This window comes from Sorex fumeus, unplaced genomic scaffold (genome assembly GCF_029834395.1).
Source record: "Sorex fumeus unplaced genomic scaffold, SorFum_2.1 ptg000029l, whole genome shotgun sequence".
Lineage (NCBI taxonomy): Eukaryota > Metazoa > Chordata > Mammalia > Eulipotyphla > Soricidae > Sorex > Sorex fumeus.
In genome coordinates this window covers 3,233,057-3,294,004 of record NW_026606086.1, presented here as the reverse complement: position 1 = coordinate 3,294,004, position 60,948 = coordinate 3,233,057, and the positions used below count along the sequence as shown (strand labels likewise).

At 54.3% G+C, this 60,948-nt stretch overlaps 1 protein-coding gene across 1 annotated transcript; it reads right to left on the bottom strand.

The window, feature by feature from the left end:
* Positions 1 to 5,025: 5,025 nt before the first annotated feature.
* Positions 5,026 to 19,541, bottom strand: LOC130024591 (vacuolar protein sorting-associated protein 33A-like). The gene is made up of 6 exons (XM_056115302.1): positions 19,515 to 19,541; positions 18,162 to 18,289; positions 16,823 to 17,009; positions 9,804 to 9,869; positions 5,988 to 6,140; positions 5,026 to 5,055 (listed from the first exon to the last, which is right to left on the bottom strand). The coding sequence occupies exons 2-6, from the start codon at positions 18,188 to 18,190 to the stop codon at positions 5,026 to 5,028; spliced, it is 465 nt and encodes a 154-aa protein (XP_055971277.1). The 5' UTR covers positions 18,191 to 18,289; positions 19,515 to 19,541.
* Between the last annotated feature and the right edge of the window lie 41,407 nt (positions 19,542 to 60,948).

Below are 60,948 nucleotides of genomic sequence, written 5' to 3'. Positions count from 1 at the left end.
GGCGTGGCACACGGGTTCTGGCCTGCTAGCGGCCGGCAGTGATTCGGCAGGAAGCAGAAGTGTGAGCCTGAACATGGGTCAAGTCCGTTCCTTCAGCTTGGAGGGGAGGAATGTACAAGAGGGGGTTTTGAGCACTGCCTCACAAGCATGAGGTCCTGAATCCAAGCCCCCGGGGTCAACCATGCACCTGGCACAAAGCCGGCACAAACCCGGCAACTCTGCTGTCCCAGTACCACGCAGGAAGGGGGGTGACCCCAGTGGGAGGGCCACCGAGAGAGGAGGGGGACACCACAGAAAGGAGGAGTGAACACAGGGCAGGAGTTGAGGACTGCAGGGCCGGGAGCACCGGGCAGAGAGCAGCCCTGGGGAGCAGGAGGACACGCAGGCGCCCTTGTCACTGGCCACTCGAGGCAGTCGCACAAGCCGTGTGCAGACCCAGGAGGCTGACAGGACGCCAGGGACGGGGAAACCCCAGCAAGGATTTTTCTTTAAGTTTTGGGCCTTGGGGCCAGAAGTCTAGTACAGCGGGGAGGGCATTTGCCTTGCACACAACTGACCCGGGTTCAATCCCGGCATCCCATAGGGACCCCCGAGCACCTCCAGGAGTAAGTCCTGAGTGCAGAGCCAAGAGTGACCCCGGAGCACGTCCAGGTGTGACCCAAAAACAAAACTACAGCAGAGCAAGCCGAAGGGCACGGAAGCTCCGAGCCACGGAAACGCCGAGGTTGGTGCCAACTCGCCCCCGCCCCCCGCCAGGTCAGGCCTGCCTGCGATCAAGGTGCCCGAGTGTCTCCAGACAGGATCTGCCTCAGTGGCTCTGTGCATTATCTCAGCCTATCACCCAGCTCGACTGGGATTGACTCTGGTTATCTCCTTGACTGCTTATCTTGGGCATCTCAGGGGCCAGCTGCCAATCTCCGTCCTCCCACCTGGCCAGGGCGGGATCAGGTGTCAGCAGCTGGGCCCTGAACACCCCCACCTGCCCGTCCAAACACAACGCGAGCCCAAAGGCCAGGCTCACCCCCAACTCGTAGGACACGACCAAGCTAGGGGCCCCGGAGAGCACTGGGCCCGAGGATGGGTCCCAGAGATCCCCAAATCTCCCTTGATCGACGGCCTGGCCCAGCAATCTGCATCAACCACTGGGCCCAAGCTCTTTGCTTTCCTTCTGCTTGCTCAACGAAACACAGGGCATCACACCTGTGTTTGGAGGGGAGGAATTCCAAACTTTTTTTTTTTTTTTTTGCTTTTTGGGTCACACCTGGCGATGCACAAGGGTTATTCCTGGCTCTGCACTCACAGGGTTTACTCCTGGCTCTGCACTCAGGAGTTACTCCTGGCTCTGCACTCAGGAGTTACTCCTGGCATTGCTCAGGGGAACATATGGATGCTGGGACTCGAACCCGGGTTGGCCACGTGAAAGGCAAACGTCCTACCCCTGTGTTATCTCTCCAGCCCCGGAACTCCGAACTTTATATAGAAAACAATGTATTTCACAATGCCTTTTCAGCCATTCTGATTGTTGGGGGGTAAATTCTAAGCAATCATGGTGCATCTTTTGTCAAAATAATGAATGTAATCAATGTAGAGAAGAGTTAATTAGAAATCATTTGCCTCATAGGCATTGGGTGGGTGGGAGGTGGGGTATATTGGGGTTCTTGGTGGTGAAAAATGAGTACTGGTGAAGGTTGAAGAAAACGGTGTTTGATCATTGTATGACTGAGACTTAAATCTGAAAGCTTTGCAACTTTTCCCACAGTGATTCAATAAATAAATATAAGAAGAAAGAAAGAAAGAAAGGAAGCAAGCAAGCAAGCAAGAAAGAAAGAAAGAAAGAAAGAAAGAAAATTATGGAAAAAAAAGTAAGGTGGAGTGTAGGATAACACTGTTCTGTCCTTCCTGCACAACCTCAGGAATAGTTGATAGTTTATTGGACTGAGGAAAAGAGAAAAACACCTTAAGAGGTATCTTGCCCTTGAGCAGTCAGGAAGGGCTTTCTTATGTTGACTTGGCTACCTGACTGGGTGGAGTGTCAGCCCAGACTAGAAGGGAGCTGGAGAATGAAAGAGCAGGGCTGAAAGATGGACTACTAAGAGACTAGCAAGGAGAACTTGTGCTTGAGAGAATCTAGGCCCTCCATAACATAAATTTCTTCTATGGGATAAACTTCCTTGTAATAAACTGCTACAAAAATCAACCAGTCTTGCCCTCATCTCTTCCTTCATCTGCCCTTGGCCAACAACCATCCCGATGCAGGCCACACACAGTGGCTCTAGGGCACTGAACACAGGCGGTGAGATAGAGCCGTCCAGAGAGCCCACGAACACACAACCTTCTGCGTGCGTAGTTTTTGACAGTGGAGTTCATGCCCAATTCAATCAGCTAATCAGTGGCTGAATAAATAGCAGTACTTCTACATAAAAACACAAACAAACAAACAAAAAACACTGTACCTGTGAGGCGAGTTCATCAGCAGCCTGATGGCGCCTCCACACTTCCAGATACCCCCAAATTGCTGTTGTGCCTTTGGCCAGACCCCAAAAACTTGGGGCAAAGTTTACCAAGAAAGTAAACGGTCAAAAGTTAGGTACGTGGGAAACACACCCACAAATCACCTCCGGCTCAGCTGTATCATTGGAGGCATGGCCTCCCTGGGTCCTGAATGAACTGCTTAATGGCCATGATCCCAGAGACTCAGAAACAAATCTCGAAACCCAGTGGCTTTTGGCAGAAATGCGTCTGGTCCCTGCTGTGCTGGGCCCACGGTTTCATGCCTTGGCCTGTTTCCTCTGGTGGCCCGGTGGCCGCCATCCTCCAGAGGCCACTGGACAGTCAAGCTTGGGACCTCAGTGACAAAACTTGTTGGGCCTCACAGGATGGTGGTGGAGCAAGTCCTGTCCTCCCCGTCCCCAAGAGACCCCAAGTCATTGTCCACAGACGGCCTTTCTGGTTCCTGATCAAGCTGCTTAACGACCATGATCCCAGAGACTCAGGAGCAATTCTCAGGAACCCAGCAGGTTTTGGCAGAAATCCCTCCAGATTTAAGTGTTCAAATTTCGGAATTTCAAAATTGTGCGGCCAGTACTACAGCCATGAAACATCATGTGTTATTCATAACCAGAAATAGGAAACAAATTGTCTCCTGTTGCCTTTTCAGCAGATCTGAGTGTTGGGGCAAAATCTCAAATAATAATGGTGGGTCTGGTGTTAAAATATTGAATGTCATCAAAGTAGAGAGAGAGTAATGTGGAAATCATCTGCCCCACTGGTAGGGGGAGGGTGTGGGATGGGGATATACTGAGGTTGTTGGGGGTAGAGTATGGGCACTGGTGATGGTACGGCTGTTTCATTGTATGACCGAAACTTAGACCTGAAAGCTTTGTAACTGCTCTCATGGTGATTCAATAAATAAAATCATAAAAAGTGAAAAAAAAAAAGTAAGATGGAGTTCATGCACAATTCAATCAGCTAATCAGTGGCTGGATAAATAGCAGAACTCCTACATAAAAAAAGAGAGAGAGAGAGAGAGAGAGAAATCCAGAAAAACGCGGCAAATCTGTACCCCAAGCACACTTCTCCCCAAACGACCCGTTTTCCCCCACCCGAGATAAATCTGACATGCTATGGGTCATATCCTCCTGCCACTGACCCCCAAAACCCGACCTTCTCCCACCATGGGAACTGATGGCACAAACTCCACCTTTGTGTCATGCCGTACATGACACATTTGTCACTAGCACCTGATGACTCATTTCAGAATCTCAACAGAAGTCACAAAGATGGGGAGCACTGCTCGGGGAGCACCATGCAGGGGCTTCTCAGACCTTCCTTCTACCTCTGTCCCCCGCCTGTTCTGGGGAAGATGCATAGACAAATGGCCGGGGGTTGAGAACAGAGGAACCAAGCTGGGAGGAAGTGGGTGCTTGTGTTTTGTTTTCTCTGGTGGCCTCTAACTACGGTTCCTCTTAAGAGACAAAGAAGGCCACAAATAAGCAAACACTCTGACCTCGGTTAGCACCCAACTCGGATTGAACGCCAAGATCTGCTCTAAATGAACTTTGAAAGGGCAAGCTAAATATCTTTCAGGGAAGCAAATAACCTTGGGGGTTATCTGCTCTGGTACTAAAAATGGGGGGAAAAAGTCTGTTTTGTATTTCTTGAAAATGTCAGCTTGACTCAAAGGCAGTTCTATTTCATCCCGCGGTACAAATGCTTCCTCCCAGCTAGAGCTTTGGCTCACGTCTGTCCAGCATCTTCTGGACAGGGAAACACCAGCCCTGGGAGCTGTGGCGTGATGGGACACTGGCACACAGGAAGCACCTCAATTTGGGTCATTTTCCCCCTTTAGGACACTGAGGACCCCTTGTTCCCCTCGGGCAGCACCGCACACCGTTCTATGAGGAAGTTACATAAAAATCAGCCTCTGTGTGTGTGTGGGGGGGGGGGGGTCGGACACAAGCAGCAGACTCCGTCCTGTGACTGCTGGAAGATCCCTCATATTCACACGAGGAAGCCTCAGAGATGGACCTTGGTGAGGGCGCCGGGGCCCTTGGCAATCTCCACCCGGGCGGGGCGAGCCCCCCAGCGCCTTGAGCCCAATCTGACTGCTCACATGAGGCACGCCAGGGTGCCCAAGTTCTGGGGTCCCTCGAGCAGACTACCCGGAGTGCGGGCCCCTGAGAGCAGCTCAGATGAGCTGAGCCGTGGCTTCCCCGCACACCCCCAGGATGCAGGCTCGGGGGCCATCGTGGCTCAGGGCAGGAGAGAAGACGAGAATGCAGCATCCACAGGGGGATGTGGGGCCCTTGGTTCCGAACTGTCTCGGGTCTGTCTGTTGGGATGACCCCACCCCACCCGCGCAGGACCAGGAGCGACCGTGGGTGTGATCGAGACAGCCCCTACCCTCAGCTGTGGTGACCAAGCCGCTTCCTCAACGCTTCTGCACTGCTGACTGGGAAAAGAAGGAGCAGAGAGGCCTCTCCAAGACCTGCTATGACTCGCATGGAAGGTGAACCCCGAGTCCTGTCACCACACAGGGTCGGGCAGGTCCCTGTCCTGTCACCACACAGAGGCAGGCAGGCCCATGTCCTGTCACCACACAAGGGCATGCAAGCACCTCCCTGCTCAATGACTGGGGTGAGGAGAGACCATCGGGGGAGCCCAGGAAAGTTTTGAATTCCACAGGCTGAAGCTCAGAGACATGGGCAAATCCACAGGGAGCTGGGTGACAGCAGCCCAAAACCCAAGCGAGGCCCGGGTTCTTTCTCTTAAGGTGCTGCTGAGACCAACATGCTGAGGGGGAAAGGTGCCCGGAAATCTGGCGATGCACCTGCGTTCTAGAAAGGTCGTGTCTTGAGACCAGCAGCAGCAGTATCACAAATCAACTCACATGCCCAAGGAATGCAGGGAAACGCGGTCGCGTCTCAAACACACCTGCACAAGCTTCCAATGGCAGAGGGCGCAGAGGGCGCAGACAGACACCGGAAGCGTTGGGGAAGTGCACGGGTTCAGGCTGACTCCCTGGCTTGGCACTGGGGGTGACACTTGGCAGGGATTGGGGGCCCGTATAGGGTGCTTGGGAATGAACCCGGGTCTACCAGGGGCAAGGCAAGTGCCCTACTCACCTTACTATCTCTCTGGCCCTGGTACGCTGTTTTTAGAAGACATTATCAAGCTGATGTGTTTCCCCCTTGCATCTTACCCTTCATTCGGGTATTTATTTTCCCTTTCCCTCCCTTTCTCGCTGAGGCTGAGGGTCGCACCCTGTAGGTGGTGCTTACTCACGTCGGGGGGGGGGGGTCTCACTCGGCCTGCCAGAACTCCAGCCATACCCAATTTTCCCTATATCCAGCGGCTGGGAGGAAGGAGGGAGGGACCGGGAGTGCAGACAATGACTGGCAAAGGACCTGACACCAGGAGAGGGCCTGGCACCACCTTTCCCCGGGCGCGCACAGCCCGCCTGCCGCCTGGCCCCAGGCCCCAGTCACCTCAAAGGTGGCCAAGATGACCTTGGCCTTCTTGCTGAGCACAGCGCCCACGGCGTTGAAGTTGCGGTCTCGGATCTCGGCGTAGAGCTCCTCTGCTGAGTCCAGCGGCAGCTTCTTGGCCTCTGTGGGCAGGTCCTGCATATCACCCTGCCTCTACAGGACGAATTTCTCGGGTGGCAGCTTTACATGACCTGCACGGGAGGGGACACCCCAAGTGAGACTCCAGAGACTTCCTGTCAGGGGAGAGCACTGGGCTTTGAGTCACTAGATGCACACCTGCGTAGGACACTCACGCTTTTCACGCACGGCTTCCCTGGCCTGGTCCGCGGGACGCCTCCTGCCACTGCCAGCCTTAACCGAACTCAGGATGGGGCCACCCGAGGAAACATGCCCCAGGGCGGCCCACTGTCTGTCCTGCTGGTGCGTGCAAGTGCATGCCGTCTATACCACCATTTCAACAAGCCAAGTGGAGCCCAGGATGGGGCAGGAGTGATAGCTCAGCAGGGAGGGTGTTTGCCTTGCATGGGGCAGACCCAGGTTCGATTCCCAGCATCCCATATGCCCTCCTGAGCACCGCCAGGAGTAACTCCTGAGTGCAGCACCAGGAGTTACCCCTGTGCATTGCCAAGTGTGACCCCTGTCACTGTCCTCCCATTGTTCATCGATTTTGTTCAAGCGGGTCCAGTAACGTCTCCATTTTGAGACTTGTTACTTTGTTTGCCATATAGAACACGTCATGGGTAGCTTGCCAGGCTTTGCCATGCAGGGAAGACACTCTCCGAAAAAGAAAAAGAAAAAGAAAAAAAAAAAAAAAAAACAAGATCCCAGGAATCATCTCAGCATGGAAGTGTGCTTGAGGGCAGGAGACAGCTCCGACGGCTTCTTTCCTTTCTGTTTCCTTTCTCTGATTTTTGGGCCAAACCTGTCAGTGCTCAAGGCTTATTCCTGGCTCTGTGCTCTGGGCTAATTCTTGGCAGTGACTGGGGGAACCATATGCGGTCCTGGGGACCAAACTCACCCTAACTGCTGCACTGCCTCTAGCTCCAAGTTGGTTCCTTTCAAAAAATCATCTCCTCCACTTTCAACACAAATCCCGACGTGTCTACACACAATCAGCTCCAACTGCTGTGGGTCCAGAGAGACGGGTCATCGGGGGCAGCGCACGCTCAAGTCCAGCTGTATGTTCCTCTGAGCACTGCCCCATGTGGGCCCTGAGCACTGTGGGGTGGGTGCTGAGAATCATAAAGCAACAACAAGAACTCCTGCATTGGAGAATGTGGGGAGAGAAAGTGACTGACGGAAGAAAAATACTTCTCGGATGCTTTCCAAATCCTAAGCCCCTCGGAACAGCCCGGGCACCAGCGTCTGGAGACAGCACGCCACGGTGGCCGCGGGACCCGGGGCCTGAGCACATGCTGAGATACACGAGGTCGGCAAGACCTCGCATTCCAGCTCAAAGCAGAGGGGCAGCCGCTGGCCCAGGCAGCCTGCACGCAGCTCCTGCACGGGCCTGCCATCGCCCTCGGTCCAGCCACGGGCGCAGAGCTGGGGGGTTATGGGGAAGCCCAATTTCTCCTTGTTTTTAAGATTTCTCTTAATGGTTTCTTTTTGGGGGGGTCACACCCAGCAATGCACAGGAGTCACTCCTGGCTCTGCACTCAGGAATTACTCCTGGCGGTGCTCAGGGCACCATATGGGATGCTGGGAATTGAACCCGGGCTGAGCCGTGTGCAAGGCAAACGCCCTACCCACTGTACTATCACTCCAGCCCTCTCCCTTAATTAAATGTTTGACCAGAAGTAAGTGTGTGATGTGAAGAGACTGTGAGCTCCCGAAACTCCTTCCCCACGGAGGCACCCCACGAGCCCCATCTCTGACACCTCTGCACCCAAAACCCTAGCACCTCTGCTAGATCCCTCGAAGGACTTGCAGAAGCACCAGGAGGCAGGGACCCCTCTCACGGGGTGCTCCCGTGCCAGTGAAACCTTGGAGCAGGAGTCTGGGGAGGGGCTGTGTGTGTGGCATCACCCCCAGCTGCTGCCAGGCACAACCCGGTGGCTCCAGGGCCACAGACTGGCCCCACAGAGCAGAAAATCACCGAGATCAGCCCCACAGTCCCTTGGGCACTGCTTACGACTGTCCCCACAAAAGGAAGCAACTTAAGAAGTTATCCTTCGGAACAACTGGTAAAAAACAACCGGAAACACCCCCATAATCCTGAAAGAGCAGAAAAACGCTTTGTTGTGTGGAAATGCCTCCATGTGTGGTCCTGTTCTGCTTCCGTGGCCGCTGTCACTGAGCCACGCATTCACCACTGCAGTGACATACACACTAATACACACGAACACACACACACACACACGCCATCGCAATCCACTCTGCGATAACTAGCTTGGCACACTGGACAGACAGCACTGTCTGCACTCGGCCAGCACTCAGCAGCTGCAGGGCTCTGTGTCCGCAGAGAGACCCCATGCAGTTAGCTGCATCCCTGTCCTTCCAGACCTGGGCTCTATCCCCAGGGCTGTTTCCCCAGCCCCCGGCCAGGGCCACTCCTGAAGGCGCCGGAGTTACCCCTCTTGCGGCCTGGGGCTCCCTGTTCTGAACAAAAGACACGAATCAGACTGTGGGAAACTTCTCAGACTGTATTCCAGCAGGAGCTACTCCCGGCTCAGTGCTCACTGGACGAGGCAGGAGCGCGGATGGCACCGAGCGCTGGCTGTGCGCCTGGCACTAGCCCCATGAGCCTTCCTAGCCCCCACTCAGATCTGAAATGCTACAGAATCTAACATCCGGGGCCAAACCCCCCTGACCTCGGACCCAGGCACCCCTCAGAAACGCTCTATTCCTCATGCCTCCTTGGGCGGCCCGAGCAGCGGGGCTATACACCGCATGGCCCTCTGCACAAGGCCTTAGCCTCGGTTTCCCCGATGGTGTCCTGGCTCGAGCTCGCTTTAACCTTGGGCTGAAAGTCAGTGCCTGACATTTTCAAGTATTCTGACTTACCCACAAAGGCCACACCTTTAAAAACAGACACTTTTGAGATTGATTTTACTCAGCTAACCTATTAGTAAATGATGTCACTTCACTTACTGTTCTGGATGCCATAAATTTCATCGATGTGTCCTTCGTATGTCGGCTGAGTTGCAAGTGGTGTTAATAAATCCACATTCCAATCAAGCAACAAGAGGTTATCAAAATCAGGAAATATTGAATTCTGACTTTCTGTAAACTCTCTCTTCATCCTCATCATCATATTGGCCACTTGCTGGGAACAAAGTACAGAATCAGGGAGAGACTTTTTAGCAATGGGCGGATTTTAAAATGAAGCTAAAAGGTGCCCGGCAATCCAAAATTTAAAAATAAGGCGGAAAAAAAGGGAACAATAAAATAAAACAAGATAGTTCCGAGACAGTATGGTCGGTAGGATGCTTGCCTTGCAGGTGGCTGACACAGGTTCAATTCCTGGCACCACGTACGATCCCTCAAACCCTGCCAGGAGTGAGCCCCGAGCACTGCAGGGTATGGAGAGGGCGGGAGGAGGGAGAGGGCGAGAGAGGGAGGGAGAGTAGGGATGGAAAAGAAAAGATAAAGAACAGAAAAGAGAAAAGGAAAGAGGGCTGGGAGACAGCAGAGGGGCCAGGGGTCACGCCTTGCACGCAGACAGACTCATTTTGGTGGCCCGAGCACAGAGCCAAGAGCACTGCGAGGTGGAGCCCCAAACCCCACCCGCAGGAGAGAGGACTCCCTCCCCGCCCCAGCTCACCCTGGCGCACTCGCCCTTGCCGAAGATCTAGGGGATGGTCCCGTACAGGCCAGCAGGGTCATCAAGCCCCTGGTCGCGTGGTACAGGCCCGTCTGGTCGCTGTCCAGGTAGCACTCCTGTGGGAGAGGGCCAGGCGTGTGGGCACAGGCTCTGTGAGTCAGCACCGAGGCCTCAAGGCAGCATCTCTACTGGGGGCAAGCATTGCTGGGCGGGCGAGGAAAGGCTGGCCTCCGCCTGCCCGCGTGACCACACAGCAGAACACTCTGGGCTTGTAGAAGGACAGGCAGCCTCTCCCACATACAGCAGCGAGTGTCACAGGGGACAGCAGGAGGGCAGCCACGGTCTCGGAGAAGGGCCACAAGGTCCATGTAACACACAGACAAAAAGAAACATCTTTGGCCCAGAAAGAGCAAAGAGCACGCACGCGCCGCCCAGCCGGGTGGTTCAGCAGGGCTGACAGAGCACACATGGTCGCCAGCGGGGCCTCAAGATCTCTCCTGTGCCTCAATCCCTTCATCCAGCAAGTGCAGAGAGCAGAGGAGGGAACTCACGCAACGCGCTTCACCTGCACTCCACCTGATGGGGCGGCACTGCTGGTGCCCATCGCGGGACTCTCTTTTTATCTTTTTTCTTTTTGGGTCACACCCGGCAATGCACTGGGGTTACTCCTGGCTCATGCACTCAGGAACTACTCCTAGTGGTGCTCGGGGGACCATATGGAATACTGGGAATCGAACCAGCATCGGCCGCATGCAAGGCAAACACCCTACCTGCTGTGCTATTGCTCCGGCCCCTCATTGTGGAATCTTTGACCCTGTCTAAGGCAGCAGCCAACAGGCATGCACCGCAGAGGCATGAGGACGAGGGGTGCAGACTGAGGGCGGGGTAGAGAGGGAGACCTCCGAGAGAGCCTGGCCCAGATTGAGCATAACATCCCCAAAGATCACGTAGGATGTCTCTGCCAAGTCTGGGGTGCAGCCTCACACTTCAGTCCAAAATATCATGGTCGGGATGTCCAAAGAGTCCTCAGAAAAGGACCAGAAACTCCGCATTGGAGCAGAGCAGAGAGGAAGATTCAGTGGAAGGAAAGCATTAGGGGGCCTCTTTCAAACTGCTCAGGGGCACAGGTGACTGTTCAGAGAGGGAACTGTGTCTGCCTGCGGACAGCTAAGCCGGCTCCTGCCTGGCCCTGCCCAGCCCCGAGCACCCAAACAAAACATTCATTTTGAAAAACGGCGTATTACTACAGAGACACCTCTAACAACTCCCACCCGGTGAGGCTCAGGGGATACCCCTGGCTCTGCACTCAGGAATTATTCTGGTGATGCTTCGGGGACCATATGGGATGCCGGGGATTGAACCTGGGTCAGATGCGTGCAAGGAAAATGCCCTCCGAATGTATTTAGCTCCAGCCCTTGGAATTCCTCCTTAACAGCCACTAGGGTCATAACTGGTGGTGTGTGGGTCCCTCCTGTCCTGAACTCGGGGCTCCCCAGGTGATGCGGGCTCGGGGGCCGTCGTGGCTCAGGGCGGGAGAGAGGGCGTGAATGCAGCATCCACGGGCGGATGTGGGGCCCGTGGCAACGAACTGTCTGGGGTCTGTCATTTGGGATGGCCTTGCCCCCCCCACGCAGGGCCAGGAGCAACCCTGGGTGTGACTGAGAAAGCTCCTATCCTCAGCTGGGGTGACCAAGCCGCTTCCTCAACGCGTACACACTGCTGACTGGGAAAGGGAGCAGAGAGGCCGCTCCCAGACCTGCAATGGCTCGGATGGAAGGCGAACCCCTAGTCCTGTCACCACACAGGGCCGGGCAGGCCCCTGTCCTGTCACCACACAGGGGCATGCAGGCCTGTGTCCTGTCACCAAACAAGGCCATGCAAGCCCCTCCCTGCTTCATGACTGGGGTGGGGAGAGACCATTGGGGAGCCCAGGAAAGTCCTGGATTCCACAGGATGAAGCCCAGAGACGTGAGCAAACCCACAGGGAGCTGGGTGACAGCAGCCCAAAACCCAAGCGAGCCCCAGGTTCTTTCTCTTAAGGTGCAGCTGAGACCAACATGCCGAGGGGAAATGGTGCCCGGAAATCTGGTGATGCACCTGCGTTCTCGAAAGGTCGTGTCTTGAGACCAGCAGCAGCAGCAGCACCGCAAATCAACTCACACGCCCAAGGAATGCAGGGAAACTTGGTCGCGTCTCAAACACACCTGCACAAGCTTCCAATGATAGAGGGCGCAGAGGGCGCAGACAGGCACTGGGAGCATTGGGGCCGTGCACGGGTTCCGGCTGACTCCCTGGATTGGCACTGGGGGTCATACCTGGCGGGTCTTGGGGGACCGTATGGGGTGCCAGGGAACAAACCCGGGTCTGCAAGGGACAAGGCAAGTGCCCTACCCACATTACTATCTCTCTGGTCCGGTACGCCGTTTTTAGAAGACATTATCAAGCTGATGTGTTTCCCCCTTGCATCTTCCCCTTCATTCCGGTATTTATTTTCCCTTTCCCTCCCTTTCTTGCTGAGGCTGAGGGTCGCACACTCTAGGTGGTGGTTACACACTTGGGGGGGGGGGGTCCCCACTCGGACTGCCAGAACTCTAGCCATGCCCAATTTTCCCTATTTCCAGTGAAGAATGTGCCATAGGAAAAACATCTGGGTGAAAACTCAAATAAATCAATGCTTTTGGGTCTACAGATTATCTTAAGGGACTCAGCATGGAGAAACCTCACCCCACAGAAGAAAGAGCCAGAGTTCTGGCCTGGGCACCCCTAAGAGCCAACCTGACACATTGAAAGAGAAATTTTTCAGAAGTGCTCCCTGTCATAAAGATAGTAAACAAAACATATAAAATCATATTTGCAAACAAAACACAACCTTTCAGAAAAAGACAATATTTAAAAAAGAAAAACTCCGGGAGCCAGATAGATAGTATAGTGGGAAGGTGCTTCCCTGGCATCAAAGAGTCAAATATGGACCCCTGAGGACCCCCAAGAGTAACCCCTGAGCATCATCAGGTGAGGCCCCAAGCAAAAACCAAAGCAAAGCAAACAAATAAATCACTTATCACTTAATCACTTAATCCCCGTTATTCATCGATTTATTCGAGCGGGTGCCAGTAATGTCTCCATTCATCCCGGTTGCGTGCTAGCGTAGCCAAATGGTATCTGTTCGTTCTAGGAACATGCAGAGCCTCAAACCGATCATTTAGGGTCTTGACGAAGGAATCTGACCATCTTATAGGTGGGCGTCCACGTGATCTTTTGATGTCTCGTGGAATCCAATCAGTAATGGCTCTAGTCCAGCGGTTGTCTGTAAACCTCATTACGTGTCCAGCCCATCTGATTTTTGATGTCTTGGCAAATGAGACAGCGTCCCTGATTCTTGAGTGTTGACGAAGATCAGAACTCCGGATTCTATCTCTCATTTGAGTGAATCGTGATATTCCAAGCATAGTGCTTTCGATTCCTCTTTGAGAGACACGAATAGCGTTCTCATCCAGTTTTCGTAGGGTCCAGGTCTCTGAGGCATATGTTAATGCAGGAAGAATAGTGGAATCAAAGAGATGTGTTCGTAGCTGGAGGTTCTTTGTCCTTTTAGTTATTTCTTCCATGCTCTTGAAGGCATTCCAAGCCGCTCTCTTCCTCCTGCGCAACTCAGGTGCCAGGTCATTCATCATGTTGATTTCTCGACCTAGGTATATATAACCATTGCATTCGGAGATGGTGGTTCCGTTGAGAGCGAATGGAGCGCCAGGAACAAGGCTGTTTCTCATAAACATTGTCTTCGTAAGATTCAGCTGTAGTCCGACCTTTCCACATTCACGGTCAAATTCGTTCAGCATTTGTGCCGCTTGGCTGATGTTTGGTGTTATTAGAACGATGTCATCAGCAAAGCGGAGGTGGTGTAGTTGCCGACCATCTATCTTCACTCCCATGTTTTCCCATTCCATCGTCGCATGATGTTCTCGAGGGTGGCACTGAAGAGTTTTGGTGAAATGGTATCACCCTGCCGAACCCCTCTCTTGATATGGATGATTACTTCTTTGTAGAATGGTGAGATTTTGGTAGTGAACCCACAATAGAGCTCACGAAGGATCCTGATGTATTGAGTTTGTATGCCCTGATTGGCTAGGGCTTCCATGACCGCTTCCGTCTCAACAGAATCAAAGGCCTTCTTTAAATCAATGAACGTTAGACAGAGCGGCATCTTGAACTCCCGAGATACCTCAATGAGCTTGGTTATTGTGTGGATATGGTCGATGGTACTGAATCCTTTTCGGAATCCAGCTTGTTCACATGGTTGTCCTTCATTTAGCGTTCTGCTAATCCTATTCAGGATGACTCGAGTGAATAGTTTGTAGATGACAGACATTAGGCAGATTGGGCGATAGTTGCCAATGTCGTGGGTGTCTCATTTCTTGTATAGTAGTACAGTCCTGCTGGTTTTCCATTGGGATGGAACCTTGCATTCAGACAGGTAGCGTGTGAAGAGTTGAACCAATGTATTGATGAGTACTGATGGTAAGTTCTTCAGTTGTTCAGGTCTGATCTTGCCTGGGCCAGGTGCTCTTTGTTTCTTTACCGACGAGATGTCATGTTGGATTTCGGAAGGGAGAACATTGGGAACGACATATCCATCATGTGGTATGTGGTATGTGGGCAAGTCGATGTGGCTATTAAAGAGATCTGAGTAGAAGTCATGAATAATCTTCTCCATTGCCCTTCTGGAAGACGAGATAGATCCATCATGATGTCGGAGGGCAGTTATCTTGGTTTTGTAGTTGGTGAAGGACAGGCGGGCATTACGAATGTTTTTCCCAGCTTCTGCTGCATCTACCAGTACTGCTGCTCTCCTGTTTTTGAGGTCATCCTTGATGGCTTCTCTGCACTGTTTTGCCAGTTTGGATGTTCGCTTGTGGTTGCCTGAGGCATGTGCCAACCCACGTTGGCGAATAAGTTCAAGAGTGTTCGAAGAAAGATGGTTTTTTGTGGTTATCTATCTCTTGGCATTCCTTGCACAATCATGGAGGTGCTGAATCATTCGACCGTATTCCTCATCAATGTTGTCAATGACGGCATCTTCCCATGTTGCCGCAATAGTGCCAAAGAGCTCCCAGTTGGTGGTTGTTCTGGGAGTCCTCTTCTTAAACCTTGCATTCTTTTCTCCTCATTCTGTGAGGTAGAATTTTGCACTAAGAAGATGGTGGTCTGATCCTGTTTGGAATTTTGGGACAAAAGCAACGTCGGTTAGGCAAAACCGCCGATTGAATATGATGTGGTCTATTTCATTGTGGAACCGTCCATCGGGAGACTCCCATGTCCAACGTTTAGATTCAGCCTTTTGGAATTGTGAGTTACCATGGAAGGTTTTGGTTGACATGATGAACTCAAACAGTCTGTCACCCTGTTCGTTCCATTCCAGGCCATGGGTTCCGATGTGGAGTTCATCGACTGATCTTCTTGGTCCTATCTTGGCATTAAAATCACCGACAATGATCTTGTAGAAGGTGTGATCTTCTTTATAGAACTTCTCCAGCTCCATGTAGAATTTCTCAGTTTCTCTTTCACCATAACTGGATGTTGGTGCATAGACAACAAAGATAGAAACTTCCGGTAGTGAGCCACATTTATTCAAGTGTAATCGTCCGATTCGGGTTGTTAGGCATTCGAATGAATCAATGCTCATGACTAAGTTTGTATTGACAAGGATACCAACACCACCGACACCTCTTTTATCACATGTTCCAAGGAACAGTTCTTCTCCAGTGTCAAAAACAGCATGATGGGATTGATGTCTTCTCGTTTCGGTCAGACCAATGATGTCGTACTTGATCTTTCGCGCTTGTACCATAAGGTCTTCAATGGATGCAGTAGATGCCAGCGTACGAGCATTAAAAGTACAGACAATCATTTTTGTTTTTCTGCGTTTTGGCAGCCTATGTCTGCCTTGGTGTTTTATCAGCCTCTCCTTCCATATCCTTCTCGACTCTGCATATTCAGGGTTAGGGAAATGAGATCAATTTATTACTGGATATGGCATATCAATTTGGTCTATTTGGCATAGACCACGGATAGCTTGCCAGGCTCTGCCGTGTGGGTTGGATATTTAAGGTACCCTGAAAACTTAGAGAAAAGTAAATTATGTTCGTGGCCACGCACTCCCGGGAGCTTGTTGTGATAATCTCTGGATCCTGGCCGTTGTTGGGGTTACACGGCAGTTGGAGGGTGTAACTGTCTAGCTACTGACAGGTCTAGTCCCAAACCGTGCAGGCTTGGAGATCTCAAATAAATCACAAATAAATATGTGCTGAAAATAACCAGTAGGAAACGGGCTGGGCCGGGCGTGTGGGAGAAACAGAATTTCCCGCACACCCTGCACCCAGCCCTGAGGTCACACTGCAGAACCTCAAGAGTTTGAATGAAAAATGTAAGCAATTTTATTTCTAGAAAATGAAAATGTAAGATAAAAGTCTTCAGGTCTTGCCAAGACTCAATCAAGGGGAAAGGCGAGTCATGGAAACAAAATCACTCACAAAGGGCTAACTGGAAAAACGCAATGACAGACTTGACTCTTTCTGGCTGGAGCGGCCCTGCCTTCCACTCTCAAAGATTCCTCCACAGCCACAGTCAAGTCAGGGTGGGACGGGCACAAGGACAAACATCGAACAGCAGCAGAGAAACACCAGAAATCAACACATTTAAGGACAATTGATTTTTGAGAATTCAGTAAGGGCAACAACAATTTTAAGCCAATTTGTTGGAACGGGAGGTTCTCCATAAGCAAGAGGAGCAGAGGCCGGAGAGACACCACAGGGGAAGGCGCTGGTCTTGCACGCAGCCAATCTGGGTTCTAGCCCCAGCACCACATATGGTCCCCGAGCATGCGCAGGAGTGATCCTTGAGCACAGAAAAAGGAGTAAACCTTGAGCACTGCTGGGTGTGGACCAACTCCCATCTCTCCCCAAAAGGAAGAAACTGGACACTTCCAGGAATCACTAAAATGCCAGTGTGAGTGTCACCATCACAAATGAGGCAGAAATGAGTGTCAAGTTCAAAGGGCAAACACTGAACTTACTCTGAAGGCGCCCTCCGACTCCATGGAGAGAAGGTCCCCGTCGAAGGGAATGAGGTCCAGGCTGTACTCCTCCCTATGGATGAAGGAGCCCAGGACACCCAGGTCCTTCAGCCGCTGCTCACACAGCAGGTTACGCCGGGGCACAAACAAAATGTGGAAATCTCTTGTGGAGCCATGTCTGTCTTCACTGCAAGAGAAGGACTGTGCGTTGTCCCAAGGCCCCGACGCGAGGACTGCTCCCCAGGGCCCCACCTGTGCCTGACACACAGTGGGCTCTAAAGAGACGCTTATGAGCTAACCCCCCACTACTGACTCGGCCCAAGATTCGAGTTTTCCTGCTCTCTTGATGTGATGCTTTTTCTGGAAACCGCTGACCTGTGCTCTGCCAAGGGGCAGTGCTGCTTTCTCTTGGGCCATTGATGGGACATGAAAACTCTCAGGGTTGGGGCTGGAGCAACAGCGCAGCGGGTATGGCGTTTGCCTTGCACGCGGCCGACTCGGATTCGATTCCCAGTTCCCAGCATCCTATATGGTCCCCTGAGCACCACCGGGGGTAATTCCTGAGTACAGAACCAGGAGTAATCCCTGTGCATTGCCGGGTGTCACGCAAAAAGAGGGAAAAAACACCCAAAACCTCTCAGGGTTATTGCAATGGACATCTGTTTCTTGCAGGAAAAAAATGTTTCTATTTAATCAAGTGATGTCTCTAGGAAAATAAAAGGTTGCTCCACACCGTGCCCGATCTTGCGCAAATACTCCACATGCTTTTAAGTCCTTAGGGGCCATGTCGATCAAACGTAATGCAGACTGGGCTGGTGCACTTCCTCCATAGATGCTGCAGCATTAAATATTAATCAGCTTCTCCTGACGTTGCTTATGAAATTTGAGCATATGGTATTCAGTACTTGAAGAAGAACCACTAGCTGTTTTTCTTTTTATAAAAAAATCTGGGTCCTTCTACTGAGACAGGCCGGAGCTTTCTACTGTCCTAAGAGAGTGGGTTTCTGTGGTTTGCCCTGCCTCCCCAAGCCCCAATGCACAAAGTTTCCCATTCTCTATTTATAGTTTTTGGGCCACACCTGCAGGTGCTCAGGGATAACTCCTGGCTATGCACTCAGAAGTCACTCCCGGAAGACTTGGGGACCACACTGGGTTCCGAGGATCTATCCTTGTCTGGCTGCAGAGTATCCTACTCCTGACCCCCCATTCTCCTCCGACACACTCTCACATCTGTCCAAAGATCCACTTCCTAAAGCGCTGGCAAGCAAAGGTGTCCTGATGAGCACTAAAACCACTAGAGGAATGATTCCGTATGGACCATGCAACAGTTCTCAGATACCTAAGCACATTTTCAGCAATTATATCCATCAGTTCTAGCCGGGCTCTGACGAAAAAAATTATATTCTTGACATCCGCTGCGCGCAAGCGGCTTCCTTTGAGTGTGAATATTTTCTCCACCTCATGTTCCTAGGAAAGCACACATACAAATGGTGAACAGAACCCCTAAAGCTTAGCAGCCGACCCTAACTCAGATATCACTGCAGGCAGCCAACCCGGGTTGGATTGCCGGCCTCCCACACCGTCCCCAGACACCACCAAGAGTCATTCCTGAGTGTAGAGCTAGGGGTACGTCTGAGCACTGCCAGGGGTGGCCCAGACAAAACAGAACAACAACAAAAACTCAGGTGTTCTAACACTCCCACTCCAAAGCACAGTAGACTTCAGTTTTGAGTCAGAGAATGCAGGGGTTTCGGTACATGCCTGACACATGACTGCCAACTTCGTCCCCTGGCACCACAAGGGTCTCAAGCATTGCCATGTGCATCCCAAGAGAGGCCACTGGAGTGGCCTGGGATATCACTGCCACCACAGCGCCAAGCCTCATCGAACTGCTAAGACTCACCACCAGGAGGTGCCCAGGGGCAGTGCTCAGGAGACCTGGGGCTAGGGAGAAAGTAGAGTGGTGAAGGTGCTTGCTTTGCATTCAGCTGACCCGGGGTTCTATCCCCAGCACCCCATACTGTCCACTGAGCACTGCCAGGAGTGATCCTAAGTGCAAAGCCAGGAGTAAGTCCTGAGCACTGCCTGGCACGAGCCCCCAAATAAAATTCAAAACCACTTTAGGATAAAAATTTAGATTCCCCAAAGGCAGGTGTATAAATTCAGGCTGAAGTAACCAATCCCGTGTCTGAAAAACTTTGATCCACATGAAGTAACAATCAGAAGACATGCCGCTCCGTCAAGGAGAAGAGGGGGGTGCAGACCCACCCTTGAAAGGTCCACTGAAGGCTCCTATGCTGCCCGAGCCCCTGAGCTGCTTGTGCCCATGTAGCCGAGCAAATGCGGTCCCTCCTTGAGATGGGGACTTTTGTGCTATCCTTTTTAATGTTGGGATGTGTGTAGGGGCTCTCTCTCTGTCTTTGGAAAAGCCCACGGTCTCTCCTGAAATGTTACTCTCTCTCCGCTCGTCCTCTTTCTAAAGGTCACCAAATAAAATGTTTTTTTTTTACTTCAAATAAATAAACAAAAGGTCCACAGAAGATAAAACATTTACCACTCATAACAGCATCAGTGATTCTAAAAACCAGACAGCTCTGCACACCACTTACTCCAGAAGTGGAACATCATATTACTCTTGCTAGAGTCCAGAATGACAGTTTCAAAAAAATAATAATAACCAAAACCTTTTTACCTTTAGAAGTGAGTACTGTGCAATCAAGCCAAATGGTCCTGTGAGATACTCATCTCAAACTATTGCCTGCGGGAGGGAGAAGCATCCCGTTCTTTTAGTAAAAGGGATTTCAATAACGGCCAACAGCAAACAACAGTCATTTGCAAACTCTGGACAAACAAAACTTGCAGTTAGCAATAGCTGACCACACTCATTTTCCGTGGCCTGAAGAAAAACAGTGTCAGGGCAAGGGGCGCTACTGGCCACGGAAGCACATTCACTGTCATCCACAAAGAGTGTGTATGCAGTGTCCTGGGGTCAGACTGGGGTCATGAACCCCGTGGGTGAACTGCCAAGGGAACCGTTCAACCCAGCATGTAACAGGCGTCATATAATCCAGCGTCAATCAAATGAAAACCTCTCGTGTAGATATCCCATAGGTATCTTAATTCTGAGAGAGTATTTGGAAAGCTGGGACAGTGTCATGTGCTCCTGAGAGAGTCAGGCCTCCAGCTGACCTTCGCCTCTACCTAGGCAAGGATGGTGTCACTGGGGGCCAGGACGAATGCCAAGCGGCCTGTGAGCATTTCGCCTGTGCGACACCAGGGTCCTTTTTCCCCATTTGGCGTAACTGATTGCGCGAACCGTGGAGGAATGGGCAGCTGGGAGAAGTGGTACCCAGGGAAGTATGCAGCGCCACCCCGCACACGGGGACAGCAGGGAGTGCCTGGACCTGGGGCTGGGCTCGTCCTGCTGATACTGACTCCAGTCGCCCCCGTTTTCCTTCCCAGAGCCGAGCCGCAGGGGCGGGGAGCACAACGCCCCCTCTATCGGGGCTGCCGACTCTGGGGGGCGCCCCCGGACCCAGAGGCTGCTGCCCGCCCTGGCCCTCAGATTGTTGCCCACGCACATGTCCAGGAACTCGCTCAGCACGTTCAGGTTCACCCGCCTGACTGCAGGTGCGCGGCCTTGGCGCCTCTGGGCCCCGCCGCCACGTGACGCCGCGGTCACGTGAAAAGAGTGACATCACACCCCTTCACCTCCCTCCATCCTGCTAGGGGCGCCGGGTGTGCCCCACCGAGCCAGGACACAGGCCGCCGATACTCAGTGCTCCCCGGGGTCTGTACAGACCCCCCAGACCCTCAGCAGAGCCGGGGCACAGCGCTGCCTCTGCTCCCTTGGAGGGACCCTCCCAGGAAGATGGGGGTGGGGGGAGAGGGCGCCCTGGCGTCATCTCCCCTGCACTGCCAGCTGGCCTTGCGAGGGCACGTTCCCCGCCCCCCACCCCCTGCTCCGGCTCCCGGGAGGGTCTCAGGGGGTCCTCGGGTTCCCCTGGCCATCGCCGGGTCCTGCCCAGTGAGGGACCGACCAGCAGCCCCAGCAGGCCGGTGAGCGGCTCGCGGCGCCCTCTGCTGGCCACCGTGGGAACTGCACAGGTGCCGGGCCCTGCCTGCCGCGGGGGTCCCGCCCACTCACACCCAGAAGCGCCTCAATCAGACCAGTCCCCGCGTCCCGGGGGTTCCCTGCCCGCCCCTCGGGGGCCGACCCGTGACTGCGGAGCCGCAGGAGGGGGCGCTGCCCGCGCAGCGGTCCCTGGGGGGCCTCCGGCCTGATGCCTGAGCTCCGTGCCGCCAGGTTGGTTGGCGGGGGCAGGAGCAGGGCCGGCGACTCCTGGCGGGCGACCCCCGGCGCCCGTCTCCCCGACGCGGGGCGGACCCCAGCCCCCGGTGCCCAGGGAGGCGCACCCCGAGGCCACGTGACCGTCTTTCCTGGGGGCAGCGGCGGGCGGGCAGCGGGGAGCACAGGGCGCGCGAGTCCTGGGACGCGGGGGCGCGGGGGTCTGAGACCAGAGGCGTCTGTCCGCAGGGTCCGGGCAGAGGCGGCGGCAGCCAGACTGGAAGGCGGGCTCTGCGTCTGGCCCCCTGGGCGGGCGGGGCTGGGTCCTAGTCTGGTGGAGGTGGCATAGGGCTCAGGCTTCCAGCTCTGAGTCTCCCTCATCCGGGGCGCGCTGCTCCGCGTGGTCTAGGAGATGGGGGTCAGTGGCGGCGCGGGCGTCCCCCACGTGCCGGCAGGGGGCTGTCCCCGCTGCAGCGCCCCCGCCCCAGACTCACCCCGCACCCCCACGCCTGCTCGGGGGCGCCCTCCACTCCAGGTGGGAAAACCCCCAGACCACTGAGCCTCCTAGGACCCGCCGACCACGGACTGCTGGTTGTAGGCCCTGAGGGTCCTCAGGGCCCCTGGGGCCTCGACTTCCCTTCCTGTGCCAGAAATCAACCCAGAGAGAGGCCAGTGCACAACTGCCCTAGAACCTATGCTCAACGGCTCCCAGGACTATTGCGGGGGGAGGGGCCCAGGCTTTGATGCTTGCAGAAGTTTAGTGAAATTTTACTGACTGTGAGGGAGAAAACGTCTTTCTTGGGGGTGGGGGCAGAGGGAGAGGCCCAAATGCCCAGGTGCGTTTGCCTGGCACATGACCCAACCTGAGTTCAATCCTCGGCTTCCCATAGGGTCCCTGAGCTCCACCAAGAGTAATTCCTGAGTGCAAAGCCAGGAGTAAGCCCTGAGCACTGCCGGGTGTGATCCAAAATAAGGGTGTTTGCCTTGCAAGCGGCCAACATGGCGACCCGAGTTCTCTTGAGAGCCCGGCAAGCTACCGAGAGTATCTCACCCACACAGCAAAGCCTGGCAAGCTACCCGTGACGTATCCTATTCGATATGCCAAACACAGTAACAATTGTCACAGTGGAGACGTTACTGGGCCCGCTCGAGCAAATCGATGAACAGTGTCAGTGACGGGGACTGTTGGGGCCACGCCTGGCGATGCTCAGGGGCCACTCCTGGCAGACCCAGGGGGGCCTTATGGGGTGCCAGGATTCGACCCCGAGTCTTCTGCACGCCAAGCAAGTGCCCTGTCTGCTCTAGTGTCTCTGGCTCCCACACGCTTCTTTGAAAGAATCAAGAACATGGGGGCAGAGAGGCAGCACAGGGGTCTGCGCCACATGGTCCCCAAGCACTGCTGCAGCTGGGATGGCCCCCGGGACTCTCCCGCCCAGACTACAGCAGGGGCTGCAGGTGGCCCCCAGCCCAGAGGGCCCAGGTCACCAAGGTCTCTGTGACCCCCATACGGAAGCAGAAGAGCCCCCAGCTCTGACCCCAGCGCCCCATGCCACCTCATCTCCCACTGTCCCACTAGGGGCGCCGAGGGTGCCCCACCCACCGAACCAGGGCACAGGCCGCTGAGACTCAGCGCTCCCCGGGGCTGTACAGACCCCCCAGACCCCCAGCAGAGCCGGGGCACAGCGCTGCCTCTGCTCCCTTGGAGGGACCCTCCCGGGAAACTGGGGGCGGGGGGACGAGGGCGCCCTGGCGTCATCTCCCCTGCACTGCCAGCTGGCCTTGCGAGGGCATGTTCCCCCCCCCCGCCCCGCCCCGGCTCCTGGGAGCGGTCTCAGGGGGTCCTCGGTTTCCCCTGGCCATCGCCGGGTCCTGCCCAGTGAGGGACCCACCAGCACCCCCAGCAGGCTGGTGAGCGGATTGCGGCGCCCTCTGCTGGCCGCCATGCGAACTGCACAGGTGCCGGGCCCTGCCTGGCGCAGGGTCCCGCCCACCCGCACCCAGCAGCACCTCGCTCAGGCCCGCGTCCCCAGTCCCGGGGGTTCCCTGCCGGCCCCTCGGGAACGGCCCGTGGCTGTGGAGCCGCAGGAGGGGGCGCTGCCCGCGCAGCGGTCCCTGGGGGGCCTCCGGCCGGATGCCCGAGCTCCGTGTTGCCAGGTTGGTTGGCGGGGGCCGGAGCAGGGCCGGCGACTCCCGGTGGGCGACCCCCAGCGCCCGTCTCCCCGACGCGGGGCGGACCCCAGCCCCCGGCCCCCTGCGCCCAGCGAGGTGCACCCCGAGGCCACGTGACTGTCTTTCCTGGGGGGCAGCAGCGGGCGGGCCGCGGGGAGCGCAGGGCGCGCGAGTCCTGGGGCGTGGGTGCGACCCCCCCCCCTCCGTCTCGGGGGTCTGAGTCCGGAGGCGTCAGTCCGGGGGAGCGGGCGGCGGTGGCGGCGGCAGGACTAGAAGGCGGCCTCGGCGTCTGGCAAGTCGGGCGGGGCGGGGCGGGCGGGGGCCCCTCGCGTGCGGCGCGGGGTCCCGTCCGGCGGTGACTTCGGGCTCAGGCTTTGGGCTCCGCGTCTTCCTCCTCGTGGGCGCCCGGCTCCGCGCGGCCAAGGAGATGGGGGTCAACGGAGGCCCGGGCGGCCCGCACGTGCCGGCAGGGGGGGCTGTCCCCGCTGCAGCGTCCCCCGCCCGAGACTCACCACGCACCCCCACGCCTGCTGGGGGGGTCGGCCTCCACTCCAGGTGGGGAAACGGGCTCAAAGGTATGCAGCGAAGCCTAGACGGCTCGGCTTCTTCTGACCCCGTGGTCGGGGGTCTCTCCTGCATCCCATTCTCCGTGGAGGAGAGGCCTGACCTCTGCCCGCCGTTCCGGGGGCGGGTCTGGGCAGGGGGCCACCGTCCTCTCCCCACCGCGCTCTGCTGCTACTGCGGCTGGGCATGAACCTCCGGGAACCCCCAGCCCACTGAGTCTCCTTGGACCCTCCGGCCACAGACTGCTGGTCAAGGGCCCTGCGGGTCCTCACGGCCCCTGGGGCCTCGACTTCCCTTCCTGTGCCCGAAATCAACCCAGAGAGAGGCCAGTGCACAACTGCCCTAGAACCCACGCTCAACGGCTCCCAGGACTATTGCGGGGGGGAGGGGCCCAGGCTTTGATGCTTGCAGAAGTTTAGTGAAATTTTACTGACTGTGAGGGAGAAAAAGTTTGCCTGTGTGTACATGCCAGAACCCGCATATCATTGTGTCCATTTGAATTTTAAGAAACAAGTTAATACCTTTGCGAGATGGAGAACAGAAAGAAAAAAGGAAAAAAGGACTTGTTGCACCCCCACCCCACCCCCCCAAAAAAGAATTCTTTTAAACACCTAATCCCAGGTTGAAGTGCTATTTCTTGAATAAATTATTACCAAGCAATGACAACAATTAAAACACACACAAAAGGACGTGTGTGGGGGAGCACAGGGTGGGGACGGACGTTCAGTCAAGACTGGGCAATGCCACAGCCTGGAAAGGACATGAGAGGGGACAGAAGTGTGGCTCCTGGGATGCATATTTGGAGAGAGACAGAGGTGCGTGTGAAGTGGGGGATCTCATTAAAGTCTGGGGCCCAGGACAGCTGTGGCTGTTGGTATCCGACTCAGTGGTTCGAATCTGTGCACCCCTGGGAGAAGCCGGCAGGGCCACTGGGCACTCCCTCCATCCCACCTTGCGGCACTGGGTCATGCATGTTTAGATCACATGCTCTGGGCCATAGCACCAGTGATGCGGGCAGGTGACACATTGAATGAGGCGTAACTTACAGCAAAAAGACGAGTCTCCCTGGTCCCCGGTTGAGTGGGTGAACGAAGAGCATGTTCCGAGGGTCAGATGCCTCCCAAAACTGACAGGAGGAATCGGAGACTGAGGCCCACCTTAGAAATGGCAGAATGTATGTCTCGTTAGTGAGACCCAAGATATCCGCACACACATTACAGACTTCTCATGGGTTTACGGCAAACGGGAATTCTCACAGAGATGAAAAGAGAAGTGTGTATTTCTCTCAGCACCTGGCTCACACTTACACTCCAGATCATTAAATAGAAAGCAAAGAATCTGAGACTAACAGAGATCTCCTGAATTCCACACCCAAGGGCTGGAAATACACCGGAAAGGGTGGACTTCTGTGCAGTTAAGCTATTACATGAGCAACACCTCGCTAGGGAATAGGATCTTGTTTAGGTGGAAATAAGAGCGTTTTAGTGGAAAGGAAATCTCTGATGCGACCCTGTGGGTCAGGAATCTTGACTTTCCTATGGCATGTGTTTGGAGCTGGGCTGGGGTCTACGCTTCACAGACAGGAGAGCTGGGTTGGTCCCCAGCACTGCATGGTCTCTGGAGGCAGGAATGACTGAAGAGCACTGTGTCCCCAAAGCAAAACAAAACAAACTTACTTGGCAACTGATCCCACCATAAGATTATTTTAAGAGTTCCTTGCTCTAAATCTAACACATACTTAGAAAGTCTGATTTTAAATGTTTATTCAAAGTGAAGGGGTTTAAGGAGGATGAGCAGAGTCTCCTATCCCCGCTTCTGGCTGTCCTCGCCAGGACCCCTTGGAGGGGAGCAGGTTGAGTTTCCCTCCCCACCCCGACCAGGGCTCCGGCAGCCGAAGACCTCCACAACCAGCCACCACCATGCTGAGACCACTCTCCACAGGCATGAAGGTACTGGCAGAGGAACAAAGGCATGCGTGTCCTGGGGCTGAGATCTCCAAGCCTGCTCGGATTGGGGCTGAGCATCCTCCACTCAGATCCTCCATATTCCAGTAGGCAGGGGTTACACCCACCAACTGGCCCCCTTGTGCCCTGTAATCCCATCAATGGCCAAGACCCAGAGACTATAAAACCCAGCTCCCGGAAGCATCTTATTATCTCATTCTTTCTTTGGACAAACTGGCAGGCTACCGAATGTAAGCTACCCACAAGGCACAGTCTGGCAAACTCCCCGTGGCTTACCCAATATGCCAAATCCCAGTAACAATGATGAGGCTCATTCTACTAACGTGGAAAGAGCCTTGAATATGGCACTTTTTAAAAAATTCTCAGGGCTAGGACAAAGGAGACATTACTGGGGCCTGTTCGAGGCAATCGACGAACAACAGGATGGTTGTGATCGTGATCGTGAGCAGATTCCAATATTTTGGGGGGAGGAGGGGGTCATACCGAGAGATCTCAGGGGATCCTCCTGGTTCTGCACTCAGGAATTACTCCTGGCAGTGCTTGGGGGACCATATGGGATGCCAAGGATCGAACCCAAGTTGGCCAGGTGCAAGGCAAACGCTCTCCACGCTGGAATGTCGCTCCAGTCCCACATTCCCATTCTTTGGTCAGGACTATCCAACTAGCCTGAGCCATCAGCTCTGAGGCAGGAGGGGAGGGAAGCTTCCTTGGCGTGTTCCTGACACAAGCCTGGAACATTGCACAATCACCTGGCAGCCTTTCCTCGAGTGGGCACGGGTGGCGACCCCTACATAGACACGGCCAAACAGATCCCGGCAGCTGCTCCTGCTGACCAGTCCTCACGGCTAATTCCTTTGGTCTCTTCTCAGCTCTGACTTCTACCGTGCAATCCACAAGTGGCTGGAGGACATCGGGCCTCTTTACCGATGCCTGAGTCACAAATACGCTTTAGATTTGGTGTCATGAGGAACAGCAGAGGGAGGAGAGCCGGAAGGGAGGTCTCCGGGGCCAGAAACCTTTCCCAAGGGATAACACTACCCAGATTCTTTCCTTACGACTTTCATAAGAAATAAATCTCAGTCATGATGCAAATGCCTTAAAGTGTTACTGGGCAGCCTTTCAAAATGCAAAAAGCAAGAACCAAATATTAGAAACTAAAAAATATATGATATTTATTATAACGTTGATAGTTTCTTTAGTCTTTCCATCAACGACACACAGATAGAGCAAAGGAAGCAGGAGTGGGAGGAAAAAGAGAGGGTGAGGTGAGCACGGCAGCGCGTGAGCGCGGAGACAGCCAGACATCAGCACCCACAGTGAGCTCAGGACCACGGAGGCTGCCTCCCGACACCGCAGAGTTCCTGACCAAAGCCCGAGCCTGACATTCTGGTTCTGGTATCTGTCCCTGGCCGTCAGGGAAGTGGGGGACTCTGAACAGGACTTCCCCCCCCCCAGCCATCCTCTCTGGGCTTTAGCAGTGGTCTGAGCAGGGCAGGACTGGCCCTGCCTTCCGCAGCTGGACCTGTTTTGAACCTGTCCGAAAACCCAAATTGGAGACAATCTCCCGAAAGAAACGCTGACTTTCACAAAGTGCAGAGACACACCTTTGGCACACATCGCTTGCAGTTAAGCTGGAGATAACAACAGTCTGCGGAAAAACTGCAGCAAACCCAGGGATTGGGTGAGTGTAGCCGACGACCTCTCTCAGAGGCAGCAGTTCTGCGTCTCCATGTGGGAGCCCAGGATGGAGAGAGCCTCCGCCATCAGGACTGCACGCCAACGAGGCCCTTGGGGGCAGGCAGCGGTTTCTGCATGAACCCAGGGAAACTGGACCTAAAACCTTCTAGGCTTTCAACCTGAGAGCAGAGCAAATTCCTTTTAGCACTTTATCTACCATCACACTCAGACCTACATCTGAATCCTTTATAATCTCTACCTGGCGATGAAGATCCTGGGATTAGCTACAATTGAGTTGTCTTCAGATTTCTGAATCAGACACAACTTGCCATGATTAACGAGAAGAAACAGTTCAATATTTGTTTTAAAATTTTTTAATAGTTTTAAAATTTATTACTCCCACAAAAAAAAAATAAAGTCATCATTTGTTCCTTAGATTCACTGAAAGTTTTTTTTTCCTTTGGGGTGGATGGGTGCACACCTGGCCATGCTCAGGGTTTACCCTGGCTCTGGGCTCAGGGTACCACATGGGGTGCCAGGGATTGAACCCAGCTCAGCTGTGTACAAGACAAGATAGTACCAGTTCTACGACTTCCCCGGCCCCTGAAAGAGTGACATTCCATGGATGGCTGCATAAATATTCCTGGGACATAGGGGGAGAAGGGGAACAGAGGTGATGAGACAGCAGAGGGAAATGGAAAAGTGGTTAAATGGGTCATTTGATTTTAGAATTTATTTATGTATTTATTTTTGCCGGGGGTCACGCCCGGCGATGCACAGGGTTACTCCTGGCTCTGCACTCAGGAATTACTCCTGGTGTTGCTCAGGAGACCATATGGGATGCTGGGAATCGAACCCGGGTCGGCCACGTGCAAGGCCATACCCCGCCGTGCTACCGCTCCAGCACTAAGTTGCATGCCAAGACGAGTGTCTTAAAAAAACAAAACCAAAATGAAACAAAAAACTGGTTCCCGTTCTAACGGATGGTTCCTCCTCAAGCCAGGGGCGCCAGCCTTGATTCTGGGGGGCTGTGCGTTGTGGGGAGCGCGGGAGAGGATGGGACTCTGGTGTCTGTGTGCCCCCAACTTGGGAGTTGTCTCCTGCAAATAGCACCAGGGATGAACCGACCATTTGGGACCAGCTGTGGGGGCTGGGAGGATGAGCGGATGGAAGGACCTGAGATGGGAGGCAACCGTGGACGCGCAACAGACCCTGACAATCGACACTCAAGAGTACAGAGAAGGGGGTCTCCCCGCAACCAGAACAGATGGTGGGGGTGGGGTGGGGGGTGCGCTGTGTCACAGGGAATTACAGCACAGTAGATTTCATGGGAAACGCATTTCCCGTCCTTGTGTCCTCCATCTTCGGCAGCCTGGCAGTGGGCTGGCCTTGGGGATACTCCTGGCTCCTTGCTGGGGGCTGGGTGGAGGGAGGGAACTCTGCCTCCTGCAAAGCCTGTGCTCCCTGTGGCCCCAGACTTCAGAGCAAAGCTCAGATATGCTTAGGCCCATCTGCCTTTTTCTTTTCTTTTGTTTTGGGGCCACACCTGGTGATGTGAGGGGCTTACTCCTGGCATTGTGCTCAAGGATCACTCCTGGCGGGGGGAGGGTCCACCTGGGATTCCAGGGATCGACACTGGGTTGGCCTCCAACAAGGGAAGTTCCCTGCCTGCTGTGCTATCCTGCAATTCCCCTATTTGTCCTTTTCATTCTGACTTTCGTTTGCATTTCTGCAGGAAGTTCAAATTCTGGGCTTATCTGCTCCACCTCAGTTCAAGATTTTTTTCCATTCTGTTGAATTATGTCTTTTTCTCCTGATACGCTGGTTGAAGTTTTTGTTCTCCTTAGTCATAACAGTAAATGTAGAAAACGAATCTGTAACAAGATAGTTCTTTTTTGTGGCACATTTGGCGGTATTTGGGGCTTACTCCTGGCTCTGTGCTCAGAGAGCACTCCTGGCGGTGCTGGGGGACCATACAGAGTGCGGGAATCAAACGTGAGTCAGACAAAAAGCAAGGCAAGACCCTCCCACTGTGATATTGATGTCGGTGAGTCCCACGGGTGACTTATGTGAAGCGGGAAGGAGAAAGACGGTCACTTTCTCCCCAGCCGCCTCTTCCACCCGGGACCCAGGATTACTGGGTTCTTGTCTCACCTCGCAGAAAGGAATTTCAGGAGTAGACAAGCAGTGAAACAAATAGATTTTATCTGGAGGATTTTTGGAGAGGGAGAGAAAGGGATAAGCATATAAGCGGGGGAATGGAGAGTAAGAGAGAGAGAGTATAGGGTCCAGAGAGAACGCGGGCTTCTCCGAGGGTGGAGAGAGCCCCTGCACACATCCCAGCATTAGACACGAAAGCATGAAAGTAAACATCTCAAGAGGGGAGATGCGGGTGACACATGTGCTCGGGCACCACATGAGCTGGGCCACGTGGGCGCAAGCAGCACATGGGCTCCTTTGTTCAAGGTGGCCTTTATAGGGTTTCTCCAACCTGCCCCCACCTGAGACTTCTTCCCAGGTAAAAGTCTGTTGCTAAGGAGGTTACCAGGGAGGTCCAAAAAGAGGAATTTCATGGGGAGGCCTATATCCTCAGGGTCTGCGGATGGTCTTATCGGGCCTTTGCTTTCTGTATCCACAAGGTGGCTCATTCCTAGAAATCTTCTTCCATGAAACTTTGTTTCATTGCAAAGGGCCTTTCCATATCTACCTGCCTACATCACAACCATTATTGACTTACTGGTCCCTACTCTATCCTAAGTATCCTCTGTCCCCTACACTTGTGTTTTTTTCTAACCATTGACAAGGCCTCCTGGCCCCCATTTTCCTAGCCTTGGATATCAATCTCATATGTGTGTGTGTGTGTGTGTGTGTGTGTGTGTGTGTGTATTATGGGCTGGAGCCATAGCACAGTGGGTAGGGCGTTTGCCTTGCATGCAGCCAACATGGCCGACCCGAGTTCGATTCCTCCGCCCCTCTCAGAGAGCCTGGCATGCTACCGAGAGTATCTCGCCCGCAAGGCAAAGCCTGGCCAGCTAACTGTGACATATTCAATATGCCAAACACAGTAACAACAAGTATCACGATGGAGACATTACTGGGCCCGCTCAAGCAAATCGGTGAACAACGGGAGGACCGTGACCATATATATTATATTCCACAAAATGGGTGCTTACTTATATTTGTGAAGGGACTTGGGAATCATATCCAGCAGTGCTGAGGCTCCTCCGGGCTCTGCTCAGGCATCACTCCTGGAGGGGATACTGGGGACCATATGAAGTGCCAGGGAAAGGAATCTGGGTTTGCTGCTTGCTAGGCATCAGCCTTGCCCCAGGGCTCTCTCTCCAATCTAGAGTTTACTGACTTACAACCTAGTATTACAGAATATTCACAGTACGATGTAATATTTGGATATCCTGCAAAGTAACCATGATTCATGTATAGACCGTTTGGATTCCCTACCATAGATTCTAAAGTCAAGGACTGCTATTGGGTATTATGTAGGCTAAAAGTAACGGTCTTGCTCAAGCTCTTTCTCTAGAAAAATCAACCTGAGGAGACGTGCGTCAAACGTACAGGAGTTGGTGCTTATAAACATCTTTGAATCTGTTAATTTGGGTTAATAATATAGCAACTTCCAGTTTCTTTCCCAGACTTTATGGATTGATGGTGTTTGTACTGCATGGTGTCTTTTTAGTTTCATCTCGTGAAATCGCTATGGAGAATCACTGAAGGTATTCATTTTAGGCTACGTTGATTTGGAAGCTTTGCAATAATACAATAAAGGTTTTATTTGTTTTGGGTTTTTTATTTTTTTGCTTTTTGAGTCACACCTGGTGGTGCACAGGGGTTACTCCTGGCTCTTCACTCAAGAATTACTCCTGGCGGTGCTCAGGGGATCGTGTGGGATGCTGGGAATTGAATCCGGGTCTGCTGCGTGCAAGGCAAACGCCCTACCCACTGTGCTATCTCTCCAGCCCCCTGTTCTGGCTTTTTTTTACCTTTAAACCTCACCAGTGGTTCTTTTTTTTCATTTTTTATAATTTTATTTATTGAATCACCATGAGACCAGTTACAAAACTTTCGGGTTTAAGTCTTGGTCATACAATGAAACGCCTATACCGTCACCAGTACCCTTTCTCCACCACCAAAAACCCTAGTATACCCCCATCCCACACCCTCTCCTTACCTGTGGAGGAAATGATTTCCACATTACTCTCTCTCTACTTTGATTACATTCAAAATTTTGACACGGGACCCACCATTATTATTTTGGATTTTACCCCAACACTCAGATCTCCTGAAAAGGCAACAGTAGACAATTTGTTTTCTATTCCTGGTTTTAAATAACATATGATGTCATGTGGCTGCAGTAGTGGTTGCGCGATTTTGGAATTCCAAAATTTTAACAATTAAATCTGGAGGGATTTCTTGCCAAAACCTGCTGGGTTCCGAGATTTGTTCCTGAGTCTCTGGGATCATGGCCGTTAAGCAACTTGATCAAAGCCAGAAAGGCCGTTAGTGGGCGGTGACTAGAGGTCTTGTTGGGATGGGGAGGAAAGGGCTGGTCCCACCCCCATCCCGTGAGGCCCCACGTGTCTCATCACTGAGGGCCCAAACCTGACTGTCCAATGGCCTCTGGAGGATGGCGGCCACCAAGCCACCAAGGGGGAGCAGGTGAAGGGACAGCACCCTTTCCTCCCTGGAATGGCCCAGCGACAGTAACCTACTGCAGGGTCTGGATGCATTTCTGCCAAAAGCCACTGGATTCCGAGATTTGTTTCTGAGTCTCTGGGACCATGGCCGTTAAGCAGCTTAATCAGGAGCCAGAGAGGCCATTCGTGGGCGGTGACTTGGGGTCTTGTTGAGACTGGGAGGAAAAGGCCGGCTCCACCCCCATCCCATGAGGCCCCACGTATCTGGTCACTGTGGGCCCAAACCTGACTGTCCAGTGGCCTCTGGCGGATGGTGGCCACTGAGCCGCCAAGGGGGAGCAGGTGCAGGGACAGCACCCTTTCTCCCCTCCGGTGGCCCAGCAACAGTAACCTATTGTGCGGTCCTGACGCATTTCTGCCAAAAACTGCTGAGTTTCGAGATTTGTTTCTGAGTCTCTGGGATCATGGCTGTTAAACAGCTTGATCAGAAGCCAGAGAGGCCATTTGTGGGTGACGACTTGGGATCTCGTTGGAGAGGAAAGGGCCAGCTCCACCCCCATCCCATGAGGCCCTATGTGTCTCGTCACTGTGGGCCCAAACCTGATTGTCCAGTGGCCTCTGGAAGATGGCAGCCAGCAGGCTGCCAGGGGGAACAGGCCAAGGCACAAAATCTATTCCCACCTGGAGTGGTCCAGCGCCTGTAACTTACTGCAGGGACTCGACACATTTCTGCCAAAAACCGTTGGGTTTCGAGGTTTGTTTCTGAGTGTCTGGTATCATGGCCGTTAAGCAGTTCAATCAGGAACCAGAGAGGCGATGCCTCCAAATATAGAGCTGAACTGGAGATGGTTTGTGGGTGTGTCTCCCACATACCTAACTTTTGCCTGTTTACTTTCTTGGTAAACTCTGCCCCAAGTTTTTGGGGTCTGGTCCAAGGCACGGCAGCAATTTGGGGGTACCTGGAAGTCTGAAGGTGCCATCAGGCTGGGTGTTAGTCTCCTATTTTGTTACTTAATGTTCCCCAGATGAATGCAATCTTTCTATGTCTGTCTCTCTCTTTCTGCCTCATTTCGCTTAGCATGATATTTTCCATGTAGTACCACTTGTATGTAAAGTTCATGATTTCATCTTTTCTAACAGCTACATAGTACTCCATTGTGTAGATGTACCAAAGTTTCTTTAACCAGTCATCTGTTCTCAGGCACTCAGGTTTTTTCCAGATTCTGGCTATTGTAAACAGTGCTGCAATGAACAAACAAGTGCAGATGTCACTTCGAGTATACATTTTGGCCTCTCTGGGATATATTCCCAGGAGTGGTATTGCTGGGTCAAATAGGAGCTCAATTTCTAATTTTTTGAGAATCGACCATACTGTTTTACAAAAGGGCTGAACCAGCCGGCATTCCCACCAGCAGTGAAGGAGGGTCCCTTTCTCGCCGCATCTGCGCCAACTCTGGTTGCTTTTGTTCTTTTGGATGTGGGCCACTCTGTGTGGTGTGAGATGATATCTCATTGTGGTTTTGATCTACATCACCCTGATGATTAATGATGTAGAGCATTTTCTCATGTGCCTTTTAGTCACTTAGATTTCTTCTTTGAGAAAGTTTCTGTTCATTTCGACGCCCCATTTTTGATGTGGTTCGATGTTTTCTTCTTGTGGAGTTCAACCAGTACTTTGTATATCCTTGATATCAACCCTTTGTTGGATGTCTATTGGGTGAATATCCTTTCCCATTCTGTAGACTGTCTTTGTACTTTGGTTACTGTTTCTTTTGAGGTGCAGAAGCTTCTTAGTTTAAAGTAGTCCCATTTATCTATCTCTGTTTTCACTTGCTTGACCAGTGGCATGACATCTTTGAAGATACCATTCGCTTCGATGTCATGGAGGGTTTTGCCAACCTTGTCTTCAATGTACCTTATGCCATTCTGACAATACTTATGGATTCCCGTCTGATGTTGAGGTCTTTAATCCATTTTGATCTTACTTTTGTACATGGTGTTAGGCAGAGATCTGAGCCCACTGTTTTGCATGTAGCTGTCCAGTTTTGCCAGCACAATTTGTTAAAGAGGCTTTCCTTGCTCCACTTCACATTTCTTGCTCCCTTCTCAAAGATTAGATGATCATATGTTTGGGGGAAGCTGTCAGTATATTCAACTCTGTTCCACTGGTCTGCAGCCCTGCCTTTGTTCCAGTACCATGCTGTTTTAATTGTTACTGCTTTGTAGTAGAGTTTGAAGTTAAGGAGGTTGATTCCTTCCATTTTCTTTTTCCCAAGAATTGCTTTAGCTATTCTTCGGGGCTTATTGTTCCATACGAATTTCAGGAGTGTTTGCTCCATTTTTAGTTGAAAAATGTCATGAGTATCGTTATAGGGATCACACTGAATTTGTACAATGCTTTGGGAAGTATTGCCATTCTGACAATGTTAATTCTCCCGATCCATGAGCAGGGGATATCTTTCCATTTTCTCATGTCCTCTTTTATTTCATGAAGTAGCGTTTTGTAGTTTTCTTTGTGCAGGTCCTTTACTTCCTTAGTTAAGCTGATTCCTAGGTACTTGATTTGCTGGGTCACAATTGTGAACGGGATTGTTTTTTTTCATGTCACTTTCTTCTCTCTCATAATTTGCATATAGGAAAGCCATGGACTTTTTGGTATTGATTTTATAGCCTTCAACTTTACTATACAAGTCTATTGTTTCTAGGTGTTTCTTAGTAGAGGTTTTAGGATTCTCTAAGCATAGTATCATATCATCTGCGAATAGTGAGAGCTTGATTTCTTCCGTTCCTACCTGAATGCTCTTAATATCTTTTTCTTGCCTAACCGCCATTGCAGTACTATTTTGAAAAGCAGTGGAGAGTGTGGGCATCCTTGTCTCCTCCCTGATCTTAGTGGGAAGGCTCTCAGTTTTTCCCCATTGAGGATGATGCTTGCTGTAGGCTTGTGGTAAATGGCTTTAACTATATTGAGGAAAGTCCCCTCTATCCCCATTTTGGAGAGGGTTTTCATGATAAATGCCAAGAATTACTCCTGGCAGTGCACAGGAGACTCTATGGGATGCTGGGAATCAAACCTGGGTCAGCTGCATGCACAGGCAGGAAATGCCCTACCAACTGTGCTATCACTCCAGCCCAAAACTATATTATTTGTAATATATTTGTTTGGATGATAGTTCTATGATTCACAACACTGTTCTTGGTGCTTTCGCGGACACATAATTCCAACACCACACATATCACCATTGATTTTCTATAGCATTAGTGTTGCGGGAAAGAATTTACAAGGGACTTGGCCCGACCTCCCAGCTCTGGGAGCTGCGGGGCCCAGAGTGAAGAGAGGGGTTACTCTTGGCAGGAAAAGAAAGGCAGGCCTAAGTCTGACCAGGAATGCTGCCTTCCCTCCCAGAAAAGAATTTCAGAAAGAGACAAATAGTGAAGTCAAAAAGTTTTAACTTAGAGTTAAAGGGGAGAGAGAAAGAGAGGAGAGAAGAAAGAGAGAGAGAGAAAGTGAATGAGAGAGAGATGCATTCAAGAGAGAACTTGGGCTTTTTTAGTCAGCCACCCTATATTACCCACCCCATCCCCCACACACACACAGTATTGGGGGCACGATACTGGCCTTGCGGAATGATTGTATAGGTGTGGGATTTTCAAACCACCATGTGTGGGATTTTCACCCTAGATTTAAAAAATACCTTGGTATTGTTGTTTTGTTTTGTTTAATTTTCAGTTTGCTTGTTTTTGTTTTGGGACCACACCCCGTGGTACTCAGGATTTACTTCTGACTCTACACTCAGGAATCTTTCCTAGTGGGGCTCGGATGACCACTTGGGATCGGACTGGGGTCGGCCCTGTGCAAGGAAGGGCCCTCCCACTGTGCTATAGCTTGGGCCCCAACATTTGAAACTTTCGATGGTCCATCTTCATTTCCTATCACATTCTTCTGCTGTATCTTCTTTCCAAAAAGGGGTCCAGCCTTTACTGGACCTGGGTTGGTGCCAGTTAGAGTCTTATCAGGCCTTAGTTCCTGTGTCCACAAAGTGGGTCCAGCCATAATATGTTTTTCTACTTTAGAGTTGGAGAAAGAGTCACTTCTTCAAACCCCATCTTGGTTTCATTACTTCCCAAGAAGTCATTGCCCAGGGTTCCTGCTGACAATCTATCTACTACTTCATTTTGTTTCCACTTGGGGTGTGGAGGGGGCCATACTTGACAACACAGTGCTCAAGAGTTATTTTTCATTCTGTGCTCAAGGATTGCTCCTGGTGATGCCCAGGGAGCCACACGAGGCGTGGGGGATGAACCTGGGATTGGGCCCACATAAGGCAAGAACCTTAAGCCCTGTTCTATCTCTCCAGCCTACATATGACTTCCTTGGTGCAAAAGTTACTTGAGGTCCTAGAAGTTCTGAAAAATCTTTGGGAGCTAGAGAGACAGTACATTCAGTAAGGTGATGGCCTTGAACACATCAATTGGGTTCTATCCCCAGGTCCCCTGACCCCTGCCACGAGTGCTCACTCCCCTCCCCCCCAATAAAAAAGAAGAAGAAACTTTTACCACTCCTCAACTACAGCCAAGAATAAAAATTACCCCAGATTTGGACTTTTTACAATGACCTATCAAAGTTACTTGAGGTCCTAGAAGAAAACAATCTATTTGACAGAGAAAACATATTTGGTCTTGTTTTTGTTTTGTTTTGTTTGGGAGGGTGTGCTCAGGGATCACTCCTGGCAGGAATCAGGGACCACATATGATTCAGGGGATAGAACCAGGGTCAGCTGCGTGCAAAGCAAGAGTCCTGCCTTCTGTAATTCTCTCTGGCTCATGCTGTTCTTTTAGACATAAACAGTTCCACAGACTTCCAAGCCCAGATCATGTTTCCCTGAGACTCTGGAAAAATGCAGCAAACCAGCAACAAACCAACAGGAGCCTAGTGCCACCAATGAAAGCCCACTTTCCCTCTATCGCCGCCAACATCGGAAACTGCAGCTTCTTTGCAATGATAGCTGAGTCTCGCCTCTCCTTAGAACCAGATAAGTGTATTGAGAGATGGGGGTGTGTGGCTTCATCGTAGAGCACATAACGGCATGGGTCCAATCCCCTGAGGTTGATACCAACCACAGCCTCCAATTCCTCAGACCCTTCCCCCAAATCACCAACTAAGCCCCAATGCTTTCTCTCCTTTCTAATACTGACATACACCCCCCCACAGCTCCCAGTGGTGTGGCCAGAATATGTGGCCACCCCCAGCAGTCCTTCGTGGCTGCTCCCAACTTAGTGCTCAAGCACTGCTCCCGGCTATTCTCCGGGACCATGAATACTGCGGAGCAAGCCTGCACCCCAACCTGTTTAGCTAATTCCCTGATACAGTGATTTATAGTACAAAATCATATTCTTTATTTACCCTTATTCCTAGCACAGGGAACCCCAGCAAGGGCTTTTTCTAATTTATCTTTGCTTCTTTTGTTGTCTGATTGGTTTCCGTGGGGAGGGAGTTTGGGGCACACCAGCCATGCTCAAGGCTACTTCTGGCTCTGTACTCAGAGTCACTAGCAAGACAAGCACCTTCACCCAATACTATCTCTCCAGCCCTGGGAAGTTTTCTTGGTTCTGTGAAGGAAGCACTTTTGGGAAAGTCGCTAAGTCACTCAGGCTGTGAAGGTCATTTGTCAGGGGAAACCAAAGTAAACAAAGGTTGCATCTTCGAGACCTCCCTGGATTTGCCCAGGGCTTGACCCAATAATTCACCAAGGGCCAATGTACTGAAGCTCCAGAACACTCAGACTGTCTGATCTGAGAGAGCCTCTGAGCTGGGGGATGCGTGGAGACTTGAGAGGATGGGAAGTAGCTGAGCCAGAAGAGGGCAGGGCTCAGACGGCTTCCCTTTCTAGGTTCTGCTGCAACCCTTCAGCTGACTCTTAACCCCTAATCTTGAAGACGCTTCTGCAGAGCCTGGACCCAGAGCATGGTACAGCGAGGAGGGTTGCCTTGCATGCGGCCAACCCCGGTTTGATTTCCAGCATCCATAGGGTCCCCTGAGCACCGCTGGGAGTAATTCTTGAGTGCAGAGCCAGGAAGAACCACCGAGCTTGGCCAGTTTTGACCAAAAAAGAAAAAAATACAAAAAAAAACAACATCCAAAGAACCCTTCCTAAGGAAGGAAGAACCATAGTAGGAAGGTTCTGGAGAGAGCATATTGGGTAGAGGGTTTCCCTTGCACGAGGCTGTCTGGAGCTAGAGCCCCATCATCCCACAGGTGTGCCCTAAGCCTTCCAGGAGCGACTTCTGAATGCAGAGTCAGGATTAAATCCTCCAACTGTGCTATCGTTCCGGCCCCATGTTTCTAAGAGAATAAATGATTGTTCAAAGAGTCTACGACAACCACGGTGAGCTTTGGGCAGCTGGGGCGCTGTGGACAGTCACAGAGAGTGTCACTGTTTCGCCTTACAAGCGGCCAACATGGCCGACCGGAGTTCGATTTTTCCGCCCCTCTCGGAGAGCCCGGCAAGCTACCAGAGTATTCGATATGCCAGACAAAGTAACAACAAAGTCTCCAATGGAGACGTTACTGGGCCCGCTCGAGCAAATCCTGGTATCTACGAGCCCAAAAACACGGAAAGAGTCCTTCCATCCTGTGTCTCCTCCTTTCAGGTCCATAATGTCACTATGGTTCCTGTAGGTGCAAGCAGGGGTGGGCTCAGCGACTGCACCCATGGGAGGCAGACTGGGTGGGTTTGCAGGCGCACACACAACTCACAGACCTCCCACCTTGAACGCACGCTCCATACTGCGATACCACAGACGGCCAGCAGGGGGCGGGCCCACCACGGCAAAGGGGCCACACGCGCTCCAGACTGCAATACCGCAGACGGCCAGCAGAGGGTGGGCGCACCGCGGCAAAGAGACCACACGGGCTCCGAACTGCGATACCGCAGACGGCCAGCAGGGAATGGGTGAACCGCTGCGTAGGGGCCCGAGGGATCCAAACAGGCCCGTGGGGTCCCAAGCAGCTTCCACCCGAGCGATGTGCATCGGGATTAGAATCGATTTACTGCGGGGAGGGCGCTTGTCTTGCACGAGGCCCACCAGGACCCACCGCCCCCCCCCGGGCACCCTAAGGACTCCCCAAGGGGACTTGGGAGTGACCCTGAGCGCAGAGCCAGGGGTTGGACCCGAGACCCAGGGTGTGCACATCAAACAAAAATTTTTGAAAAAAACAAGATTGGAGGAGTGGGCAAGCTAAATAGATAAAGTTTGGGGGCAGGGGTGTAACTGGGCTGCAGAGCACCGGCCTAGCAGGTCTGAGTCCACGGATTTGATTCCAAGCTCCTGGATCAGGCTCCAGAGTCACCCACCCCGCCACCGGAACTCACAGTTTCAACTGGGAGGAGGGCTGCGGGAGGCAGGGGGGGCAGGAGGCTGAGAGATGCAGGAGGAGCAGGAGCGCAGCCTTCCTCACAGGCCACAGAACCACACCCCCAGCACCCACAGAGTCGTGCCCTGAGCACTGCAGGTGGGAACAAAAGGAAAGAAACTGTGGGATACTGTGTATCTGACCCTGACTAGCCTCAGGCTCCCTTCTTATTTTATGTCACTGTCAATGTCCTCTCATTGTTCATCAATTTATCAATTTTGCTCAGTAACATTGTGAGACTTGTTACTGTATTTGGCATAACGAATGCATCAAGGGTAGCTTGCCTGGCTTTGCCATGCAGGTGAGATATTCTAGGTAGCTTGCCAGGCTCCCCGAGAGGGGCGTAGGAATCAAACTCTAGTCGGCCGTGTAGGAAGCGTGCAAGGCAAACGCCCTACCCTCTGTGCTATGTATGTAACTTTTGCCTGTTTATTTTCTTGGTAAACTCTGCCCCAAATTTTTGGGGGTTGGCCCAAGGCATGGCAGCAATTTGGGGGTACCTGGAATTCTGAAGGCGCCATCAGGCTGCTGATGCACTCGCCTCACAGGTACAGACTGACCTGCTGGTGGCACCATACCCCCAACCCAGTGCTTCTTACGGTTTACTCCTGCCTCTGCACTTAGCGATTGCTCCTGCCGGGGCACAGATGACTGCATGGGATTCCTGCGATTGAACCCAGATCAGCCACATGCAAGGTAAGAACCCTACTCACTGTACTACCTCTTTAGCCCAAGATAAACACTTTTAAGAAAATGGTATACAGGCACAGAGCAATAGTTCAGCTGGTAGGGCATGTGCTTTGGCCAATCTGGCTTCAATCCCTAACGTTCCGTATAGTCTGCCCAAGCACTGTCAGGAGTGATTCCTGAGTGCAGAGCCATGAATAAGCCCTAAGACATCACCAGGTGTGGCACAAACATAAAGAAACAAAAAGAAATTGGTGTATCAGAATTCCATTGTAGAAACTCTTTGACTTATTTGACTCTATAGTTCTTGATTGCTAGCCAAAAATCTTTTATAAATAAACCGGAGAATAATCAGTTATCACTGGCAAAAAGGAAATAATTTTATTCAAGTAGATATAGAACATTGTTTGCTCAAATTTTAATACTGCTTTACATAGTTTGTGAAACAATTTCAATCGTGTTTATTACTCAAAATGTCAATGGATTACGATCTTTCACTGGTGAGACACTTGATAATCTCCAGAGAAAAATACATCAAAAGCATATATACAATTATAGAAGTTCTTATAATCCATGTAGCCCTGATGGTACATTATTTATCACGTTTTACAGAACTAGAAAACATTCAAATGAACATAAATTGATTCAGATTGGATGATCACCTTCTGATGGTTCAGGTCCTTCATTTAATTTTTTCTGATAAGAAAATCGAAAATTATTAATGTTGAATTTCTCATCATACATTCATCTAAAAACACAGTGGAAAAAAAGTAAACTTTGTAAAGACAGTAAATTGGTTATTGTAGGTGTTTCACAAGTAGCTTGCTATCTAATCCAGGAACTGCTGGAGATTTCTGCAGAGTGCAGAGAATGAGGTGGCCGGGCCGAAGTTGTTGTTGTCGTAATTGTTGAGGTCGTCCCCGTTCCCTTTGAGAGCCGCCTCGGACATCATCTCCACTTTCATGTTGAGGTCCTGATTCTTTCTTTGGAGGTCCACAATCATGGAATTCAGGAAATCAATCTGTGTTCAAGGAGAGCGTGAGACGGTGAGCCATCTGCGGGAGCCATGGGAGCCCGCCACAGAGGAGGCTGGGCCCCGCTTCCAGTCCCCGCCCCAGGGTTGGAGGCAGCCAGAGCTCCCCTTTCCCTTCCTGAGCGCAAGCTCCCGGGTGCCCAGGGAAGACCCCAGGAGGAGATGCTGGTACCCCTCGGTTCTTCTCAGAGCAGGGAGTCAAGAGGGGTCTTCCCTCTCCTACAAAGACAAACTCACTTCTTTCAAATGAATGGGGCGGGGGGAAATCCCAGTTTACAAAAGCAAGCATGACTGTAGGCACAAACATTCATGTTTCACTTGAAAACTGGCAGGCGCGTTGGGTCTGAGTGATAGCACAGCGGGAAAGGTGCTTGCCTCGCACGCAGACAACCCAGGTTTGATCCCTGGCATCCCATAGGGGCCACCGGAGAGCAGCCAGGAGTGATTCCTGAGTGCAGAGCCAGGAGGAAGCCTGGAGTATCGCCAGGTGTGGCCCCCAAAGAAAGTGTAAATAAAACCAGAAAAACAGACTGATTCTTTTTCTCCCTCAGGGCAAGTTCTGATGGCCAGTCTCTGAGAGTGCCCAGGCCATCCCACACTACAGCCAAGAAACACAGATCTCTCTTCCTCCAGCTTAAAACAAAACATAACAAAACAAAACAAAACATGGAAATGTTCAGTTCCCAACAAACCCATACAGGGTCCACCTGCACAGCCCACATGCAAAGTTCACTTCAGCCCACAAGTGCCCTCCAGGGCCACCTGCTGTTAAGTACAGAAGTGCAAGAAGTGAGGGTGTGCGGGAACTCCTCAGGGCACTGGGACCCAGATGGTCCACTTCCTCAGAGAGGATTCAAACGATAAAGCGCTGCAGACACGGGTGGGATGGAAGGGGGGTTGGGGAAGGAGAGACATCAAGGAGGCCCCAAGGCTGACTCCTGCTGCAGGCCAGACCCGAGCCTGGTGATGGTAGGTGCGGGCATCGGACTGCAGCCAAGTGTGCAAACCCCGGAGGACCCCACCCAGCTGTCTCCCTTGACAGGAGCAAGAAGCAGGAAGGCAGCCCAGAGGACCAGACTCCCCCAGCTCTGGGCCTAGAGCATGCGCAAAGAGGCTGGAAAAGCCACATGCTGGTGGGCGTTTCCGTTTGCGACTGAACCTTCCTGGCAGGGAAGAAGCCCTCCAAAGTGGTGTTCGACTCTGGCAAAGTGAAGATTTGCCAATGTGATGGGAGCCCGAAGCCCAGGTTCTGGGAGAGCAGCAAGAGGAAGGGCATTGGAGGGCTCTGGCAAGGACATGACCCCTTGACTGAAGGGATGTGTCCTTGGCCATGGGGCCTCTCACTCCTTAAGCATCACCTCTTGTGCTGGGAGCGTGTGGGGGTGGGGTTCCGGCAGCATGTGCGCGGCCCCTGTTTCTCATGGGCGCCAGGGGAGCACAGCCCCTTCTTCCTCAGCTTCCCTCTTTTTGGCTTCTGTTATTTTAATTAATCAATTAATTTGGGGAGGGGGTTTTTGGGTCACAATCCGGCGTTGCTCAGGAGTGACTCCAGGCTCTGCACCCAGGAAGTACTCCTGGCAGTGCTTCGGGGACCATATGGGATGCCGGGGATGGAACCTGGGTTGGCCATGTGCAAGGCCAACACCCTACCTGCTATGCTATTGCTCCAGCATCATTCTCGGATATTTTAAATGGTAGATATTTCCCGACTCTTTTGAAGCATACACGCATATATACATATATACATGTCTGTGTATGTATACATGCTTATCTAGAACCTTTGTGGGTAGTCAGTTTGGTTTGTTTGGGGGCCACACCCGGTGGGGTAGGGAAAAAACCCTAGCTCTGTGCTCAGGGATCACTCCTGGCTAGGGTGGAACAGCTCAGGCTGTCAGCAGTCACTCGAGCCGGGAAAGTGGGGCTGTGAGGTCAGAGGGCACTGGCTCACCTAGCACTGCACTCAGGAATTACTCCTGGCGGTGCTGAGGGGACCATATGGGATGCCGGGGATTGAACCTGGGAATTCGGTGTGTAAGTCAAACGCCCTCCCCGCTGTGCTATCACTATGGCCCAGGATATGGTTTCTCTCAGGGCTGAGGCCGGGCCTACACAGCCCTGGTCACTACCATCACCCACCTTACTCTGCATCATCGCATTGGTGTTCCTGGTGTCCTCCAGGGAGGCCAGGGCCTGCAGGGACGCCTCCCGCTCGGCCAGCAGCTCGGTCTGCTGCGCCTCCAGCAGCGCCTGGTCTTTCAGCAGCCAGTGCAGCTGCCGCTGGAGCTTCGTGGCCTTCTGGCCCAGCAGCTCCTTCTCAGAGCCAAGGCTGTTCAGCTGCTCACGCAGGGCCGACTCCACACGGGCGGCCTCCTCCTTCTCAGCCGTGAGCTCCTCGATCTCTTGCACCAGCGACTTCTGATCCCGAGCCAGCTCCTCGTAGGAGCACTGCAGCTTCTGGATGATGTTGTCCTTGTCCTTGGCCAGGGATAGGTTCTCCAGAACCAGCTTCTTGACATGCTCCTCCAGCTGGCCCCTCTCCTCCAGGCCCTTCTTGCACTCGGCCACCAGGCTGCTCTTGCTCATCTGCAGCTCCTCCACCAGGGCCTGCAGCCCCAGCTTGGCGACCTGCAGTGCGTCCTTCTCCGCGCCCACCCTCTGGAGCTCCTCCTGCACCGCCCTGCCCTCTTCCAGCACTTTCTCTTTCTCCGCCTCGAGGGCTTCTCGGTCCAGCCGCTCCTGCTGGCAGAGCTTCTCGGCTGCCCACCTGGCCTCGATGACCTTCTCCTTATCCAAGCGAATCGCTTGGTTCAACAGCCAGAGCTTCCTCTGCTCTTCCCGCAGAGAAGAGTTTTTGGCCTCCGCTTCTCTGAGTTTCAATTGAAACCACCCTCTCTCGGACTTCAGACAGAGCTTCTCCTTCGCCAGCAATTCATTCTCTGACCTCAGGGCCCTGCGATCCTCTGACATCAGCTCCATCTCTTCTTTGGCCGAGCTTAATAAGCAAGTTAAGGACTGCAGAAACAAAAAGCGGGGAAGAATGGAAACAAGAATGAGATCAAGCAGGCACAAGCAAGCCAAGCACTTCATGTGGCCTAAATACCAGAAATGAAAATGGCAGAGTAGTCTTACCTGCACACGCGTGTATACGCGCACGCGCACACACTCACACACACATGTACACACACAGGCAGGATGGAGAGGCTCAAACACAGTTAGCTTCTTAGCGTCAACATAAATACCTGCCTATTTTGTGGATGGGGGCCCCACACCTGCTGGTGTTCGGGTCTCGCTCAGGGTTCTGTGTTCAGGGATCACTGCTGGCAGGGCCGGAGGACCATACGGGATGCTGGGGATCAACCCCGGGTTGGCCGAGTACAAGGCAGCACCCTACCCATTCTACTATCAGCCGATTTGATTTTTGAAATGCCGTCTGAAATGATTCCTGACAGCTCCCCGGAAGGTGTAAGTACAGTTGGATCCTGACATTGGGGCATAAGATTTTTCCCCCCACTTCAATTCTTCTATTATAAAATCCATCACTCTGTCCTAGAAGGGATGCATTCAAAAACTAGTTTTCAATACAATTCAAAGAACTACAAAAAGTATTTTGTTTTGGAACTTTGTGCAGGAGGGGAAGGGAAAAGCAACCACTGCTTGTCAAACGATTTTCACAGGGACACACAGAGGCAGGAAATGGACTTAGCCCCCAAAGTTATACACTTTATAGAAAATCCAGACGAATCCACCAAGCTTTGGAGACTGAAGCCAACAGTTTTTGCTTGCCAAACACAGTAACAAGTCTCAAAATGGAGACATTAGTGGGCCCGCTCGAGCCAATCGATGAGCAATGGGAGGGCAGTGTTTGCAGTCATTTGGGAGGGGCCCAGGGGCTCCAGGAGGACTGGCCGCACACGGGTCAGGGTCTCCCTCACCTGCTCTCCCTGCCCGTCAGCAACGGGTTGTGCGTTTTCATTTCTGAGTCTCAATGCACACCACAGTTGAACCGCCATGTACTTTCCAGAACTTTCTGCAGCAAGGGCTATCTTCTCTGTCCAGCTCAGCAGCCATGAGCCGCAGCAGGCTACTGGTGTGTGCTGGGCAGCTGACCGCTGGCGGCCATGTTACCGGAATGGGACTGACCTGAGCATGCACACGAGGCTGCTGGCCACAGAACTGGGCCAGCAGGTGGTCCAGAGAGGAGACGTAGCCCTGGCTGCGGTGCGTGGTGGAAAGCGGCCGGGCACCAACACACACACGGGCCACGGCCGCCATCAGCCGCGGCGCTGCCCTGCGCCCACCCACCTTGGCCTTGTCGGCTTGCGTCTTCAGCTCGGCCACCTCCCGCAGCAGGCTCCCGTTCTCCGCCTGCACCGCCTGCAGCTTCTCCTTCGCCTGCAGCAGCAGCTGCTGCAGGGCCTGCGGCGCCTCCTCGTGCTGCCCCTGGATCTCCACGCTGGCCTTGGCGTGCTCGGCCTGTAGAGCCTGGCACTGGCTGCGGCTCACGTCCACCTTCTCCTCCTGTGGGGAGCCGGGGGCCACCGTCAGCCGCCGGCCCCCTGCCCGCTCCCAGCACACACGCACACACACGAACAAACACGAACACAACGCAAACACACAAACATACACACACGCACACACACGGCCCCTCTACTCTGCTCACCAGCATGCACACACAAACACACATGCACACACACACGCGTGCACACACGGCCCCTCAGCTCGGCCGCTTTCGTTCAAGTTCTCCTGAAGACTACGAAGCGCTAGCCCCTTCCCCTGCAGCTCCTCGGCCAGGCTATCGGCCTACGAGAGTCACAAGGATAGAGTGAATGGACCAAGGAGACAAATAGGAACGGGAAGGGGAAAACAAAACAGAAAACACGTATGAGAAGCCCATGACCCAACACAACCCCAAAGAACAGAGGCGTGAGGTGAGCGTGATTGCCTGAAGCTTGCGAAGCCAAGGCCTTGGCGCCGGCAGTTCTGGTGATGACTGTCTAGTGGTTATTGAAAACGGCCCAAACAGAGGTGTTTTCTAGACCTAACTTTGGCGTGACCAGAAAATAAGAAAGCCTATGAGAAAGACTGACTTTCCAGGGGCGGGGAGACGGCACAAAGGGCTGGAGTACACACCAGGCCCAAGTTAGAACTGCAGCACCACTGGGCGAGACTGAGATCGGTCCACAAGCTGAAAAGCCCCACTACTGCTGGGCGGGAGGACCCCAGAGCCCAGAGCATAGCTTGGCGAGGAAGAAGGAAGAAAGCAAGGGAGGAGGGAAGCTAAGGATAGGAAGGAGGGAGGGAGGAAACAGGGAATAAAGGGAAAGGGAGGGGAGGAAGGGAAAAAAAGGTTATCTTTTTTTTTTCTTTTGGGTTTTTCGGTCACCCTAAATGCTCAGGAATTTCTCCTTGTCAGTAACCCGGCCAGCTCACCAAGAGTATCTCGCCTGCACGGCAAAGCCTGCCAAGCTCCCCGTGACGTATTCAATATGAAAAACACAGTAACAAGTGTCACAATGGAGACGTTACTGGGTCCGCTCGAGCTAATCGATAAACAACGGGAGGGTAGAGACAATGACAGTGACCCTATGGGATGATGGAGATCGAACCCGCGTGCAAGGCAAATGCCCTTCCCATTGTACTATCATTCCGGCCCCCAAGATTTACTTTCTTGTAGTTTCTTTCCTGTGACTTTAAAAGTTTGAGGGGTTTCAATATGAAATTTAAAATGAAGAACCTCTAATCCACTAGACAGCAGTCACACGAACTTGACGTTTGTTACATCTTGATGCGAACAAGTGGGTCAGCTATCCCCTGCTGTGTCCTAGGAATTGATTCCATTTGTTTCAGCCGGTGTTTCTGGAATGCCAGCCAAGGAGTCCTGAGTCCTGAGAAGAACTCCCGGGGATCTCGGGGCCCTTCTGTTATGTCTGTCAGTCCTGTCTACAAAGCCCACAGCCCTTCCATCTTGGCCAACAGAGAAGTTTCTCCAACAAAGTGCCCAGCGCGGAGGAGCGGGGGGGGGGGGGGGGGTGAGGGCACGTCCCTGCCACCACAATCCTATAGGAGGAAAAGGGCATCTCTCAGGGCTCCTTGGTGAGAACTGCAGCTTCCTCGGCTTGGCCCAGATCTCACTGTCTCGTCCTTCCCCAGGGTCAGGGCTACCATGAGAGTCCATGCCTGTGGCCAGCAGGGGGCCATGCTGGAAGGCGGACTTGGCCCAAGTACCCCTTAAAGGCTGAAAGGGATGAAATCTCTGCTGGACTGGGCGGGGGCTTGTGCTGCAGGGAGGGAGGGGCTGGCAATGAGAAATACCAAGATGGGCCACGTCCCCAGTCCTGAGGGAGCTCAGAGGCTCAGAGGCATCGAGCACCAGCTGGGAACTGAGGCACCTCGGGGAGAGGATGGCAAAGCCCGTCACACGAGCAGGTGGTCAGCAAGGTCAGGGAAAGACCCTCGCGGCCTGACTCGAGCCCAAGTGTCTGGGCAGACTCGGCGAGTATGCAGCGGGCCCAAGGGGTGGGGGGCAGAGGTCTGCTCTGGAGGCTCCTATCTTGTTTTCTCACTGGCCTCGTGAAGAATTCTCTGTTTCAGAAAGACCCCAGACGGGCCCGATTAGCCGGGGCCAAGGCTAGCACGGCATCCGGGTGCTGGGGACCATTGACAGCCCCCGAATCATGCCGACTCCTTCTCAGTCCCATCAGAGGGAACCGCACGGGACGTGACTGGAAGACCTGTCAGCACCAAGCCGGAAAACGGCGGCGAGCAGACTGACACACAGCATGCAGGGAGCGAGCGTGGAAGTGGGCGAGGGCGCCCGAGTACCAACCTGCAGCTCTCGGCCCACTTTGCAATCTCTAACTCCTGAATCTGCCGCTCAGCCACCTGGAGCTGCTGCCTGAGCTTCTCCATTCCCAATTGACCTTCGGAACTGGCCTTCCAGAGCCAATCGAGCTGCAAGAGCTTCTGCTGGGTGGCCTCCAGCTGTGCCGTGGCATTGGCCAGGGCCTGGGCTTGCTGACTACACACGGCCCGCAACCCGTCCAGGTGCTTTACCTTCGTCTCCGCCTCCTGCAGCTTGTTCAGGGCGTCCTCCATCTCCACCAGGTGCTGGTCCTCGATCTGCTCGAGCTTGGCCCATGCGGCCTCCAGGCTGTTCTTCTGCTCCTGGGCCGTCCTGAACAGCCGCGACCTGAGCGTCTGCAGCTCGGAGGCGTGCGCTGCACGCTCAGCCGCCTGCTGGGCCTACAGGCTCTCCAACTCCTGCTGGTACTCGAACTGTAGCCTCTCCATCTGCATCTTGAGCTCGGCCAGCTCGGCCGCCTCGGCGCCCACGCCCTGGCTCACGGATGCCTTCGGCTCGCCCATGGCCTGTTGGTGCGGGGCGATGGCCGTCTCCAGCTTGGACTTCCACAGGGCGATCACGTCCGCATTCTCCTTGTTGGCATGGTCCAGCTTGGTCCTCAGGCACTCGTTCTCCTTGGCGAGCTTCTCGGAGGCCGCCTGCAGGGACTTCACCTCCTTCTGGTGGGAAAACAAAATTTCCATGAACTTAAAACAGGAAGGAAAAGAAGCAGAAATAGAAATTTTTCTTTTCCAAACTGACTCTTTGCTTCTTCTTGTTTTAAGGAAAAGCTTCCAAAAAATGGGGTTCTAAAGGATTTGATTTGTGCTGCTCGACTGAAAATCAAAGCTGAGGCAAAGGCATAGACCCGACTGTCAGAACGAGAGAAAAACGCTCATCAAGAGCAGCCTCCAGCCCCAAGGAGCAGAGATGTGTCAGCCGGGCCCTGCCAGGTGCATGACCCCAGGTATCCCTGTCTGATTCGGAGTCTCCAGCAGAAGTGGTCCCGGCGGGGTCGGCCAGGATGCCCCGCATCCTTGCCTGCACCCTGCAAGCCTCCGGGACCTGCCCGGGCTTTACCTCCAGGTCGCCTTTGGTGATGGACTCCTCCTCGACTCGGAACTGGAGGTCTTCCACTTTCCTGTGGGGGAGAGGGAGACGTTGTGAGGGGCGTCACTGCTGCCCCCCATGAGGGCCACCATTTTGTAGATGCGCCTGACCCAGCCCCCGGCTCCACACACAGGAGGGCTGAGAGAGTCGGGGAGGGCCAGAGCGAGAGTACAGCAGGCAGGGCGTTTGTCTTGCACGTGGCCGACCCGGGTTCAAATCCCAGCATACCACTATGGACCCCGGAGCAATGCCTGGAGTAATTCCTGAGTGCCGAAGCAGGAGTAACCCCTGAGCATCGCTGGGTTGACCCAAAAAGAAAAAAAAGAAAGTCAGCGAGTCCCCTCAGCTTCGAGCACTGGGTGGGACACACAGGCTACAGGAGGAAGCTAGGCCAAGCCAACACCAGGTGCAGTGTCATATCAACCCTTTCTGCCTCGCAGCTAACAGAGGTGGTTAAAAACTGACCCGCGGCGCCTGCCAGTCCCTCCCAGCCAGCGCCTGTCCCCACATTGGGACAACAACTGAGCCCCTGGGGGAGAAGCAGCCAACCACTCGGGGGCGGGGGGGGAGGGGTTCCCAGTGACTGTCGAGTCGGCATGTGGAGCTGAGGGGCTGAGCCAGGCACTGGCAGTGCCCCTGGGCACCACACTGCCGGGAGCCCATCTGAAAAGGCGGTCTCGGCCAGCACCCCGTGTCCATCTGTCTGCAGACAGGCCTCAGCCCCGCGTCTGTTTGTCTGCAGCCTGGCCTGAGCCCCATGTCTGTCTGTCTGCACCCCGGCCTGAGCACCACGTCCGTCTGTCTGCAGCCTAGCCTGAGCCCTGTCTGTCTGCTGTCGTGCCCCATGGGTACTGTGGGTTTCCTCCCGACTGGGACTTAACCACAGGGATTCCCAGAGGGCCCAACTGGGTTAGGACAGTTCCTTGCCACCCAGCACAGGCCTCCTGAATACCAGGCCAGGTGGACACAGCAGGGAGGGCCGGGGGTGGCTTGGCTCCACTGAGCTCCGCCCCCCCCCCCCAGCCCTCCCGGTGAGGACGCGCTCAGGACTGGGCACCCGTTGGTTTCTGGTTCTCAAAGCCCTGGAAGGCCAGGAGTGCCCCACCCGAGGGAGCCCCCAGCTCCGGACACGGCCTCACCTCTTCTCCTCCTCCAGCTGGTTCAGCAGCTCCACCTTCTCCCAGTCGGTCGCTTCCAGCATGGCCCGCAGCTCGTCGTTCTTGGCCTCCAGCTCCAGGACGTGCTGTAGAGGCAACGGCCCGTGAGTGGCCTCGCCCGCCCCCAACAGCCCTTTGTGGGCTGGCATCGCCACCTGTCACCACGGAAGCTAAATGCATCTCCCACCTAAGCTACGGCGTTTCTGGAAGGCCAGAGGGGAACCACACCACGAAAGCACGGCGCGGACAACTCGGCACTCCCTAAACCCCCACAGGGCGAGCAGAAGGCGCATGCGATCAAACCACGCGCCGGACGCCACCGCAACGACGGCACACGGGGACCCACGGCCTCTGCCTGCACCGCCAGCACCAAGCTCGCGCCCAGCCTCTACCACCGGCGTCTCTCGGCCCCGGCACTGCCGTCTGCACAGACGTCACCTGGTCGTGCCCGTTCCGGCCAGGGCCAGCTCCTGCTCTATCTCCCCCACGTGGCTCGTGGCCTTGGCCACCTCCACCCGCTCCAGGTCCAGCTCGGCCAGCAGCTTCTCAATGTGCTGCTGCTTCTCCTTCAGCGCCTCCTGGAGGGCCGTGGTGCCGGAGATCTTGTGCTTGTAGCGGGAGGAGGTTTCCGGCAACTGCAAAGGAAAAAGAAACGTGAAGGGGATGGGGGCGGCCGACACGGGCATGCACGCGGTGATCCTCGGCAAAGCACATGCAGCAGTGCTGCATCCTTGCATATAGGCCAGCAACTCTCAGCAGAAACGTCTTGAAACCTTCCGAAAGATCCTTGGACGGGACCTGGGCTCCACTGGCTTCGGGCCTCGTGGGAATCCAGAGGCTCTTTGGCAAAGCCGGAGGCAGCCCCCTCCACAGCCCGCTCTGGCCTGAGCTTCCTTAAGGATGAGCCCTTGGCTTGAGCTTGAGGCCAGCTCCAGCATCTTCAGCCTTGCAGGTCCGTCAGGGTCTCCCTGGGCAGCCTGTCCCTTCTCTCTTCCTCTTCCTTCCAGCTCACCTCGCTCTCCCGGGCACCCGCCCCATGCCTGAATAGCAGCAACCAGAGACTTTTGTCTCTGGGAATGGCCCCGTGCCCCCGGGGGTCACTGGGTGCGACCCTATAAAAGACCCCTGTGCCATCTGCCTTCGAAAATGGGGGATGAGAGGCTAGAATGATAAAGTTGTGGGAAAGGCGCTGGCCTTGCACGCCGCTGACCCGAGCTGGATAACAGGTACCCACCCCATAGGGTCCCGAGGGCACCAGGAGTGACTCCTGAGTGCAGAGTCCAGAGTAAGTCCTGAGTATTGCTGGGGCATGGCCAAAGTCCAGGAAAAAAAAAAGGAAAAAGTGGTGGGTGAGAATGTGTGAGGGCTCACGCCCAGCAAGCAGGACAGCAAGGGCAGCTCAGGGAAAGACCAAGCACAAAGGGAAGGAGAGAAGAGGCAAAGACAGTGAGGAGGGGAGGGGAGTGGGCTGAAGGGCTGCGGGGACCAGGGGTCCTGTCCATTCTATCCTGGGCTCGTGGTCACTCATGGTCGCTCTGCAGACCCAGATCCCTCTCTGCACAACGGCCCCTGGAGGAGGGGGCAAGGCGGGACCTGATCTTCATTCTTCGGGCACACGGTGGCGGGGGCTGCAGTGGCGATGGCCAGGACTTCCGCTCCTTCTGCCCGGCCATCCCTGTTCCATCGCCCTGCTGCGGTCCAGCCGCAGGTTCTCTTGCCGCTCCCCCGCATCATCTGAGCTGCTGTCAAATGCCTCCTGACCGACGGGCCAAGCAGGGCCCAGGCTGTCCACTGCTGCTTTGCCTGTTGGGAGCTCTCGAGCCACCTGGTTCTGTCCGGAGAGCGGGATCATCCTTGCCTGTGCGTAAGGACCTGGCCGTGATTTCCCGATACACTTAAAGTATATCTGTTCCGATTAAATGCCCTCCCCAGGGCCAAAGAGTCTGTTAGGGGGGTGGGGGAAGGTGCTTGCAGAGGTTCAAGATCCAGCACCATCAGGAGTGACCCCACCCCCCAAGCAGAGAGCCAGGAATAAGCCCTGAGCACCCCTGGGTGTGGCCCCCCAAACCAAATAATAACTAAAATTTCTAGGAGCACACGAGCTCTCGGGCCAGCCATGTGCAGTGCTCCCGGGAACTGCAGTCAACTCAGATTTCAAGGGGTGGCTGGGAAGAGCTTGCCAGCCTTGGGGGTCTACACCAAGACCTGGGCTCAACCCCCCTCCACCGGGAGCAGCCCCCAAGCACCACGCCTGGAGTCCCTGAGCACTACCAGGTGAACCCCAAAGAGCAAAAATAAAAACTAGGAAAGGCAGGCGGCGGTGTTCCCTGAGCCTCCTGGCCTAAGCGGGTGGGGCAGGCCAGACGCACGCACTTCCTGGGCCCGAGACAACTCCCTGAGGAAACCAGCACAGGAGCGATGGGCTTCTTCCAGCCAACTATGGAGACGAGACTGTGAGGTTCAGGTGCCGGAGCAGGGAGAAAGCAGCACCCCTAGCATGGGGGGAGGCGCGTGCTGAGGGGCTGGGCAAGGTCGGGGCCACGAGCTGAACTCAGGATGCTGATGCCAAATCCTCTGCCCTGCGTGTGGTTTGTGAGGCCCCAGGCTCCATCCCAGCAAGGCCAGGCCTTCTGTGGGAGCCTGGTACCTCAGAGGAGCAACTCAGCCAACAGACGAACAGGGAGGCCTCCACAGGGCACGCACGGACCCGTGTGCATGTATGTATGCGTGCATGTATGTTCCGGTGGGCATATCTACACGCACCTGTGTGCATGCGCGCGTTGTGTTTATGCATGTATGTGCCTGTGTGTGTATACCCATAAGCCTGTGTATATACGGTATGCACTACGTGTACATGTATGAGTGACTGTGTGTATGAACGCTTGTGTGTGCACTTATGGAATTATGTTGTCGAGGTATACTTCCGTGAAGTCACACAGAATCTTTCTATATTCCTGTCATAGACGCTAACGGTGATGGTCAGTTTAGGAGTGAGCTCCACCCTGCATAAAGATATGCAAGGCAGGGGCCAAAGAGCTGGAGAGCAAAGCCCCAGCGCTGCCCAGGCTCAATCCCGGAGGCCCGCCAGGAATAATCCCGAGCACAGAGGTGGGAGAAAGCCTTGAGCTCTGCCAAGTGTCACCCCAAAACAGAACAAAACAAGACAGCGGGGAGAAGCTGGAGATACGTCTCAGGCGTAGGGCTCTTGCTTGGAGGTGGGAGGCCCCGGCACGACCCCAGCACTTCAAACGGCCCCTTGAAGCACTGTAGGGTATGGCCCACAGTCAAGCAGAAAAACAAAACCAAATTCCACAAATGGGCTGGTTCGCGAGGGAAGGAGAGGGGCTTCTGAGTCTGCTCCCCTCCTAAATGGTGAGGCGAAGGGAAGGAGGAGTCGGACGTGAGGATGCACGTGGGGCAGGAAAACCTGGTGGTGGTCGAGCAAGACAGGACTGGCCCCAGGCCTGTGCCCACGGCGCGTGGCCTCCTGGCTCCCGTTCCCGTGTCATCTGTTTTGTATCTTCCATTGCACACACACTCACTCCCTCCTCTTCCGCATCGAGGGTCAATGCACGGAGCAGAGGCGGCGGCAGGAAGCGCAGCCCCCAGCAAAGCCAGCCCCCCGGGACACCCTCTCCATCGTGGGCCCGTTTCCCTGTGGACAATATCTCAGGGCACCGTTGCATATTCAGACACACTTTAGTGTTCATGACTCAGATAGACGTGAGGGGAGAAGCCACGAGGCCCCAGCTTTGAATTGCGGCACCGCAACGGACAGAAGTCGAGGCTACTCTGCATGTGGACAGCGGTGCAGAGGGACAGGAGGGAGCAGGGAGAGACGGAGAGAGCAAAGAAGCAAGATGAAGGGCCAAGCGTTCCCCAGAGTCTCTGGGCCCTGCTCTGACCCTCAGGAGCCCCCTTCAGCTACCCCACTTCATCCCTAAGGCGGCCTGAGACCAGAGAGGAACCCTGAGCACCCAAGAAAAGGCCCATCCCTGCTCCTGTCACTGGTGGTGGCTGGGAAGCCACTCGCCTGCCACCCGGAGCTGCTCAGCCCACGTGCTCCTGCTCCACCTCTCGCCCCTGGGGCTGTGGGAGTCTGTGGGGGCCCGAGCACCCCGCAGTCGTGGGGGGCTGCTTACTAGTCCCGTGCGGCCGGGTCTGCTGCTCTCGAATGAGGCCCCGGAGCTGACAGAGCTGAGCGAGGAGGCCGAAGGGCTGCGCTTCAGGTTGGCGGGGGTGGTGGCCATCACACACCTCACGGCGGCCACCCTGCCCTTGTCCGGCGTCGTGGACGGGAAGCCGATCTTGGTGACTTTGTGAATGGGAGCAAACAAGCCATACTTGGGCTGACACTGGAAGTACCTGCGGACAACGAGGAGCGGGGGAAAAAAACACCTTCGGCAAGAGACACAAGCGCCGACCCAGAAGTCCACTGAGTCCCACAGTCTCACACCCCCACAAACAAACACACTCCCACAGCCCCACATACCCACACACTCATACCCCAACAAACACACTCACACACGCACCCCAAACAACACTCCCACACTCTCACACTCCCACCCCAACAAACACACTCACACTCACACCCCAACCAACACTCCCACATTTCCACAGCGCCACACTCACACTCACTCCCCAACAAACATCATACCCTCCACCAGCCCACACTCACACACACTCACAACCCAACAAACACACACACACCCCAACCAACACTCCCACACATAAACACCACAACCAACACACACTTACACTCACACCCCAACCAACACTCCCACACTTCCACACTCTCACAGCCCAACAAACACACTCACACCCCAACCAACACTCCCATACTCTCACACTCCCACCCCATCAAACACACACACTCACACCCCAACAGACACTCCCACATGTCCACAGCCCCACACTCACACACACTCACTCCCCAGAAACACACATACTCACACCCAAACCAACACACACTCACACTCACACCCCACCGACACTCCCACACCCACACACACTCACACCCCAACCAACACTTCCACACACCCACGGCCCCACAGTAACACACACGCACACCCCAACCAACACTTGCACGCTCTCAAACCAACACTGACACGCTCTCATTCCCCCACAAACACGCTCACACCCCCACCAACACTCTCATGCCCACGCCCCCACCAACACTCTCACAGCCCCACACTCACACGCTCACATACACACTCCCTCATACATTCACACCCACACTCGCTCGCATGCCGCCCACCCCCACCACGCAAACCAAGGGCGATTCCAAGCAGGCTCCCCGGCATCTGAAGGGCCACAGCAGGCCCGGAGGGTTCCTGCGGCCCGAGCACAGCTGCATATGGGGGCCCCAGGCTGTCCCCACATCCCTGCAGGGTCCCCGAGTGCCACTGGAAGTGGCCCCGCCTAAGAACCAAGTGAAGTGGCCTGCAGTCCCCTGAGCGCCTCCCGGGCACCGTGCATGGCCCCAGGCTGTCTGGGGGGGCAGGGGGACCCACCTCGTTCCGGCCACGGCACCATCGTTCTTGCCCAGTGACTTGTCCAGCTCTACGCCGCACCAATCCCCCTTGGCAAAGTCCGTCTCCCCGAGGAAGCGCACCACACTGGCCTCCATGCCTCCCACCTGCCGGAGGGATGGAGGGATGTGGGTCAGGCACCCTGGACTTCGCACAGCGCCCCCAGCCCCGCAAACAAACATTCTGGCTTCAGAGTCGGGATTTCCTGAAGAAACCCCAAAGGTCAAAGTGCCATTTCCCCCCGCAACCCCTACAGGGTGAGCAGACGCTGCTGCTCAGTGTCCATGCAAGGCAGCGGCATTCACACCCACTCGCTGTCACCGGTGGCCTGGCTGACCACACCCCCGGGAATCTCTGACCCAGGCCAGCCACCTGGTGTGGCGAGGGGGTCGCTGCCCCGTGGGTGTGGGAGCGGAGCACTGGCAACCCCACCGCTGGAGAACAATTAAGCCAGAAACCAGCTAAAGGAAAATGACTGTTCTCGTATCTTAGCAGAGTTCGATCTTCCAGTTCTCCTTCACTATGCCTTGGCTTGACGCTTGGCTCCCGGGACACAGAGCAAAACAGAATCACAGCGCTGGACACTGACAGGAATGCTGACAAACAGGGCTGGAGCACCGGGGGAAGGGTGCTTTGTGTGCGACCACCCTGTGACGCCCCAAGCAAAAACATCGAAAACCAGAGAAATAGAACCGATTTCCAACTTTGTTCATTGGTTTGTTTTTGAGTCACATTCAGAGTGCTCAGGGCTTACTCTTGGCTTGGTGCTCAGGGATCACTCCGGGATGTGCTTGGGGGACTGTACATGGGACCAAGACTTAAACCCCGGGTCAGAGGCGTGCAAAGCATGACCCCTCCCCACGGCATGACCCCTCCACCCTGTTTTGGCTAAACTGGTAAAACTGGCAGCATCCCCGCACGCATCAATCACGCTGGAAACTGCAGGACCAGGCGTCCCGGCTGCTCGTGCTTCCACCCAAACCGCGAGTCTGGAGGAGCTGATGAACCAGACAGGCTAATGGACAGCCACCCGCGACCTCTGCCCTCGGCACTCACCAGCACCCGGTCCCCGAGCTTCAGCTCCCGCTCCTCTTTCTTGAGGGAGCCGGCCTCAGAGAGGTTGGAGATGGACTCGCTGGCCGTCCTGGTCAGGCTGCTGATGTGAGGGGTGGCCGGTGCCTCCTTCGCGGGGGACTGGGGCACCTTCGCGGTGCCGGCAAGGGCCGGGGAGGCCGACAGGGGCGGTGTGGCCCAGGCGGCAGGCGCTGGCTGCCGGCAGTTGGTCTCATCGTCGGCCTGCAAGCTCCTACTCAGCTTGGACGGCCGGGTGAAGATGCCCTTCAGCGGCTCGCACTGGAAGTAGCGCACACCCGCCACCGAGCCGTCGTTCTTGCCGATGGGCTCGTCCAAGACGATCCCGGCCCACTGACCAGGGGCAAACTGGGTCTCCCCGAGGAACTGGATGAATCCAGGCTTGTTCCCGTTCACCCAGACTCGTTCCCCGACCTGGAAGTCGCCCACAAACTCCTCCTGCATCTCCGAGGAGGGGGCGCTGGGGTTCTTCTCCCCAGGCACGGTCTTCTCAACGGGAGCAGCCGCTGGAACAGCAGAAATGGTCAAAAGGGTCAGAAGGGACAGGAAGGGCCTGTGCAGGTCCAGGTAAAGTGTGGTTGGGGGAGAGGGACACCCAGCAGTGCTCGTGGCTACTCCCAGCCAATGACGGGGGCTGCTTGTGGTGAAGCCTGGCCGGGCCAGCCGTGAAGCGGACGTGCTCACCTACCGCAGCATCCCAGGCCGCAGTCATACTTTGGGCAGCTCAGGGGAAATCTTTGGATACACCCCGTGATACTACGGACCAAGCCAGGTGAAAGCTCGAACCCACTGTCTTATTTCTGCTGTGTCCACTGGTCCATCTTCTTTTTCTTTTGGGCGGGGAGCAACCCAGCCATTGCTCAGGGCCTATTTCTGGTTCTCCGTGCAGGGTTAATCATGGTGAGGTTGAGGGTGGAGAGTCACATGGGGTGCCAGTTGCCCTCCCCACTGTACTGTGGCTTTGGCCGGCAATGAGGCCCTCTAGTCCAGGTGAGTCCACTTCCCTAAGCCTGTCCCCAAGCCCGGGCAAGGGAGCTAGCAGTTAGAAGGGAGGGGGTTGGTCGCCTCAGCTGTCACCGGTTGCCGTGACACTAAACTCACAGAACGTGACACTCGTGTGTGAGAGCTGTCCCCAGAGCCATGGACTTGTCTACAGCTCAGGGAGCCCTTCCCGGGCGAGGACTCGGGATGGGGTTCCCGGGTGGGAATGAGTCTCCATTGGCCTGGGCTGAGCGCACTTACCGGCCGAGGGTGCCTTCAGGGCCCAGCTCCCATGCTTGAGGATCTTGGTGGGGGCCTTCAGCCCGCTGGGCCTCAGCAGACTCATGGTCAGGCGGTCAGATGCTGCCGCGGCCACTACCAGGCCCCGACCATCGAGCCCACCGTGGGGCCTTCTGAGGCACACTCGTTCTCAGGACTAAATCTCTGAAGAGCAGAGGAGAGAGTCTGTCTCAGGCGAGCGACCACAGCAGCTTCCGGAGCCCAGAGAGCTGCCAGTCTGGCACTCGCCACCCCGAGTGCGACCCCCAGTCTCCCGCACAGCCCCCTGAGCCCACCAAGTGTCATTCCTGTGCAAAAACTCAATCCAAAACAGACAAACAAACAACTGCCGATTCGGGGCCAGAGAGCAGAGGGGACAGGTACTAGCCCTGCGGGCAGCTGACCCTCGCGCCCTCCCTGCCATCACTCCCACCACCAAACACATTCAGGAGCCAGAAATCATCCCTGAGCACCGTGAGTGTCACTGACCACCTCCCCGTCCAGACACTGACGAGCCGGCAGGCAGCTCAGCAGTGATGGCTGGTCTTGTGTGTGCGTGTGTGCGTATGTACATGTGTGAGAGGCCCGGGGTTACACGTAGAAGCTAAGGCAAGCAACAGGCACACTTTTTTCTATGGGCTGAGAACTGCAAGGGAAAAGGGCCCAGCAATACTGCGCCAAAGGGGGGCTGGAGAGCGATAGCACAGTGGGAAGGGCATTTGCCGTGCACGCGGCCGACCCAGGTTCGATTCCCAGCATCCCATATGGTCCTCTAAGCACTGCCAGGAGTGATTCCCGAGTGCAGACCCAGGAGTAAACACTGTGCATCACCAGGTGTGACCCAAGAAGAAAAAAAAATTGTGCCAAAGGGGAGCGAAGGAGTTTTCGGCATTTCCTTCATTCCTTGTGACGCTGCCCAGGTTGGATAACCACAAGCCAGTATTAACTCCATTTCTTAACCCACAGAACTGAGGCAGACAGGTAGATGGGGGAAGCGTCCCCATGGCGATGGAACTCCGAGAAAGTCAACAAAAGCTTCATGGCCACCAAAAGACTACCTGAGTGCATGGGACCCAAGGTCTTGTCAAAATTAACCCACATTATGAGGCCCAGAGCAGGCTGGACCCCCGGAGGGAATAGGAACAAAGGGCAGGAAAGGAATTTCTAAGAGGACCATGGACCACTCAACTCTACCCCCTTGGCAACCACCCTAGCAACGGACTCTAGGTAGCTAGAAACTCCCACCAGGGGCAGCCTGGGGAAATCCCTAGATTAGCCACCTTGAACCAAGGGAGGGCGCTCATGTGTGCCCGTGCCCAGGTACTGCTCTTGCCTATGAGGTCCATCATGTCACGGGCTTCTCCCCTCCTGAGGTGTGGACTTTCAGACCGAATGCAACCTAGCAACATAACATGTTCAGTGGCTTTCTGCACCTCTGGAGAAGCCGCACTCTCTCTCGAGCGTGTTACTCCCTCCCTCCTTCCCCTTCCTAAAGGCCTCCAAATAAAATGTTTCTGCTTCATGCTCATCTCCTGAAATGCTTTTCTGCGAGGAGGACAAAGGCCCGGGGGCCTGAGGAGGTCGAGGATCAACTCCCTTTCCCTGAAAAGGGCAACCCCTCACTCCGGCCCAAGACCCCGGGAAGGCCTAGTGGGCGTCGTGGGGCTGGCGGGGCTCATTGCACTCAGCAGTGCCAGTGCTCCAGCCAGTCCCGGAGGAGTGATATCTTCTCCTCTGCTTCTCATCAGCCCCCCATGAGGGCCCACTGACTTCAGAGTCATTCCATATTTCAATAGAGAAGTCCGCAAAGGGAAGAGAGGCAGGACAGTGGGGAGGGCACTTGCCTTATATCCAGTTGTCCTGGGCTCAATCTCTGTCAGCACAGGGACGTTAGCCGGCCAGGGTCACCCCTGGGCACAGCCAGGTATGGCCACCCCACCCCACCCCGCCCCCACCCCACCCAAAAATATATATATAACTAGTAAAAAAACTTAAACTAACTAAAGATTAAAAACTATCATACACTAAAGAACTGTTAGAGAAAAAAGCCGCCGGCACGCGGGCAGAAAGCCCAGAGACTCAGATTCACCTGTGTCACACTGCACTCGCAGCTTCAGTACTGAGCTCTGCCAAACAGGCTCGTGCCAGACTCGTGGAGAGACTGAAAATGGCAGTTGGAGTCTAGAATTTTCTGAGGTAGAACTAGAATTCAGCAAGGAGGAGGGCATCATGGGCCATTCTTAAAGGGGCAGGCGCCACCCTTCGTGATGTCAGTGTCTGGCTGAGGCTCTGGAGGGCTGCCCTTGCAGACGTCAGCACTACATGGCCAACGAGCCTCTGGTCCCTGCGGGGCCCAGTTCTGGATCCCCGGGCCCTGTGAAAGTGGTTTCAGAAAACTTTTGACAAATGTTTGTCAGTTACAGATCTCCAACTGAGGTCATTCAGCATCCCCCGAGTGGGACCTGGACCCAGTGACCCTGCCCAGGGCCCTCCTCAGGAGCCGGGCCAGGAAATCTGTGAGCCGGGGGGGGGGGGGGGGGGGGGCGGGCGGGGGGGCAGAGCGACAGGGCAGAGGCCCTGAGTTCGACCCTGACAGCCCTGCTCTCTGTGACCCCAGTGCTGTGAGCAACACCGGCCGCACCGTGGCCAGGGAGTGGCCCAGCCCACTAAGGCCTGAGAGCTGTACA

Bases quoted from the DNA above. Each gene is read 5' to 3' on its own strand.
- LOC130024591 (XM_056115302.1), bottom strand. From the start codon at position 18,190: ATGGATATAATTGCTGAAAATGTGCTTAG. The intron at 6,141-9,803 runs GCCTGTACGGGA...TTCGTCCTGTAG, and splicing joins GGGGCTTGATGACCCTGCTG to AGGCAGGGTGATATGCAGGA. The intron at 5,056-5,987 runs GTGACTGGGGCC...GTGTGGTGACAG, and splicing joins TCATCTTGGCCACCTTTGAG to GACAGGGACCTGCCCGACCC.